This window comes from the organism of the source record quoted next, unplaced genomic scaffold (assembly GCF_019419815.1).
Source record: "Pyrus x bretschneideri cultivar Hongxiangsu unplaced genomic scaffold, Pyrus_bretschneideri_v1 Contig30, whole genome shotgun sequence".
NCBI lineage: Eukaryota > Viridiplantae > Streptophyta > Magnoliopsida > Rosales > Rosaceae > Pyrus > Pyrus x bretschneideri.
The window spans coordinates 1,702,343-1,774,431 of NW_025999613.1; the positions used below are offsets into that span (position 1 = coordinate 1,702,343).

Genomic DNA, 72,089 nt, shown 5'->3' on the forward strand with positions numbered 1-72,089 from the left:
CCCAAGTTCAAGCCTTCGTTCATTTGTTTCCATCCCAGAAATCATCACACACATGTATTCAAAGTGACTCCAGTTTTATTTCTTGTCTGATCTCCTCCACCTACTCCTACACTGTCTCTTCGCGTTCTTAGAGGAATGGTTGAGTGCAAATTAATGGAGCGCATGCGTGTGTTGGTCACACATCTTTCGTGGAAGTAATGTTGTTGTTGATCGAATTGGGGTTCGACTACTTCTTCATTTACTTGGTATGACGCGATATTGTCGCATCTTTTGTCACTTTGGAATCAAATTTTTAGTGTATCCCGATTTATCGCTCCCTCTTGATGTGTTTTTTCTTATTTTTCTAATCTTTTGTTGTACTGTTTTGCATGTTCTTACCTTTTTTTCTTAGGTTCTGCTTTGCAAGGATCATGTTTCACTCACTGTTAAATTTCATGAGTAAAGTTGAGATGAAATGTTGATGGAACATATGAAGTTCAAGGGGAATTGGGACCATTGTAATCTAGCATCAGATAGAGAAATTGACACTTTTTGACACCTATTGAGTGAAATGTGTATCACATGCTTTCTTGATGGAGGTAGTTGACGAATCCTTTCAACTCCATCTCAGTAGCGAAATTCAATTATTATGCCAACCTCTTGGAAGGGTTTTCTCGAACACTCCAACAACAGTTTCGGTCTATTTCATTTGCCTGGGCTGATTACGGTACTTGCAGATTATCGTGGAACAATCTACGTTGAGAGTATGAATTTCACATCAGAAAAGAAATGAACTTTGTATGCGTTTATAAATAATTGGATTATTCTCCATATTAGCAATTGGTTTTATGGTAGAACATCAACTTTCTTCATAGTATTAGAGTAAGTTGTCTCGCATATGAAATCCAATGGTCACACATGCTCCACGCCATCCTATTTGTGTTGTCCACCAGCTGATATATAATACTATTAGTAAAGATATTTTAAATACACGTTGCGCCATTCGAGCAGCTGTCATATTCTGATGGTGCTTCGCAACTAGCAGATCATCTCCAACTTGAACCCTAATTCCATCTCTTCCACCTCCTCCAACCGCCTCCTCTTCCGGTTCGGTGGTAGGTTTGAGCCGAAAATCGAGCCGTTCCCATACTTAGGTAGAATTTCCTCCTTGCAAAACCTGCCTGCAAAGAAAGGGTGTCCATGTCCTTATTTATTACATATTCCAAAACTTGTACTCGAGCAAAGTGGGACTATGCTAGCTAGCACTCCCTCTCAACGCCACTCCTCCACCTCCACAGAGGAACATTAGAAAGGGTGTGGACCACATTCATATCTTTGAATTATGGCTCTTTTTGTTTTGGCTATATCACTCCATTATTAAACCCTAGCATCTGATGTCCATGCATTTAGGAGTTTGCTTTCAATAGTCTAACCTCTGAGTAGTCCCGTTTTTTTATCTATTAGATTGGTAAGTAAGAAAAAAAAATAGTATGTTCTTAATTCAACACAACCGTTTATTTTATGTACTACTGTCGAGACTATTGAAAAAAATTGATACATTTAGATTGTCACCATTGAAAACACTGTAGCTAGCTCAAGTTGATAATTGCTATGTATCAAACATCACTGTACAAAAACACTCTTTTTTTTTTTTTTTTTTTTTTTTTTTTTCCAGTCAAACGATAGATTTGTTAGATTAGATGTTAGATTGTCACCGACGGGTTTGAACCCACACTGTCATGTAAGGGCTCAACCTCTTTCCACCATTGCGGTAAAGGGTCACTTGCTTATTTTTAGTTCTAAATAACTATGTGCCCATGTGTTATAAATTATAATTGTGACTTTGACATTAATTAGGGATATGTCGACACTTAATACGGTGAAATCATGGGAGGTGATAACTATCTATGGGCTTGTTTAGAAGCACACTTTTGAAGAAAATATTTCTGAGTTCTAAAAGTACTTAAAATTCTTCCCTATAAAAAAAAACACCAGCTATGTACTTCTTGTAGAAAGCACTTCAAGTGCTTTTCTAGGATTCACTTGTATTTTTACTAAAGATTGATTTTTTAAACATTTTCGTAAAAAAAAACATTTTCAATCATTTTAAAAACAATTTCAATCGAGACCGACCTATTATTTGATCAAGTGAAAGATTGGAAATGTACACACACTAAGTTTGATTTTCGTCTCCCTCGTAAAACTTGTGCCGGTTTGTAGCTTAAGTATTGATTTGAATATCACCTTTAGCATTTTTGGGTCAAATTTTAAAAGCATTGTTAGCTATTTTAAAAGCAGTAACAACATTACTAGTCGTCGTTTTCTTTTATATGAGTACTTCTGGTTTAAGCCCTTTTGTTAGAAGTTAATTTGTTATAAACAAATTAAAATTTCAACACAAAAATTGATGTGGTTTTTGAAACAACGCCACTTGGAAGAGGTGATTCTCTTGAAAACACTTCTACCACCCATAAACGCTTTTAAACTTTTTTGTCAAACATTGTCAACATTAATTTTAGTTGGCAAGAGCCTTATTAGAAGCATCCCCAGGCGAGCTTTAGAATTCATGGCATGCTCTGCTAATTGATGAACTAAGAGTATCTCCAAGAGAAGCTGTAAAACCACTTAAACTCTATTTAAAAGAGTCAACTCTAAAAAACTCGTTTCCAAGAGAATCTCTAAAGGACTTTTATATAATAGCAAAGTGAATAATTGTTCTTTAAATTTTTATAGTCATTGATCATATGCTAAATGTAAAAAAATTACAACTCAATTGTTCTTTAAATTTTTATAGTCACTATTCATATGCCAAATGTAAAAAAATTACAACTCAATGGTGGACTCGTGAACCAAGGAGTAACGGAAAGAGAGAGAGGTTTTAGTAAATGAATGAGTGAGTTTAAATTGTCAATAATAAAATATTCAAAGTTTGTTAAAATAGAGATTGTTTACTCACTAATTTAACAAAATTTTAGAACTTGCTCTTGAAAATACTCTAACAGTAGCCTCACCAAACTAGCTAGGCTAATTGAGTTATTTTCTTCTCTGTGAATATTATGAGGGTGATGCTAGAGAAAGATACCATTTTTTAAAATAATATTTGTAATCCACATGATGTGGCAGTTGATAGCTGGATTCTTTCTCTAAATAATTAAAAATAGAATCCAATCATCAACCGGCATATCATTTGGTCTACAAAATATAGTCTAAAAAGATGGAGAATTATTTTTGTTCACCACCCTTAAGTGGTGGTAATGCTCACCGCTTCATTGATTACTGTGGATGAGTTTGATTTAATCTACTTACCACGCAAATCACAATATTTAAAGTCATCTGACAATAATTAATAAGGTGGTAAGCATCACCAATTGTATTATGACACTTAGTATACCAAATCGTGTTTCCGGCATACTACAAAATCTCTTCAAGACAAAGCTTTAATTAACCCATCGGCCTTTGGGAACTCAACACCATTCACCAGACCAAATTTTTAATCTGCCTAAAACTCACGACTATTATCCCATTAATCCCTTATATTTATTTTAAGAGTTTTTATCACAAATGGCTCCTGAAATTGACCATCAACATCAAGATAATCTCTAAAATTAAAAATCAAGCAAATCAATGTGCTCCTTCCGTCACAATTTTGTTAAAAATTCGGCTAAGTGCTGATATGACACATAAATGGACCCCACAAGATTTACGGGTTTTTATCGCAAATGATCCCTGAAATTGACCCACACCATCAACATGGTCCCTAAAATTGAAAATCAATCAATGTAGTCCTTGAAAATAGGTGTTGCAAATCAATGTGATCATTCTGTCACAATTCTATAAAAAAAATGTGTTATTTGCTGAAGGGGTTTAATTATTAATTAAAAAAGTTGTCTAAATACCTTTTTGCACAATGGAATTTTTTTTTCTTATAGTAGGGCCTACTCCAAAAAAAGCTCCCTTCCATAAATTCTCAAAGGCACAAAGCTTAACCAAGGCCTAAGATGGGGTGTGGAAAAAGTTTTCAACCAACAATGGACGCACCTCAGTTATAACCTCATTATCTCAAAGCAAACCTCGTCTTTCTTTGCATCACTAAACCACCAGGAAAGCGCCGAACAACCTCTCCAAGATAAAGGTTGTGAGGATGTTGATCGCCTAAATGTTAATGGTGATGTCCTAGAAGTTGTTGCCAATGGGCCAAGTCGTCACCAAAGGTGATCTCGATCTAGGTTCAATTCAGTGAAGAGTGTTGAAGTGTGTAAAGATTGGTGTATTGAGATTTTTTTTTATTTTTATTTTTACTTTTATTTTTTTTTAGAGAATAAAGAGCGAATGAGGTAGAGAAATGTGGACTGGGATCGGAGTGATTGTAGGAATGGGTTTTTAGGTTGACAATTTTTTTTATTAAGCACTAAATTGTTAATTTTTTTAATTTAATTAGACTTGTGTGACCCATTTATGTGTCATATCAGTACATAACATAATTTTTGATAGAATTGTGACAGAATGATTACATTGATTTGAGATACTTACTTGAGGGACTACATTGATCAATTTTCAAGTTTAGGGACAATTTTGGTGTCCCAGGTCAATTTCAGGGATTATTTTGATGTCATTGATCAATTTTAAGGACCATTTGTGAGAAAAAAGGACTTATGGGGCCCATGTATGTGCCAAATCAGCACTTAACAGGTTTTTAACAAAACTGTGACGGAATGACCTCATTAATTTGCGACATTTATTTTTAGGGACTACATTGATTGATTTTCAATTTCAGAGACCATCTTGATGGTGAGGGTCAATTTCAGGAACCATTTATGATAAAAATCCTTATTTTAATTGTCTGTGGTTCATCGATTTTTTTTTAGTACCTACTGACACACCCCAACCGAGGTCAGGGCATGCTGGCCTTCACGTGGAAGTGACGTAGCCATGTGCACAGTGCGGAAGCTAAAAACAGTAATATAAAAGTGCGAATAATTTAAAACTAGCAAGTATAGAGTAATAGGATATGTGCTAGTGTAATTAAAACACTGAATTCAGAGCCTAAGGCCTATAGCAGCCCAAAATAAATGTTACGACAATAGTGCGCCCGAAGGCGACCCTACATAGGTGAAGGTCTGTCAGAATGCCGGGACGTCCCTGGGGAAACCACCGAACCCGCTAAGCTACTAGAACCTGGAGGGGCGCAAAAACAAAAGCGTGAGTGGGCAAAACAAATCTCTTAAAAAAACCATTTCATAAAACATAATATAACCCCTCGCCGTAAAACCTGTATACTTCCCAGAAAATAAACATATATACGAAGGTATAAATATTCCAAGTATACGCAAGGATATACCAACATGCTCAAATGTATGTCGTCATGCTCAACGCCTCATAATAACATGCAAATGTTCAGGTATGTATATCACATCAATAGCATAATAAAATGACAGCCGGAGTCCCCTAAGTGACCTGTACGGCTGAACCTAGAGCTCAAATTACCACTCATTCCCTAAACCTGCCCACGAGTCGGAACCACCTATAGTGGTCTGTACGACAAGCCTGGGTGTAATACATATGACGCTCTAGTGCTACGATCACGTGAAGACTGTGCGAATAATCGCGGGTCACCTACGAGTCGGAACCACCTATAGTGGTCTGTACGACAGGACTGTGCACCTAACTTGGATTCAAGCTGAGCGTGTGGTGCGGGAGGTGAACAACACGTGAAGGACTATGCCCTACTCTGGGCGGGAGCACTAACACCGGGGGTGCAGGTTATGAGCTCTCTAAGCGCCTCGAATCACTATTTAATGCGAATGTAAAACAACGCTTACCTGACACTTACCTAGGCCGCCACAGCACCAGCATGTATGTAAATGACGTAAGAATAAATATATAAACCAACTTATAGGCCACTAGTCATGCATAATCATCAATCATATCAAATTAATGGCGTAAAACGAGGCATTTATAGTAATTTCTGGGAAATAACATGTATATAGGTATATACGGAAAACAAAAGCCCACTCACTGGTATGTGGAAGGGTCGTAGCCCCCCTGCCTCGAATGTGCACGCTCGTCCTTGGGATACGTGTCACCTATATGCGAATTAACTGTAAAAACGTTAACTTTAGAGCACATAATCGTCCGTTCAAAATAACTTTTCATACATTGCTCAAAATGGACAAATGAATATACCAAATGAATGGACATCTGCTTAAGTTAAACCGTATTGGACAACTAGTTCACACACTCAACTGACGCCGTCAGGAATATTCCGTTGGACTGACGGAATATTCCCTAACTGACGCCGTTAATCCGTTAGGAATATTCCGTTAAAACTTAACGGAATATTCCCCTTCCTTCTCCGGCGAGCCACCGCCGCCGGCGCCGTCGCCGGAAAACTGCAAAATTTTCAAACTTTGTTTTCTCACTCGTTTTTCAACCATTTTTCACGTTCTTTATACCAAAATGAAGCTTAGGACTAGTAGATTCACGTTAGACTAGCTTTAAGGCCTAAAAATCAAAGAATCTCACCTGCAACAACGATCCAAGTTCGGCCAACTTTGAACCAAGCTTTCCTGACGTCCAAATTCACCCAACGAAGCACTCCCAAGCTCCTTGGGACCTCCCTAACACATCTACAAGCTTAAAATGTCCATAAACATGCTAGATTAGGTTTGCATGAATAGTGTTCAAAACGGATTACTTCGAATCGACGTGAAACTGGTGGTTTCCTTACCTGGAAATGGCACCACTGGACTCCTCTCAGCTCCACGAGTTCAAGGGTAGTCTTGGATCCCTCGATCTGTGACGTTTTAGAGTGGGTGTGTGTGTGTCCGTACGTTGGTTTGAGGAAGAAGAAGGATAATGGACTCGGGGGGAAAAAGAAAGAGAGAGAGAGAGAGAGAGAGAGTGAGGGAAAGTGGAATGGTGTGGGTGTGTGGCCCAACACATGTCCACACCTCACAAAACATCCAAAACAACCCAGGGGTAAAATGGTAATTTCACACGTGCATTTCCGATAATTCCGGGACGGGATGTCACACCTACAGATATTCAACATTCAAACATATTTGACTGTTTATTTTGATTTAATTAACGGCTTCGGTCACTCAATTTATTAGTAGATCAAATATAATAATCAAATTTGTATTGGTACGTAGTGCCTTTAGGTATCCAAGGAAATATTTTGGATAAACAACATAGCACAATTAGGTTGTGAATAAACTACCACGTGTAATTGAAGATGTAGGATAGATAATTGGACCCTGTCCAAACTAGTGCCAATAACATTTTCTTTCCGCTCTTTTGTGCACAGTGATATTCTACCGAGGATTTGGCTCGGATTTGAGCTAAATTGCACAATGAATCAAGTGATAAATACGCATCGAACTTATCATTTATGTGAATTAGACTTGAGACATTCCGCTTACCATGTTACGTTGCTAGTAGCGTTGCTAGTAGCAGAGTCAAGGTTTTCAACTAAAGGTTACATTAAGGCCATAGAGAGGGCCCTTTCGATAGTTATATTATTTGGACCTGCTTTCAAAACCCAGTAACAAGTTGGGTCAGGAAACCACCAAACAAGGTAGAGGATTAAATCTTTACAATCATCTTTTGAGTCAATCTTCGAGTACTAGTGGGACTTTTAAGGTCCAACAACAAAGAATATACGCATGAATATTTCTTTCAACATAACACTTCACATATGCTCTCAACGTTCTACGCTTATCGGCCAACGACATAGCACATCTGCTTAAGTTAAACCGTATTGGACAACTAGTTCACACACTTAATTCGGTACTAAAATCCGGCAGATCGACATCATGGAAGGCGAAGGAGCTTGTTCACGCCTGAGTCGAGAGCGTCAACATTTCTCCTCAAGATTTTTCTGGTCATGCATTGAGGAACCAAAAGAAAACCCAGATCACAAAACCACAGCCTTCTTCAGGTCAAGGGAATTCTGAATTCTTAACCATGCTTGAATATATGATGAGACATTTTTATCAACCGCCGGCACGTTGGTAACCCACCGAGCATACAGCAGGATGAAATGAATCCTTGATTTCAGAGCAAGTGGCCACCGGTACGGTGGATATGGTGGAAGGCAAAAGCATAAACTATTAAACACACATAAGTATATAACCAAAGTAACTGTTAAGGATACAGCTGCAAGGCTAGACTGCCAGCGCCCTTCATTTCTTCGTTTAATCTGCCAAAAAAGGAAAATTCAACATCTTGCTTATAAAAGCCATCGTTATAAGGGACCTAAAAGTTTAACCATCCTAAAACCAAGCACCCAACAGTGACATAAGACAGCGTTACTGAGATACAGCCGGCTATCGATGCAAGGCATCACCAGATTTGTTCCAGCACAGGTAAACACTTCCTTGAGTAAGTACTTCCGTGACCGGTTACAACAAGAATATGTGCCACACTGTTAAAGGAAAACATAATTTGGCAAACATTATATGTTTCTATATAACTCATTGACTGCAAAAATCCTTTTTCCAGATGACATAAATTAGTAGGGAAACAAATAACTCCATGTTTTCGCTCGTTCGATTGGTAACAAGCCATCAATTTATATGAAGAAACCAAGTTGATGAAACCGCTATTCGTGGTTACTGCTATTCAAATTACACAACCATATCACATCATATGCATCAACAATTCTGCGTGATCATAACACTCGGAATTGTAATCTCCCAACATCTATCGAATCACAAAACGAGATGATCAAAGCGTTTAGCAAATACCTGAGACATGAGTTTATATACCGGTTTCCCTTGGTAGCAGCATCAAGAACTGAAATTGAAAATCCAATCACATTGTCACCTTTCAATTTTATTTTTCATAAATTCATCCCCAAAATTAAATATTTATTATGATTTGTATAAACAGATACCAGATTCTTGAAGGCGGCCAGCAGCTTCACCAAAGCAATGCATGTGATCGACTGAGTTGCTAGTAACCTTCGTAATTAGAAAAATTACCAAATCATTCGATTAGGGTTTAATCAAGGGAAAATTAAAAATTTCAAAAAAAAAAAAACATAATTTTTTTTCCTTCCGTTTCATCACTTTCTCGATAACCAAACACAAAACAAAATTGAGATGGAAGGAGGGAGAGACCTCCGAGAGGGCCAGGCGGAGGGAGGCGAAGAGGGACGGCGAAGAGGGACGTGAAGCTGTCGGCGATGGCCAGGGAGTCTCTCTCGACCACTTCGAGAGCTCGGAATAACTCGGTCTGGTTCAGCAAGGTGGGTTTCGAATCGGTGCGATCGTCCTCACTGGGGTCGAGTGTGGATTCGGGACAAGTGGACTGCGGATCAAGGCGTGGGTCTGAGATTGGGGCTTCGGAGCTCGTCGGACGGGGCAGTTGAGGTGGTTCTCCTCCATCTTCCTCCATATTCCCGCGGGATTTGTTCCTGGTTCCGTCCGTAACCGTCAAGAGTCAACTGTTAACAGAACCAAAAATAAATAAAAGTAACGGCCCTAGTATATTTCTTGGCACAAAAAAGGACTGTTAGTTTATTTTAGAAATTGATCAAAATGATTATTATTTTTTAATTACTGAAAAGATGAATTTTAAATTTTTTATTAATATCTTGTTGAATGTCGATATTTATTTGATGTATTGGTGAACATCGATATTTAATTTTAAGCAGTTTAACAATTGAGATTTAAATTCTACTCATCTTAAAGTATCTCTAAAGAATATATGAAAATGCATCTTAGAGCATTTGTGCATATTTTGCCATTCGTTTGGTACTACGTCAAACTAAAAAGTTGATTATTTATACTGTAGATAAGAGATCTTGAAATTAAAAAAAAAAACTTCAAAAAAAATAGCAATCGACACACACGTTACATGTGTGCAACTAAATTTGTTTTATTTTATTTTATTACGACTTATCATTAATAAGCACAAATGACAACTCAAAAAAAAAAAAAAGACAAATAAAAAAAAAAAAGAGAAAAGGTAGGAGAATGTGGGGAATGTAGATAGAGGAAGATGATGAGAAAAGTGGGGTTTATTTATTTATTTTTTAATTCAGAAATTAGGTTTTCATTTCTATTTTTATACTCCATTGATTAAAATCTTATTCCTTTTTAATTTTTGATCAAGATCCTTAGGTTTTAATAAACGTCATTTATTTAGTGTTAGAAACATTACATTTAGTATATACTTATGACTAAACTTTTATCATATGTTTCTATTTGTAGTTTGTACCCATTTTTAATTTGCAACCCTTTTTTTAACTTGTACCAATTTTCTTTTAAATTTTAATTTGTACCATATATTAATTTCTTTTTGTCCCTTATTTTTTTAATGGCTAAATCGTCAAAATGGTCCCTGAGATTTGCATAACACATTACCTTGGTCGCTGAAATTTCAAATCAATAGAAGTGGTCCCTGAAATTGTCTATCATCCATTATTTTGGTTATTTCATTAAAAACTCCGTTAAGTGTCCCGGAAGTCTTGGCCAGAAGTTTGGGCAATATTCAAAGCTTCGTAACTCAATCATTTCTTAACCAAATTCGACCCATAATATATCAAAATGAAGATAATAAAGTATAGAATAAAATTATACCTATTTAGAAGCCCAATGGTTGATGGAGATGGCCGGAAAATAGCCTCAAAGTTGACTGGTTTGAGGGAAAACTGAAAAACTAAACGTTCATAACTTCTTCAATACTCAACCAAATCAAGTGATTCAAAAACAAAAATCATACAATTCAATGAGACGAAGAGAATGGTACCTTTTTTGACGGCTAACTCGCCATGGTTTAGGCAGAAAATGGTTCGAAAATGGCTAACTTAAGACCAAGATAACCACTTTCGAGCCGTTTTATAGCCAAATAGAAAAATGAAATCTAATAAAAAAAATACGGAACCACCAGAATCAACGGCGTGAGCCTGATGGCTCTGATATCACGTTAACTACATTAGAAAAATTAAAGAGCAGTGAAGAATTGAGAAGATGAAGAGCTAGGGAGCCAACAGAAAAGAAAGGAAATGATCTTTATTATCAAAAGACTTGAATGAAGTACAAAATGATTCATCACTCAGTTATATAGAGTACGAAGCTTAGCTCCAAAGCTAACAGATATAACAAGCATAACAGTAATAACTAACTCTATCAATCGAACAACCTTTCAACAAACTCTTGATGACATGGCACTCTGATATGAATATTGCCAACACTCATTTTCTTAGACGAGATTGGCACCATCAACGAACTCCCCACAATCCCAAGCACTAGATTCAAGCTTTACATACTTGAATATGTTACTGTTTCGAAGAAACCATATAGGGTCGTGGTTTTTGGACCATTATTTAACCGTCGTGGTTTTTTTTTGTTTTGTTAGATTTCATTTTTCTAGTTTATTTTCTCTTCAGATTTTCTTGAATTTTTCGTCAAGTTCTTCGATGTTTCCTTCTTCTCTTTGATCCCCGAATCGGATAAGGAAGCATAATCAATTTCTTACTCAATTTTTGTGGATGCGAATCGGCTGAGAATGATCACTCTTTTGAAGATCCTTGGCGCCACCAGCGTGTTCCAAGCGGCTCTGTTTCTTGAAAGGGTCCATACTCTCAGGAAGTAGAATTGCTTGGCGATTTGAGATGGGTTCATTTTTCATACTAAACTTTGTTCTTGCGAAGTTCCAAGAGCAAGATGTTTCTAGAAGATTACCTTATCCTCATTCAGTCCAACTCCAACCTCCATCTCACCGTCGCTCATCTCAATCTGATCATTGACATGCACGGATACAAGAAGATCTACAAAGTTCCCAAGAAACATTTGAGCGACGTCGTGAGTTCATGATAGGATTAAAAGCACACCACAAAGTAGCACACAAATGTCCTATTAATTTTCCTTATTAACAATAAGATTTATCAATTATAGCATATGAAAATAAGGGTCTTTCCCGCAGAAGATTATTTTATCTAACTACTTAAAATGTTACAAAAACTGGGCTGTTGTCCCTACTGACCAGCCACCGAAAAATAATTATTAAACCCATTTGTACTTATCTAAAGTCTACGAAATTTTATATGAATATACTAGACACATAGAGCTATACTCACACAAATTTTTGGGATTTTTGGAGTTGATTTGATATTTAAATTAAATCTAACAAAAACAAGATAGAGACAGATTTTTAAGTAGTTCACAAATTAAGAAAAAGGAGTTAGGGGAATTGTTATCCACCACCAAATAATCATACAAACATGTTATGTTTAATTCAAATTCCTTTTATTTCCGGATGAAGATGCTCAAGTTGGCTCAATGTTAGAACTCAACCTATTACTCTTTCTTATGTAGTATGTTAAGAGAATGGCGTTTTCAACTTAACTTAGTCCCTAGCATGCAATCTAGAATGGCGTGTTCATAGATTTAACAAGTAGAAATCATTAAGAATGAAAAGAGTTTGAGTCATCACAAGGCATCGTAAGTACTGGCGTTGTCTTACTTATCCTAGAAATTGGTTCACATGTTAATCGCAATTAACAAGTACTACTCTAGAACATATGTAGGTCCTCATTCAACAAGGGCAGGCACACACATATTCATAGCATTAGAATCATAGATATGCTTACTAAGTATGCATCCGTAGAAAACACATAAAGAATTCATCAATGAGACAAATAGTGAACCAATTTTCATCCATTCATAAAAGTAATTCAAACAAAATGTCATAACAAACTTGCAATCATATTCGGGGCTTCAAACAGCCCCTAACTACTAAAAATTTAGTTACACAATCCCTAAGTTAAAACAAAAGGTAGACATGAGTTTGAGAAAATAGAACCGAAAAAAATCGACTAAGGCTTCCCCTTTCTTTCCTTCCTTCCCTAACACTACTTTTAAACCAATTCTTGCTGCATCATTTTCTTCTCCTTAACTCACCCACTAATAGCCATTTAGTGATGACAATAAGTGAGAGGAAATGGTGAAACAATTGTAACTCCTTGGGTAGCCTTTATGCCAATAACTCCCTCTTAATCCTCATCTTTAATTCCATTTCCTCTATTATTTGAATAGGTGTCAGCTGGTTTGTTCTTGATTGCATCAGTTTTGGCTGCTAGTTTTATTGGATTTATTGCTTTCAATGCTTTCTTGTCAGTTACAAACTGCTCAGCCTCTTGGGAACCTTTCAGTGTTAAAACGACCATAACTTCTTCTAGAAAAATGATATTAACAATCCGTGAAATGCTCCAGAAAATAGACATCCGTAGCTTTCCAAACATATAAGGCTCATTCTCTAATTCATTCTGAGCTGTCCGCAACTTGTTTCCAAAGTCGGCTGACGTGCACAGGCAGTTTTGACGAATTTGTTACTTAAAATTCCACTTGTGCTAATTTTCTTTTCTTTGCTTGAAAAATCCTACAAAACACAAAAACAAAGTAAATAACTCAAAAATATAAGGAACTAACTAAGAAAAGACAAGTGAATTTGATATAAAATATATATAAATATGAGCTTATCAGTTCACTGTTGTTTGACCGACTTCTGCTGATTTGTGATCGAAACGGAGGTGAAGATCTTCGTTCATATCTTTTCTAGTTTGGGTAGAGATTCAAGGTTCGTAAAATTGTTAGGTTCATTCATATCTTACACTCTATGTGTTTGATGGAGTGTCGCAGTCAAAGTTCTTTGCTTCAAATTGCATAATTGTTAGAGGCCGATGGCCATAAGTGTTGAAATCATAGAATTTGTAGATAAATGAGGTGTTTGTTGGGATAGAGAGGCCGATAGCCAAAAGTGTGTGTAGAATTCTTGCTGTGAGGTGTCTGTTGGGATAGAGAGGCCGATAGCCATTTCCTTTTTATGTCCCACTTCAGAAAGGCCGATAGCCAAAAGTGTGTGTAGAATTCTTGCAGTGATTTACTTACGAAAATTGAGATTTTATTGCCTCAGAAAGGTCGATAGCCAGAAGTGTTTGAAGGGTTCTTGCAAAGATTCAATTTGAAATGTTTAGAGTGTTGATACAATGGTGGATTCAAGTGTCAAGATTGAAAGGTTGTTGGGAATGTTGATTGTAAAACTTCAAGATGATAATTTTGTTAAGTGGAGCTATCAATTCTAGTCACATGGTGAAGACAAGAAATACAACTAGACAGAGACGTTTTGAAAACTGGGCTGATTAATTGATGATGGGAGCAGAGGATTAACTGATACTGCAGATGCATGAAAACACATTTAAACACTAAGAACAGAGGATTAATTGATGATGGGAGCAGGGCTAGGAGTATATGGACAATAAGGATTTCATTGTTCTGTATTTCTCAAGCACTCATACAATCTCAAACTGGAAATCCCAGTTAAGATTGAGGGGGGATGTTGGCAATATTCACATCAGAGTGCAATGTCATCAAGAGTTTGTTGAAAGGTTGTTAGATTGATAGAGTTGGTTATTGCTGTTATGCTTGTTATATCTGTTAGCTTTGGAGTTAAGCTTTGTACTCTATATAACTGAGTGATGAATCATATTGTAATTCATTCAACTCTTTTGATAATAAAGATCATTTCCTTTCTTTTCTGTTGGCTCCCTAGCTCTTCATCTTCTCAATTCTTCACTGCTCTTTAATTTTTCCAATGTAGTTAACAATGAGATTAAGATAGTATCCCATCAGAAAATTCTATACCTTGCCAGGAAAAAGAAAACGACAATGACTCGTTCAAAACTTCCAAATGTGGAGCCAAACTTCACATGAAGACCAAAATCTCACATAGAACAACATTTTGAGACAATCATGGGTGGTTTCGAGGTTTACCTTGGTCATAGTTGTCGAGAACTGGGCCAAGGGAAATTGAGTTTGGACGGGGCTCCTTGAATTGAAGACTTGGGGGTTCGAAATTCACCAAACTATAGCTTAGGTTGGTTCGATGTGGTAAGATGGTTTCTGTGATGATGGTCTCATCATCAGTGAATGAGGTTAAGGGTGGTGATGACACTCTGTGGTGGTAAACAAGAGAGTGAGAGATAAGGAAATCGGGGAGAGAGGTTGAATTGAGGGTTTACTAAGGGAGAGAGTGAGTTGTGAGTGTGTGTGTGTGTGTGGGTCAAGCCCAAACAACAAATTAATTAGGCATTAGACCTAATTAGAATATAATAAAAATAAATGGGCCAACTTGCCCACTTGTTTAACAAGTTTAGCTAGCAAACCAACAGTACCACAGTCAGCAGGCTGCGATACTGACAACCCATGTCTTGAAAAACAAGTTGTGGATTCTCGATGGTGCAAAATGGTAATTTTGCACTTCACCTTGAAACATGTGCAAATCATTTGTTACACATTCAATTTACGTCCATTCATGGTGACGAGTACTCCTTAAATAAGTCGAGAAAAGAGACAAACTATGAAAAGCATTCAAAGGTCCATGTAGGATTCCCATTTAGCCCATGAAGGGCATTTTTGTATTTCATATTGTTGGAGATAAAATACAATAAATTTTGATGCGTGATGTAACAATGCAGATGCTTTAACTCTCTATAATATGTCCTAAGCCTTGTCTTACTATTCAAATCCGATATTTTTTTTTTTGTTTCTTTGAAATTGTCGTCAAGACTTCAACCCTCACCCATGCATTTTTTTTCGGACCAAGATTGTCTCCCCTCCTACTTTCCATCCCCTTCCATCCCCTCCTACTTTTTCAGCCATTGATTTCATACCAAGTTAATTTAATGCTCTAGATTCTGCCAACTCGCCAACAACACTAAAACATCTTTCAAGCCCAAATTTCCCAACGTTTTCTGCTGCCTTTCCACCCCTTCCTATCTGCCTTTTAAGCTACCTTTGTTTCTGAAATGCATTTTACATAAGCCTGGACTGGAGTACTAATACATGCTTCCAATACAAGCAGAACTTTTTTGCGTATTCAAAATTAATAAGCATGGATTGTACCACCAGAATATGTAGATTCAAAATTACACACAAAATATTTGTTTTGCAAAAACCAACGAGATCCAAACCTATCTAACTCAACAACTTTGTCTACAATCTCTTGCACTTACAATAGAAGCAAAATTTTCAATTAAGCCTCCGGTAATGCAGACTCAAGAAGTCCAAAATAACAATAAATTGACCTCTGCAATCTCTATGTATGGCATAGCTACTTCTGCAATAACAATAAGTTGGCTTCCCCTCTTCATCTCCAATGGTCACCACTTGCATTCAAACTCAAAGCCTATATTCATCAAAATCAATCATTTGCCATCCTATCTGCAATAGAGAAAAAGATATAGGAGAAAAAAAAATCATCATCTCAAAATTTGTAGGATGTAGGCTTTAATTAAGTAGTACTAAGACTTTTGTCCACTTTAAAATTGTTCTCAATTACTCTATAAAAACAAATAATGGGACATGTTCAATAAAAAATAGAGGACCCCAACACGATAAAAAAGAAAATACAAATCCTATAGCGAACAAGCAAAAAAAAAAAAAAAAAATCATAAAACACAGACCTGGGAAGACCCAATGAAGATGCAGTGGTGTAAAATGGCATAAGGATAGAGTTGCAAAAGTTTAGATGATCAACTTTGTTGTGATTGTGACCCAGAAATCAAATTGGCGGGAGGTGAAGTTCAGGAAAATTGGAAGAGCTGGGAAGGCATATAGGAGGGGGGAGGTAGCATAAAAAATCAGGAAAATTGGGTTGAAAGATGCTTTAGTGTTGTTGGTGAGGTGACAAAATTTGGAGCATTAAATTAACTTGACATAAAATTAATGGCTGAAAAAGTAGGAGGGGATGGAAGGGGATGGAAAGTAGAAAGGGAGACAATCTTGGTCCTTTTTTATTTCTAATCAAAGTCTTGTATAATACCATTTACATTTGTCGGCATGAGTACATAGATATGGTGCTTGATTGGTTTCATAAATCATTTATTTTCTTTAAAAAACAACATTTTCAATTGAATTTAAAAAGTAAATTAACAAATAGGGTGTTGGGTTTCCACCCATGCATCTCAAGTTTGAAACTCCTCATCTTATAAATTATTATAATAGTTTCGAATCATCCCCTCTCCTTAATAATAACAAATATATTTTTTAAAATAAAAATAAATTGGCAAATAGATTATGGCTTGTCAATTGAGATTTGAAATTGGAAAACCTATTAAAATGGCAAACTCACCATTGCCAGTCATTGTTTTCATTGTAGAGATGCTCTAAAATTCAAGAAATAATGCTTACATTTTAACCACTGGCTAAATGAAAAAATTGTGAAAAGTTGCTTCATTAAACAGTCAACATAACATGCATCAGGTCACAAATGTGAGAATATCATTACTCACATTCCTTTTATAATAATATTTGGGTGGTGCCGCTCCCCACATTTTTTTTTTATCTTCCACACGCTTCTTGTTAATTTTGTTCCTCTTCAATTCGCTTTATCTAACGGTCAAAAGTTAAAAGATATGTGGTGAAAGTAAAAAACAGTATGTGGATAGCACCACCCTTATATTTTTCAACTAAACGTTAAAGACAGTTAATAACATTTTCAGCTGTTTAGGCATGAGTGCTGTTTAAGATGGGTTCAAAGCTCAGATCAAAAACAAAAATGTGGGTTCAAAGCCATGTGTCCTAAAAATGAATGAGTCTTTTGTTCGGGCTAAGTCACTTGTCCGACCACTCCCAATGCGAATAGTTCCATATGGGCTCTATTGCAATACGACATATCTCATTGAGAAAGCGCTATCAAAGCCGCTGTCCCAATAGCTTCCACCGAGGGGCCGAGCGCGAGCTTCGTCCAGAGCTTGACCAGGGGATGGTTGAGTGCGCAAGAAAGAAACTACAACAAGAAATGAAAAAAATCACTGCTAAATCAATAACTAATTCAATAATTACATTTGTGCTTTTATTGACACACCCTGACCGAAATCAAGGCATGTTGACTGTCACCTGACTCACTGAAAAGTTCTCGTGTGAGTTCTTAGAAACAAAACCGTGCTACGGTGGAGTCGAGCCTGAGAAATGATCCTGCTCAGGCCGGGATGTGACATTTATGGTAACATATCTCCTTAAAATTTTGCAGATGTGAAATTACATTATTTTCCCTAATTGAAACATTCCTTACTTATCCTCGGCAATTAATGTGTTAAATAAATTACTAAATATGGAAAAAAATAGATAAGCATAATGTTGTCTTCAGCTGTACTTGCACCGGGGGAAGCGCGTACACATGCACGCGCAGGCTTAAATTTAAATTAATAAATAAAAATATTAACTAATTTGTTTTTTAATAAGTTAGTTTTGGTTATCCGAATGAAAAAGGCTTAAGTTGGAAAATTTAAAATCCGAATAACAACAACAGACAAAAATAACAAGGCGGGAACCCCACTCCAAAAGTGGGAGGCCGGGGGACCAAAATGCAATTAGCCAAAATCAGAGGTCCTTAATCCGAAATACAAAAATTAGAAGAAAATAATAAAAAATCCGAATGCCCAACCAATCCCCCCCAATCTTTCTTTTCACTCCCTGTTGTCCCGAACGTTTGCTTCCTCTCTCTTCTGGGACCTCAAAAATCGAAATAAAAAAAAAGAAAAAAAAAAGAAATTACAAAAATTATTTATTTTTTAATTTTAATTTCTGAATTTTTTTTCTGAAACGGATCGTTCCCCAGGATTCCAGCATTTGTTTTTTCGCCTTCCGGCATTTGCAATTTTCGGAGGAATTTCAATTCGAATTCCTCCGGCCAGCGGCTCCGGAGCTCGCTCTCTCTCGCTCTGTCTGGTGTGATCTCTCTGGCGTTGTGGTCCAATCGCTGAAATATTAGGGTTTTTGTTTGGCTATCTGATTGTGGAATTTGTGTTTCTTCTGCTTGGGGTTTCAGAATTGGACAATGCAGCTGGAAATTGTGTAATTTTATAGGTGAGATTTTGAGTTCGAATGCATTTTGGGATTTTATTTATCATTTCTCTTGGGTTTTTGATTATTTTTTGTTGGTTGATGATTTAGGGTCTGTTTGGTTGCTGGGAAAATTGAGGATAGGATAAGGTAAAGGTACAAGGAGAGTAGTTATTTGATATGTAATTGTTTGATGTCAGCCAATTCTATATATTTGTGTATAATTATATATATACACATATATTTGTATGTGTGTTGTGTGTGTTCTAGTTGAGTGTGATTTTCTTATTATATAAAGTGTATATGAAGAAAAGGATCAATGCACTTCATAAACTTTGCTTTCTTTTTTTTTTTGGTCGGGTTTCTCAGAAAGCAACAAAGAGTTCACTTTGAGGTGTAGGTGAAGCGATTTTCAATATTTTGTAGCAGAATTCTATTTACATAAATGCTATTTAAGTAAAGTTGCAACGGAGAAAAATGATACTATATTGGCTGCACATGGTGGAAATTAATTAATTGTTGAATTTGGTATATGAAATTTTCAATCTTTCTGCAGTTATTTGATTACGTAGTTGGAATGCCATGCATTGCAATGGCATGAAGTTATGAACTGCTGACTTTCAACTGAGGCATGGTACTTTTGATGATTCGTTGATTTATGCATAATGGGACATGTGCATGACCTTGCATTAATTGTTTCTCAGGGAAATTACTTGATGGATTTTGTCTCCATTCATAAGATTTTGTTCCTTACTAGTTACAGAGACTCATGTATTTTCCTGTTGGTGTATATGCTTTGTATTATTGTTTCCTTGTAGCTGCGTGTCCTCAATTGATAACAAGAACAGGACATTCCTGGAGATTATATCATGAACACTCAGTTAGAGTCTCAGAAAGATGAGAATGGGGGGTCAAAGTCACACAAAGATGAAAAGGAGGGGTTTGAAAATTTAAATGGGACTTCAACTGCAAATGCTGACCCAGCGGAAAGTTTCAGCAGCACAGTTGAAGGTAGTAAACTGTTTCTCTCTCTCTCTCTCTCTCTCTCTCTCTCTCTCTCCCTAGACCTGGAGTTATGTAAACAAAATTGGCCCCATTAAGAGTTCCTCCTTCTCCATGATTTACCAACTCTGTTTTCCTTTTTCAGACAACCAGATATTATCTTTGGTGGAGTGGTTAAACTTTATCGTCCCTTATTTAAGATTGCCATTGGATGCTACCGAGGAGGAACTCAGAGCCTGCTTAATTGATGGCACTGTTTTATGCAGAATTTTAAATAAGCTGTGTCCTGGTTCAGTTGAAATGGTATGACTACTGTTCTGTTTTGTTGGCTTATAAACATCTTGGTGTATAAATACAATTGTTAAGGATGTTCCCTTATTTTTATTTTAAATTGTATTAGTTCTGTACCGGTACATGGTTTTTTTATGTTGCATTCTTGATTCTTCATTTGAATGGTTTTTCCCCGATTTAGGGAGGGAGTTCGGACCCCGGTTTCGCAAATGTCAAGAGGTTTCTGGTGGCTGTGGATGAATTAGGATTCCCCCGCTTTGACCTGATAGACCTAGAGCAGGTAGTTAAACTGATATTTCTTTGACTATTTTGGTTTTTAACCTTTTTAAAACCAGTCGTGGATTATTTACGTCTGATTTCATAGAAGCTATTTTAACCTCAGCACCATCATGAAACTGAGTAACCTGGTACCTTTGGTGACATCCAATAAATTGAAACTAAGCATCATGCGGCCAGCTTGGCCTTAGCTCTATTATCCGCAGAGTTCTCGGTTTATTATATGTGGGGTGTATTTACCAAGAAAGAAAGCTTTTCCACTATAAAACCATATTGTATTTTATGTGACCAGCCCAATAATAATTCCTAGATTTGTTCAGACTGGATGGATTGTCCTGTACCAATATTTGGCATGGGAAAATAATCCCTTTGGTTCCTCACTATTTTTTTCTTACACTTAACTTCCTTGTATCAATTGATGGTCTGGGATAAAATTGCAGGGATCTCTGGTACCAGTCTTGCAATGCCTTGGTGCACTTAAATCTTCTTTTGACTTTGGTTTTTGGGGAGAGAACAGTAAACACCTAACAAGGACAGGAAGTGATTTGTTGGAGATAGAATCTTTAAAGGGAATTGATCGTTCCCGAGGGGATATCTCAAAATTTGGACAACAATGTACTCAAAATAGAGAAGAGACACAAGGAAATTCAGTTGATTCAACATCTCAAGTGACAGGTAGGAAATCATAGACTTGTATGGACCTACATGTAGTAACAAATTTTAGAAATTTAATATCTTGGTTTGTTATGCTTTAGTATTTTCAAGAGTCTTTTATGGTCATCTAACTGGTGCGCATGAGTGAAATCACAAGTAATGGAACTCAACTTGGATTTTGGATTTATCTTGTTAAAACTTTAGGCAACTTTTTTCTCGGCTTTGCTTGAGAACATGATCAAGAAGAGCATACATAGATTAAAGTGTTGTAAGTCGTTTAGGGGTAAAGTTGTTGCGTTACCACTCTAAAGTGAATAACATTTATTTAGAAATCCTCCCTGGAAAGATACTCTTTTCTATGATTTCGTAGTCATATAATTTTGTTCATGATGCTGGTCTGTGGTAATTTTTATTTCAATTCATATGCTGCATATATGAGATTTTTTATACTATGTGCCATGCAGCATAAGTCCTTAATTGGATGAATCTAGGAGTTAGGGGGTAGGGTGTGAAGCTAGAGGTGTGAACTCTCTCTCTGGGGTACTTTTGTGGATACTTTAGTGCAACAACCTTATAAAGTTAGACTGGATGTTTGGATTGAAAGGGTGGCAGGTTGTGTTGCTTGTGCTGCTGTGCATATAATTGGATATGTTATTTTGCTTCTGTTGTTTCATATGTGCTGACAATATTGTTAATACATTACTTTTGTTTTCCTTTTCTCCCTTGTTTTCAGATCCATCAGCTGATTTAGTACATCATATTGGACAGCAACTGAAGCAGGGGACTTTTGTTGATTTTTCTGATGCTAAGATTTTGGAATCAATCAAATCAACCAGTTTAGATGTAATCTCTTGAACCTTTTTTCGTTCTTGTTACTTTCTTTTAGATGTACATATAATTATAAGTTGTTGCTGTATTTTAGTGAAACTTTAGTTCCATATTACAATTTTTCTTTGTTGCAGAATGCATCTACTCGATCACTTTTCAATGTTGGGCACAAGATTCTGGATGACAGTATTGACAGAAACAATGGTGATGTACCTCATGTATGGCAGTAAGAGGATACATGGACGCCATTGAAAGCGTTCATGCATATATTCACAGTTATAAATTTATGTCCTTGTTTGTGCTGTACATTTAAACTTGTATCTCTAATTATTATCTGTAATAAAAAATTTCAGCGTGTAGCATATCTTCTGAAAAAAGTCATGCAAGTGACTGAGCAGCGATTTGCAAATCAGGCAGTTAACTTGAGAATTGTAAATACTTCTGCCTTTGTTTTTGTCAGAGAATATCATTTTCTTATTCTATTCATTAGTTATAAGGTTTCAATTTTTGGGTTCTTGTAGCAAAACAATATATATAAGGCCCGTGAGGAGAAGTATCTATTGAAAATAAAAGTACTTGAGACCCTCACTTCTGGGACTGCCGAAGAAAATGAGGTACACTGAATAAAATAAATTTGGCTGTGCTTCCCTTTTTAAATTTTTTATTGAGAAAATTTAAATTATAATTTTGGATATTAATCTAATCGATCTCATTTGTTGTTCCTTCTTCCCATCTTCCTTTAGGTTGTTCTGAAACAGCTTCAGAATATCAAGGTGCAATTTCAATCTTTTATTCCTATCTTAAATTTACCAATGATGAAGCATTTCATATTGTGGATTCTTTTATTTCAATGACTTTTTGTGTCTTAAAACTCTTAGAAACACATGTATTTTTTCAATGTCTTCACTTTTACCTGTCTTTTGAATATCTCATCCATTCAAATTCACATGCCCTTTTTCCTTGACATAATATATCTGCATGAATTATGAACTATGCGTGTGTTTTTGTTATTGTATCATGGTTAGGGAATGGGTTTATTGTTCAATTTCCATGTTTGGTTAGTATAATTAGTTTGGGTTTTGCTTCCCATGAGCATCTAAATGCAAAAGTTTTTGCAAACACTACGAAAGAAGTGGGCTTCCTGAACCAATTAGCTTTGACTTCATAAATGAGTCATACTGATGACCATGCCCTTATATCTGTACTTCTTTAGAAGTCATTGGTATCCTGATAAAAAAAATACTTACGTTCCAACTTTTTCTAGAACTTTGGAATGAAAATAGCTATTTATCACTTCTTAGGAATCCCATTCCAAGGAATAGGTTCAAAAGTCTGGAAACCTGATTCTGCGATACAAACGCAGCCAATGAGTATATGACGTTGTGTAGATAGCTGTGTAATATGTGTAACATGTACACCAGTCTTGAATGCTTTCTTGGTTGACATTCCATGAAATATCACCTGTTGGGGAAGTTTGTAGGATTTGTTTTTATTAATCTTCTTTCCATGCATTAAACAAATGAATTTCATCTCCACAAACTATATTTCTGTTTGTTATGTGTTCATACCTGATTTGGTGAAGATCCCACTACTGAAATGAAGGATAATTAACTTTCTAATATTCTCATCTAAACTAAGAAAATGTTGATTAAATAACGAACCAAAAGACTCTCAGATATGATTTGTAAAATATGCTTTTATATGTAGAAAAAGGCAGGCAATTTCTAGTTCTTGTTTTAGGAAAATTTTATATAATTTTTATAATATGGTTATTTTTTCTTGCAGCTTGAGAAGTTTGATATAGAGGAGCAGAAAAAACTTGAGGAGGAGGATGCAGTGCGATTAAAGGAAGAGAAGGATCGCAGGGATTCACAGATTTCAACACTGAAACAGGAACTAGAAATGGCCACAAGTCGACATGAAAGTTACTGCCACAAGTTAGAGGCAAATGCAAAAGAAGCTAAACTTCAACTGGAAAGGAAGTTAAAGGAACTCGAGTGCATACTAACAGATTCAAAGAAGAACCAGAAAGAACTAGAGGCATCTTTGGAAAATGAATCAAGGAGATGGAAAAATAAAGAACGCACTTATCAAAGCTGCGTAACTTGCCAATCTCGAGCTTTGCAGGTTTGCTGTTATTAATTTAGTCTCTTAGACTCAATGTGTTGATGTTGATTCTACAACCTGATATGCTGATGATGCCTGACAGGAATTAAGTGCCACTTTGGAGTCCACTAGACGTGAAATCTTGAAGACAAAAGGCAGTTATTCCGAAGAATTTAATTACTTGGGTAAGACTGATAATTAATTTCTAATTTTTTCTTGGGAAGGGTATCTCTTCACAATTTATGGCTTTCATATTGAAGGTTTGAAGCTTAAAGAACTAACAGATGCTGCTGAAAAGTATCATGCTGTTCTCGATGAAAATCGGAAATTGTATAATGAGGTTCAGGATTTGAAAGGTATATTATCAAATACAATTGTGTTATTGTCATATTTGGATTGATTTCTTGTTAGTTGATTATGATGCTTTTTTTCCTTCGCATGAAGGTAATATTAGAGTTTACTGTCGAATAAGACCATTTCTTCGGGGTCAAAGCCAAAGGGAAACCACCATAGAATATATTGGTGAAAATGGTGATCTAGTTATCGCAAATCCCTCTAAACAAGGAAAAGACAGCCGCAGGCTGTTTAAATTTAACAAAGTATTTGGTCCTGCAGCTACACAAGGTATTTAATATCTTATATTGTACAACATGGATGTTGGCATTGATTTTTGTCATTACTATTGGCAAACTTATATTTACCTATGTCAACAGCGGACGTATTTTTAGACACCCAACCATTGATTCGTTCTGTCCTTGATGGATACAATGTTTGTATATTTGCCTATGGTCAAACTGGTTCAGGAAAGACCTATACGATGGTAAGAATTTAAGTATGTTTTTGTTTTCTCATATCAACCATTTACATTATTCTTACCCATGTCTTGACATATTTTTTGTGTTGCTTCTAGTCTGGGCCTAGTGTATCCTCAACAGATGACTGGGGTATCAACTATCGAGCATTAAATGATCTTTTCCAAATATCTCAGAGCAGGAAAAGCTCCATAGCTTATGAAGTTGGTGTTCAAATGGTAGAGATATATAATGAACAAGTTCGTGATCTACTCTCAAGTGAGGGTCCTCAAAAAAGATATCCTTCATTTCGTTAATTTGTGTTACCTTTAAAAATGCCACGGTTGAGAAGTAGGATGCTTGCATTGAGTAATAGTTTGCTTCATTCCTGATGATATTGATCCTATCTTCCTCACTTTGGTATTACAAAAGATTTTGTTTCCTTTAACTTGCACACACTTGGGATTTGGAATACTACCCAGCCAAATGGGTTAGCTGTCCCTGAAGCAAGCATGCATCCTGTTAACTCAACTGCAGATGTCCTAAAGTTAATGAATATTGGGTTGATGAACCGGGCAGTCGGTGCTACTGCCCTAAATGAAAGAAGTAGCCGATCTCATAGGTTATATTCTGAATACAAAGTTTTTTTAACAACATTATATTTATTGTCTTCTTCCATGCGACATGATTTTTAATCAATTAAAATGGTGCAGTGTTTTGACTGTTCACGTTTGTGGAGTGGACCTGAAGTCTGACACTTCTCTGCGTGGTAGTCTACATCTCGTGGATCTTGCCGGAAGCGAACGAGTGGATCGATCTGAAGCTACTGGAGATAGGCTTAGGGAGGCACAGCATATAAACAAGTCACTGTCTGCTCTCGGGGATGTGATTTTTGCTCTTGCACAGAAGTCTTCACATGTACCGTATAGAAACAGCAAATTAACTCAAGTGCTTCAGAGTTCTTTAGGTACTTGTTCAATTATTTGGTTTCATTCTTGATGAGATGACAAGGTCATTGTTGTAGTATGCAAGTTATGTTCTATAGCTCTTGCTATCTTCAATTTATGGATTGGTTATTTATTGATTTGCTTCTCTAACTGTAGGTGGTCAAGCAAAGACACTCATGTTTGTACAGCTGAATCCGGATGTTGAATCCTTCGCTCAGACTATAAGTACACTGAAGTTTGCAGAGAGGGTTTCTGGTGTTGAATTAGGTGCTGCCCGGAGCAACAAAGAGGGAAGATATGTAAGAGAACTTATGGAGCAGGTACAGAGTCTTATTATTTTCTTTAAGTATGTCTACCTAGATATAGTGTCTTTCTGCCATTTGGATTAATTTGAGATAAATTTCCATTGCTTTTTCAAATTAGTTCACTGTCTTGTCAAATAAGTAGAGGTTATAGAAAATTGAATAGGTCCTTTTGATGCTGTTTCTTCGTTTCCAATGAAAGTAATGGGTTGTCAACTAGGAATGCTGGTCTTTTAAAAAAAGAAGATAAAAAAGCTTACCGACCCCGTATGCGGTTTAGTGAGAACTGTACGCACCGATGTAATAGATTTGCTATAATGAGCAGTTAAACTGCACAGGGAGTTTCTTTAATGCTAAGCGTTTCTGGCTTCACACTTAAAATTGGTGCTGAGAGAGCATCCTCCTGCCATGTGGGCTGGTGCCTTGTCACCTACTCGTAGAGAATAGTTCTAAAATGAACCTGCCTTTCTCTGGTTGGACGCCCTATACTGATGCTGTTTCCAGTATTGTCTCTGGGTTTATTTTCCTGGTTGACTGTTGAAAATACTTTTACTCATTGACTCTCTATATGATACCGGTTATGTTGATTGAAAGCATTGGTGCTGTGGAACCTTATAGGAGGGGTTGTTTTCCACAGTTCATATTTTGACCTACCAAATCTGTTGGCTTTTGAGAATAAAACCTCAGTGATTGTAGGACGTTTTTCCTTTTTCCAGAATAAGGGTTGCATTCAACAGATAAAAGAAATTGACATGATCAGCTGGCAGGATGAAATATTGGGGTTGCAACAGTGCAAAGCTGACAAATACTGTATCCCCTCAGAAGTTAGTCAGGAAATGCTTTTATTCCATATCTAATTATCTGTTAAATCTTGCAGGTGGCTTCCTTCAGGGACACAATTGCTAAGAAAGATGAGGAGATTGAACGATTGCTGAGGGTCAATAGTAATGGGTTACACCGTGGCATGAGCTCACTAAGATATGCGTCTTCCTCTCCAAGAAGACATTCAATTGGGTCTCCTCGACTGAGCCAAAAGAGCCCAGGTAGAAGAGGCTCAGGATATTATAGTGATAAGCGTTCTGAAGTTAGTTCTCAGCTTTCAACAGATGACTTTAGAAATCGTAGGGAAGATTTTCCTCGGTCAAAGAACGGAGGAGAGGCAAATGATTCTGAAGGTAGTTCTCAGTCAATGGATGACTTTAGACATCATAAGGAACATATGCCACAGTCAAAGCATGAAGGTGAGGCAAAGCATTCTGAAGATAGTTCGCAGCAGTCAGCAGACAACTTTAGAGATAATAAGGAGCATTCACCTCGGTTAAAGCAAAGAGGTGAGACAAAGAATTCTGAAGCTGGTTCTGATAAGTCACTAGATGACTTTAGAAATCACAAGGGCCATTCAACTCAACCAAAGTATGGAGGTGGAGGAAAGCATTCTGAAGGTAGTTCTGAGCAGTCAATAGATGACTTTAGACATCATAAGGAACACTCGACTCAACAAAAGCGTGGAGATGAGTCAAGTCAAAACATCACCGAAGATTTTGAGCTCGTGGGCTTTGGTGAGGAAGATTCTGGGGAGAGATTAAGCGACATATCTGATGGTGGTCTCTCAATGGGAACAGAAACTGAGGGTTCCATGGCCAGTTTTATGGAGTTTACTCTTTTCCCTGATGTTACAAAACCAACAGAAAGTACAAATGCTGGAAATACAGAAGTCATGAAAACTCAAACTGAGAATGCTCAAGGCGAAAAGACACCATCCCAGCGCACAGTAAGGTGAGTTTCTCATTTCCTCACATCCTCATGTGATTGATGACGTGCTATTTTTTTAGTAAGATTAAATTCCCAAATTTTTGATGCACCGTTTATTGTTATATTTGTTACTTGGTCAAAGTTTTAAAAATTGAGTTCAAATTGAGGGTGATTAATTTGGAAATTTTAATATTTGCCCGACTCTCTAGTGATTAAACCCACTTCATTCCTATGAAACTAATGCTTCAATTGTTCTTTTTATCTGGATTCAAGGTTTGCACCATCTAAACTTCCAAAGCCATCACCTAAGTTGGCAGAAACAAAAGCTACTCGGACGTCGGTGATCAGAAGTTCCTCAAAGGTTTTGCCAAGTATGTATCTGAATCCTTCCGTCTACGTATAACCGTTATGTTGTATTCAACCTTTAGACCAGCAGTGATTCATATACTTTCACCATAGCCACCGTAATTCTCCAAACCCCCGTCCCCGCCCCCCCTTCATTTCCTCCTTTCGACGACGCCGCTTCTCTTAATTCATTCCCCTAATTCATTTCAGGTCCTTGGAAATCTACCGCCGGCAGCAGCTCGTCAGTGAGGTCTTCCAAACGCTGGCATTAAAAACTCACTGTACTAATGCGATTTTAATACTGCTCCTCCTATTAGGCTATTAGTAGTTTCCATGTGTCTTTATATTGAAAAAATGGCAACTGGAGACTTCAGACTTTGACCTTGTACTTTATGTTCTAAACAATCAATGGTATAAAAACCTTCGATTTTTGAGATCTCTCCAAATTTTTTTTTGGTACAGTTTTACCATTTCTTTTCCCAATTTGAAATTTACAAGTATAGTTATCGTAATCCTCCTTTTATTTTTTTGGTTTTCTAGAGTTTCAAGTTTTACGCAAAATCGACCCTACTTACTGGGATATGGCTTGGTTGTTGTAAGTATAATGCTAGGCCTACTAAATGACTATGGTTTGTAATTGTATCCATAAAACATTCCCAATTATTTTCTTGCCTATATTTTTGTCCAGACTTGCTTAGGCATGCAATATTCATGCGCTTACAATATGCGTAAACGACATATTTATGCTTTAAAAATAAATATTATACCCCATTGTTATAACATCGGTGGATTGAACTGATTATATCATGTGACAGTGTTTTAATACTACAATAACTTTTATATAATCTCAGTGCATTTCAATATTGTTTTGGTCATATTAGATACCTCTTTGTATAAAAAAATAAAATAAAATACAGTAAAAATTTATATGATTCAAACATATTAAATACATATTGAATACATTATGAGGCTAAGTCTATCACCTTCTCCTTAATGTAGATAATATCGTCTGTTCAGAAAGGAAAAAAAAAACATAAATACGTCTAAGGAACTAAAGAAGGTAAACAAATTGAGAAAAAAAAAATTATGAGGTCTTCCTAATAGAAGTAGGGCCTATAGGTGTCTTGTCTAATAGAAATGATGGTACAAATATGTATTAAGAGTAACATTTTTGTAAAAAAAAAATTAAGTTTTTCTTAATGTACCAAAAAAAAAAGTTAATTAGTTCACTAAACATTAAAATAAGAGGATTGATTAAAATTTCTTCTTCTTCTTTCTTCGATCCGTTTCGCTGCCATTAGACTGTCATGGATGAAGAGCTGGTTGGCTGGTCTGACCGCCGGAGAACCGAAAACATGAACCTGGAAGAGTCCAATTTCATCACCCTCCTTCAACCCTCTCTTCCTCACAAACTTGCCCCACCTTCTATTCAAAACGTAACTGTGGGAGCTCTTCCAATACCTGACACTCAATTTATGGTTTGAATTCGTATCGCAGTCGCGAACTATAACTCCGGCACCCTTGCTACCCAAAACTCCTTCCACAAACTCGGCGTTCCAGTAAAGCAACAGATGCTTCTGCGCCAAACTTTTTGTCTCCACAAACCTGCATGTGCTTCAGAGATCACCTGTCGTCAGGGTCTTCCTGATTTTCCACCTTTCTTCTTCCTCCTCCTCCTCCTCCTCCTCGTCGTCGTGCTGAATATTGTTCACGTCGATCAGTAATTGTCTCTCTTCCTCCTCCTGCTGCTGCTCAGCCTCTTGCTTAATATTGATGTTCACGTCGAGTGGTAGTAATTGTCAACTTTCCGGATAACGGAAAGGAGAAGGGTTATGAATATCCACTGCTTCTCTCTTGTTGGTGAATAACGTCGAAGATGGAAACCCTAATGTCAGAGTTGTTGAAACTCTGTGATCATATTGTGGGTACTGACAAGTACTGGAAGCAGGCGCTAGGGTTAGCTCTGTGGAGACTTTCTCTTCTTCTTGTTCGTCCACTTCTTCTTCCATCCTTCTTGAAGATTGAAAGATGGGGTGAAACACGATATAGTGTGTTGGTTCTTGAGGAGAAACAAAGTCCTCATCAGAGCTAGGGTTTCTGGTGATAATATCCATCATCTGTAGGTTATCGCTGCAACTTCACTGTATATGGAGAGAGAGAGAGAGAGAGAGAGAGAGAGAGAGAGAGAGAGAGGGAGAGAATAACTGTTGGGTTTTTTGTGATAAATGAAATAGAATGACCGGCTATTTATAGGATGCGAATATTAAACCGGTTTGGATTTGGAAATCGATCGTTTAGTTGGTTACCTAAGAATAAATTAGAATTAGGTGCCTCATTTTAGATTTTTTTTAATTAAACATGTTACTTTTCAACTTTTGATTAAAGTGCTTTTACTTTTAATTAAACTTTATATTCCAGGTATATTCTTAATTTAAGTATTTTATAAATTCTTTTAAATCTATATCTATGTAAAAAAAAAAAATGCACTCAATAATAGTCATTAATTTATTGCTATTTTTATGGAATCTCATCCCTTCTTCAATTCAATTTAAGGATTCAATTATATCTACTGGGGTTCAAGATTAATTGGATGAAATATAGTTTTTCCAATTTCCAACTCAACATTTTGTATAGATTATAAAAAAAACAAGAGTTGTTTATAATTAAAATTGAGATGTAGTTTTTTGGGTTACACAACTTACACATAACGTACCACAAGTTTTGAACGTATCAAAATAAGGATAATACAACGTACTAAATAAAGAATTGCATAACATACCAAAAACAATATTTTATAACGTACCAAAATACTAATACGTACTCAGATTAAATTTATATAACGTACCAATAGATTGGTACGTTATATTTAATATATCTGTTTGGTACGTTATATTTAATATATGTGCATGTTATATTTCATAATTGTATGTTAATAAGATGTTTATGTGTTTTTAGAATTTAAAACAACAAATTATTTGAATAAGAAAAATTCATTTTGAACGAATTATGATAAGATAAGATAGGATGTTTGTGGTGATTTTAGAATATTTGTGATATTATTTTTTTGAACTAGTTGGTTAATTAAATACAATAAAAATCATAATCTTTAATTAAAAATTAGTAGAAGAATGTTTGATCAAAAGTTTAAAAGTTATAAATGTTTGATTAAAAGGTATCTATATCAAAATGCCCCTTACCTATTTGATAAGGAAATAAAAAGGTGCTTTTCAAAACGTGGTATGATTAAACGCCTCTTCTTGGTTTGCTGGTTTCACTATTGGAAATTACTATTTGCCCCCACAAAATTTTCCCCGACAAACCAAAATTGAGGGGTAAAATCTCTTTATCCGACAAAAATTTCAATTGATCAGACAAAATTGGTCAATGTTTTGATTTTTTTCACAAAGGCTTTAGGTGACGAAAGAAACTCATCGGGCAATATATTTTCGTCGGGCAAAAGGGTGATGCCAAGGAAAAAATTTGGCATGTATTTCGCCACATCTTGCCTGACAAAATTTGAATTCGTCGGCTATTTTCATCTTGCTCGACAAAAATTTCGTCCGTTAAACTTAGGCCTGGCAAACGGGTCGTGTCTATCGTGTTCGTGTCGTTTTCGTGTAACACCTGTTATCTTAACGGGTCGTGTCGTGTCACACCCGTTATCTTAACGGGTCCTTAACAGGTCGTGTCACTTTACCCAACGGGTAAAATGACCCGACCCGTTATGATCCGTTAAGAAAAAAATATTTTTTTTTTAAATTTGCACATACCACACATTGCCACGTAAATATTACTTCAAAACATTAAAACATTTCTCGTTCAAGTACTATATCTACACTCAAAAATAAAAGCCTAATAAAAAAATAATACATACACTACTAATCTATTACAAATATTAAATGTGCAAGGATAAAGAGTTTTTGTTTTTAAGATAAGATTTTGTGGTATTCACTTGTGTAAATATTTTAAATTGAAGATTGAATTCATTCATTGTATTCATATAGGGTCAAGGAGTGTAGTTATAAAAAATCATCAAAATCGGAGTTAAAATAACCGTTAAATCGTGATTTTTCATTTATAACCGTTGAAAAGCTTTGTCCCGTTACTTGATCTCTGAATGTTTTTTTTTTGTGATTTTTTGCTGATATGATCTCCAAGCATATACAAACAATTTTGACGGTTTGGATCGTTGAAATTAGTTTTGGAGAATTCGTAAAACGATAGATTGACTAACCCTTAGAGTTTATTTATACTTTCATTAAGTATAACATAAGATTTTGTGGTATCCACTTGTGTAAATATTTTAAATTGAAGATCGAATTCATTCATTGTATTCATATAGGGTCAAGGAGTGTAGTTATAAAAAATCATCAAAATCGGAGTTAAAATAACCGTTAAATCGTGATTTTTCGTTTATAACCGTTGAAAAGCTTTGTCCCGTTACTTGATCTCTAAATGTTTTTTTTTTGTGATTTTTTGCTGATGTGATCTCCAAGCATATACAAACAATTTTGACGGTTTGGATCGTTGAAATTAGTTTTGGAGAATTCGTAAAACAATAGATTGACTAACACTTAGAGTTTATTTATACTTTTATTAAGTATAACATAAGATTTTGTGGTATTCACTTGTGTAAATATTTTAAATTGAAGATCGAATTCATTCATTGTATTCATATAGGGTCAAGGAGTGTAGTTATAAAAAATCATCAAAATCGGAGTTAAAATAACCGTTAAATCGTGATTTTTCGTTTATAACCGTTGAAAAGCTTTGTCCCGTTACTTGATCTCTGAATGTTTTTTTTTTGTGATTTTTTGCTGATATGATCTCCAAGCATATACAAACAATTTTGACGGTTTGGATCGTTGAAATTAGTTTTGGAGAATTCGTAAAACGATAGATTGACTAACACTTAGAGTTTATTTATACTTTTATTAAGTATAACATAAGATTTTGTGGTATTCACTTGTGTAAATATTTTAAATTGAAGATCGAATTCATTCATTGTATTCATATAGGGTCAAGGAGTGTAGTTATAAAAAATCATCAAAATCAGAGTTAAAATAACCGTTAAATCATGATTTTTCGTTTATAACCGTTGAAAAGCTTTGTCCCGTTACTTGATCTCTGAATGTTTTTTTTTTGTGAGTTTTTGCTGATATGATCTCCAAGCATATACAAACAATTTTGACGGTTTGGATCGTTGAAATTAGTTTTGGAGAATTCGTAAAACGATAGATTGACTAACACTTAGAGTTTATTTATACTTTCATTAAGTATAACATAAGATTTTGTGGTATCCACTTGTGTAAATATTTTAAATTGAAGATCAAATTCATTCATTGTATTCATATAGGGTCAATGAGTGTAGTTATAAAAAATCATCAAAATCGGAGTTAAAATAACCGTTAAATCGTGATTTTTCGTTTATAACCGTTGAAAAGCTTTGTCCCGTTACTTGATCTTTGAATGTTTTTTTTTTGTGATTTTTTGCTGATGTGATCTCCAAGCATATACAAACAATTTTGATGGTTTGGATCGTTGAAATTAGTTTTGGAGAATTTGTAAAACGATAGATTGACTAACACTTAGAGTTTATTTATACTTTCATTAAGTATAACATAAGATTTTGTGGTATCCACTTGTGTAAATATTTTAAATTGAAGATTGAATTCATTTATTGTATTCATATAGGGTCAAGGAGTGTAGTTATAAAAAATCATCAAAATCGGAGTTAAAATAACCGTTAAATAGTGAGATATGTCATGACAGTCATGTGTGTGATAAAAAGTTAATAACTTAAAAAAAAAAAAAAAAATTTCTCACCACTTCTATTAATTTTCATTTTTCCCTCTCTTTTTTGTTACCTTTTCAACTTTTTCTTATCATTTTCACTTTTCCCTCCAACATCTTTCTCTAATTCCCTCATTTTTTTGTTTTATTTTCAACTTTTCTTAACATTTTCATTTTCCCTCCATTTTTTTTTTTTCAAAAAGGGCGGCAAGTTGGCAAATGGCAATGGCAAAAAATTGATTATTGAAATTTGAATGGAAACAAATCACATCTGACGCATCAAATTTCAATGGATGCAAAATCATGCAAATATGCAATGCATGATCATGCATATTAAATTATTAATTATTAATTATTATAGTTTTTATAAAATTTAATATATATATATATATATAATTATTATAGATAGACTTAATATTTTGAGGGTATAATTATTATAGTATATATAATTATTATAATTATTATAAATTTTATAGTTAATTTAATATATATAGATATATATATTTTTATTTATTATAATTTTTAGGGGTATAAAATTGTAAAATTAATGTATATAATTATTACAGTATTTTTTTAGGGTTATAAAATTATAAAAATAATATTCTGCTTATCGTGTATCGTGTTACCCACGTGTATACCCGAACCAACCCGTTATCTTAACAGGTGTTTATCGGGTTACCCGATAAGACCCGATTCGTTATCGTGTCGACCCAAACACCTGTTAATTTCGTGTCGTGTCGTGTCGGGTTATCGGGTCGTGTCAGAAATTGCCAGGCCTAGTTAAACTATAAGAATTCGTCAGACAAAGTGTAACAATGATATGTAAAAAAAAACACCGACACTTTTTAACTTGACGGTTAACTATAAGGTTCCTCTTCTCATACTTATTGCTTTGATTTTTATCACTAATACTACTCCCATCTGTAATTTTAGTGACTGCCATGAAAGGTGGAGATTGGTGTACTTAAAAACTTTTGAGAGAGAGGCTAAGAGATTTAGAAGTACACTAGTCTTTTTGCTGATGTGAGGGTACAAAATCCCCATTTCTTCTTGAATAGAAAGATATTACAATCAAATTAAAGAGATTACCTTAATTTGGGAGGATTGGTGGTCAACTATGAATGTTAGCTAGGAATTTGTGTCTCGATTCGCAACCTGGCTGTTGAGTTATGGGCGGAGTCGATGGTGGTGGTCGTGATTCATCACTAGTACGGTGGTGCCCTGGTGGTAATGGCTTGGACGGAGACATAGAGATGGCAATGGTAGAGAGGGAGTGAGCGTTGAGAGTCGAGAGAGAGAATATAAATGGAGTTGGTACCGGGAATCTCTGGACTCCGGCTTGGGAAGATATGATGTAGAGTGACAGGGTATCAATCCAACGGTAAGGAATTAATTTCATGTATGTGAGATTAAACCGTATGGCTTGTAGTAAGATTTTTGTAGTAGTTGAAAATTACCAAACTAACTCTTTCCCAATGGGTGACCCGAAACAAGTCATATCGTTTTATGTCGAGTTAACGGGTCATGTAAGAAATTATCAGGCCAGTAGGTAGGTGACAATTACTCAAATACTTAAAAATGTCTTTAAAGGAGATGTCAAATGCAAAACATTAAATTTAAATTTGACAGCTTATATGGAAATTTGACATCAAGCAAAATTTACTCTATCCGAAATGTTAGAATGTTTTATTTTATATTATTTTCTTTTGTAATATTTATGAGTTATTTATTAAAGAAGGTGTAAAGTAACAGTTACAAAGAAACAAAATAGTTATATTTATTGTGGTCCTACTATTAATTGAATTAAAAATAATTTGACATCAGCCTCCCTTGCTGTCAATTTTTGACGTTGGGAGAACCTAGTCAACATTTGACGCATCAGTTTGTGCCATTTTTGCAGTTAAAAATAGGGAAATGTTATTGACACTCTAAAAATCTCATTTTACACTCCTCACAAGTGTATTTTTCTTTCATAATATAGAAAGTTTGGAGTGTAGAATGAGATTTTTGGAATGCTAATAACAATTTCCTAAAAATATTTTATTTGTTGTGAAATTAAGGATATGTGTGCAATCGAATATAATAAATAAGACACAACATTTACGAGGTTTTGCAAGTGTGCTTATGTCCCCGTGACAGCAGTAGTTGTTTATTTGATTATATGAAACAATAGAGATCTCTCACTTTTTTTTCTCTCTATCTCTCTAGCCTCGACATAGCTTACATGAATTTCACTATTTTGTGTTGTCTTCTTTAATGATGCAAATACCTCTTTATATAGAAGTCTTGATATGACAACACCTTACATGCAAGAAGAAAAAATTTTCACCTCCCTAAAACCTTTTTCACCTAAATTTTTTAATTGTTAACATCGAAATCTATTTTAGTTTGTTTTCCTCATACATTCATATGCGTGACATTCACATCATTATTTTGTCCATCTGGCTTTTTTGACATGCTCTTATTAGACTTTGCAAAATTATAATGTTTAATTGAAGAAAATGTGGAAGAAAAGTGGGGAAATCTAATATTTCCTCATTTTAGAATCATTTGGTAACGTAAGCGTCGTGGTATATAAAGGCATAATTTGAATTTTTTCTGCGCACAAATCATTATATAAAACCCTAAACTAGAGCTCCTTAAACCCTAAAATTTTACCTCAATTTTTTCCCGGGATATGTATGAGCCACAGAAGAAAGACAGAGATTTTGATTTCGGCTCCCCCGCGGTCGCTTTCGTCAAGGTTCTTATCTTCCCCATATCTAAATTACTGATTCAATTCTTTCCGCTTAATTTTGATTTGTTCTTTTGATAATTTTTCATGTTTGGTTGCCAAGAAAGTTGGAAAAGAAAATAATCAGATGATTGAATTTTATGCTCGATGTTCAATTGATTGAATTCTTTAAGAATATTACAAGCAACCGGCACACACGCTATACGTGTGCAACTCAAATTTCTTTTTATTGTGGTATGAGTTTGTTGAATCTAAAAATTACAAAACCTACGTGGTGCGCAGGCCGAGTAACTAATAAGCTAACTACGTCCTTCGGTTGAATGCGGGGCGTGCCAACTCATCGGCCGAGCTCGGCCGAGGAGTAAATTTTGATGATGTCGCGTTGAGCGCGCTGTTGACTTCTGTATCTTGCGATTGCGACCGAGGAAGGAACGCTCTCGGTCTCTGGGTTCTACAGCCTGAAGACAAGGCTACTAATTCGATGGAGTTCACGAATCGTCGGAGCCTGATTCGGTCACTGTGATTATATTCGTAAGAGTATAAGCACGCCGAATCGAGACTAAACTATATGGGCACAGGTACTCGAATGTGATGTATGTCTTGATGGTAAACGTAGTTCGGCCGTTGGAATGCCGAACCCTGAAACTTACTTGCGAGTATCCAATCATAAAATCACTCGGCGTTCAAGGCGCCGAGCAATACAATTCGTAACACCCAACTATGCCGAAAAGGCTAGTAAGATGACCTCCACCAACAAGGGTTCGAAAACCCTTCTCGGCCGAGACTTAGATAGATAACCGGTCGACCTCGACGCAGTGCTGTTTATCCAAACTGAAGGTGCTCCTCGGTCGGCTGATTCTGCGACAGCAGTGCTGTTTATCCAAACTGAAGGTGCTCGCCGGGTGCTTCCACAGTACTGTTTATCCAAACTGAAGGTGTGTCAGCAGGAAAAGAAAAGGAAAAAATCTCAAGGTGTTTGAGAGGTTTTGCGCAGGGCAATGGTATGCTGATTCTGAAGGTCCCTTTCTGTTGCATGATTCCTTGTATTTATAGTACCTCGTTTCTTGAAACCAATTCTGATTTGGATTGGGAGTCCTTGTTCCATTTCGACTCTAACTCGAACAAACCTACTCCCACTGGGGTTCTGAATTTTCCTTCTTTTCGAGACTCCATTCTTTGCCGGTCGAAACTCCTGGTCGCACCAGGACTTCCTCGCCATTTTATATTTATCTGGACTACTTAGGATAGGATTTGGCCGACCCTGCCAGCTGGCCCGGGTTTCATTATTCGGCCCATAGTATTTGTCATCACCCTGGGCCGAGCACATCTTGCTGCTCGGCCCAACCATATTATTTTGGGCCCAAACATTGCCCCCTCGCTTCTGAGGTCGCCGACTGTTACTCTTGGTTGGGCCTCGGCCTTGAAGAAGCGAAAACGTTTATTGCTTTTTTGGACCTTACTTCATTAATGACCATTATTCCTGCATATTTATGAGACATGATTGCACTTTCCTCGTTGCCCCCAACGCGTGCACTAATTGAAACGTCTTATCTTTATTAACGCATTAAAACTGACGCCTCACGCAATCGTGCGTCCTGGATTTTCGACTCCTCGATCCCATCTTCGCAGGTTCCCAAAATATCCGAAATGATTGGAATCTATCCCGGTTAAATTTCCCCCCAATTTGAACCCTTGCATTTTGAATTCCAGACGTTTGATCTTCATTCTGAAAAGCCTATAAATACCCACACTTCTGTCATTCGCATCTGTCATTCGCATCTTACGCTTTCAGAAATCCCTAAATCTCAAATTTATCATCCTTGCTCGTTCAAACCAAACCTTCTAGTTCTTCCATCTGCAATATTTTCTCCAGTCCTTTCAACTAATGGCCTCCTTTATCTCGAAACTCTCTGAGGAAGTCAACAAGTGTAAAGATTTCATTGATCGGAGCGCCGTCAAGACGCTGCGATTCGAAAATGACATGGCTACCACCCACCAGATTCTGGGTCCCCTCTTCAGAGACGCAGTGCCGTCGTCTGTCACTAACCTGCTCAAGGAGCAGTGTTTAACACCCCTGCTGCAGGGGTTTGATTGGTCAAAGTGGATTCTGGCGCGGCCTCAGGGAGCCTGGCCCTCGACCACCACGGCCTGGGCCGCTTGGGTTGACCGAATGAGCACCTTCTTTGGCAAGGAGTGGAAAGCTCTCGGCATCTACGACGCCATCATTCTGTCGACCATGGAGATTGCCATGGATAAAGAGATGCTCATGGCGGCCCTGAGTCTATGGTGTTCGGCCACCAACACCATGGTTCTGCCCTTCGGCCCTCTCGGCCCCATGGTCCTTGACATCTCGGCCATTCTTGGGACCTCTCCAACCGGCCTTCCTATCGATGCCGCCCTTTCCGGATACCCTTCTCCTCTCGACCTGAAGGCACTATTCGACGAAAGGGCCGTCGAAACACTAAGCCAGGGTGATCGGGAGCCCTCAAAGGAAGAAGTTCAGAAGCTCCACAAGAACTTCTTCAACTACAACACCCTCATCCTTCACTTCGCCGGCCGAGGCGAGGAAGGCCTTAGGAAGGGAGAGCACGAGGCATTCCTCTTCTACTGGTACAACAAATTCATCTGTTGTACCAGGTCAAACAAATGCCTGGTCGAGAACATGCCGGTGGCCCAGGCACTAGCTAATGGTCGCTTGCTAGCGCTCAGTCCGGCCATACTCGCCAACCTCTACCGTTGCCTGGCCGAGGCGACCATTGGCAAAAATGACCCGCACCAGAACGGGCCCCTCTGGGTGTTCCAACTCTGGTTGCAGGTTTACTTCTCCACCCTTCGACCGGAGGTTCCTGCCTTCAAACGAACGGCCGCCCTCGGCCTTTAACTGGCCTCTCGACCGGCGCTACCCCACCGAGCCGACGAGGTCTTCAAACACTTCCTTAGCCTCGACGTCCTCTCGGATGACGAGTTCCTGGTATGCCGGCGCCAGGAATATCCTTCCTCGCTCAGGCTCCCTACGGCAGCATGGGCCGAGTCTAAGGATGCGGACATCCGTCAATGCTGGGGGTCGTTTATTCTGGCTCGCGATCTTCCTCTTGGTTGCGATGCCCGCCGAGCCAGCTGGGAGGTCTACCACCCCCATTTCGTCGCCCGGCAGCTCGGCTATCTTCAAGGCTGCCCCGTCCCCCTGCTTACCTCTCGATCTCTCCTGAGCCGAGGGCGTCTTGCTGGTTCCTCTGAAAGGGAATGCAAGCCGTCGGAGCAGGAGTTTCAAGAGAAGTGCAGGAAATTTCAGCTCCGGCCGACGGTCCCCGAATCTTTGGGAACGGACACCTTCGGGGACTGGTGGGAGGAGTATATCGGCGACTTCTTCGGCGCCCCGGCCGAAGATCTGGTGAGAAGGATCTTCGGCGACCGTCCCCGGACAACGCCCTCGGCTCAAACTAAGGAGTCGGCCCAAGGTAGTCTTTCTGCTCTTCTTTTCTCTTTTGTCTATATCACTTAATCCTTGTTACTAATTACTTCGCTCTTCAGGGGGTCGTGGGTCGAGGACGGTCGAAGTGGTAGCCGCGGTGGCGAGGGCGAAGAAGCCTGTGCCCACGAAGAGGACCATCGCCACCGGGCGGACGGTCCCTGCCAAACGCCCCCACCGAGCAGCCGAGCCGGAGGTTGATGCCCCTCGCCCTTCTAAACGCGTTAAGAAATTGGCGAAGAAGGGCGACCGGGAAATTCATGTCGTCCCTAGTGATACTACAGGGACGGCTGCTCCTGCCGGCTCTCCTCCTTTGCCGGCTGCCCCGACTCCTCCAGCCGTCTCTCCTCCTGAGGCCACGGCCGACCCCATCGGCGCACCAGCTCCAGCTTCAGAGCCGGTCGTGGCGCCTGCCGCGGGGAAGTCGGCTGCACCTGTCGAGGGGCCTTCTTCTCCAACGGTCATCCTGGAGGTATAATTCTACTTCTACTCTTGTTCCTTTAGGTTTTTTGGTCGTAACGCAGAAGGTTTTTCTTTTTTGTTCAGGATGTCGAGAGCGAGAGCGAAGAGGTCCCCTTGGAACGCCATCGCCGACCAGTCAACTCTCCTCCCGTCCATCCTCCTCCGGTTGTCGAGGCGACCGCTCGACCGACTCCTCCTGCGGCGGATCGCGGCAAGAGACCCATGGCCGACCCTGAGGCCACGGCCGAGACGCCGATCCACCCGCAGGATGAAGATCTCCCCATTCCTCCGCAGGAAGTCTCCTCGGCCTTTGTAAGTCTTTTTCTTTTGCATTAATTTTCTCATGACACATGTTCTTAAAAGATTATTAAATGTCAGGTGCCCGAACGGTCATTTCACCGACAATTCTATGCGCCGACGGGCGTTGTCTATATTTCTTGGCCACCGTCGTGGCCATCAAATGTAGATGACCTCCATCGGCCGCGTGAATTAAGAAGCGGTCTAAGGTACTGGCCGAAGTCTCCTCTCGGCAGGTCTAAAACAATCATTTTTCTTTTTATGCACTATATCACGACGTCTTTATTGTCCTTCACAAAATTTTCCTCTTATGTGCAGCCATCGTGGGAATTGGAGCTTGATGCTCTTCTCCAAAGCACGACCGGTGAGGCCGGCTCCTCCGCTGCTCCTGCCGAACCAGCAGGAGCCATGCCTGAGGCCGAAGTCTTTGTGAAGCTGTGCGAAGTCCTGTCTCTTACTGCCTCCCAAGCTCTCCGATGCAAGGGCTTTGACTCTGTTGGAGAGTGTCTCAACGACCTCGCCAGCGGTGGTCACCTGAGCCCGGAGGGTATCTCTTTCCTCATCGATCTCTTGGAGCGGACTCGGCAACACTTTCTCATCTTCGAGCGAGCCTTACAAGCCGATGACGACTTGAAGGTGGCCAAGGTCGCGCATGAGGCTGGCCAAGTAGAGATGGAGGCAATCAAGGCGAAGAAAGCAAAGCTGACCGAGTTTGATTGTCAGATCTCTGACCTCCAACGTCAAATTTCTGACCTTCAACGGCAAAGGTCGGCTGCTGCTTCCGAGCTTGAGAAGGACTTTAAGGCCAACAAGGCTCGGCTGACGGCCTTTGCTGCCGGTGCACGGCGTATCCAGCAACTGCAGTGCAACAAGAATACAAGGCAGGCTGAGATAATTTTGAGCGAAGCTAAGTGGCTGAAGCTAAAAGCTGCCCTCGAGACTTTCCTCCCCTCGACCCCTTAGGAACCTATCATTGTATTTGTATTTGTTCTTCTTGTAATGATTCTTTTGATATTAATACAATGGTCATTTTACTATCAATACAATGGTCGTCTTGCTATCAATACAATGGTCTTACTCTTGCATTTCCCATGTAATTGGATAGTACTTCTTTAAAAACTTTCCATTAATCGGCAATTTGTGAACTGAACCCGTCCGATCTCTTAGATGATATGCTCCCTTGCCGAGGACTTTGTGAATGACGAATGACCCTTCCCAATTCGGCGACCACTTACCAAATCTGGGGTCTTTGATCCCAACAGGCAACACAGTTTGCCAAACCAATTCTCCTTCGCCGAACGTTTTTTGTTTTACACGCTGGTTATACGCTCGCTCGGCAATTTTCTTTTGTGCTACCAATAAGTTACCCGCGTCGATTCGACTTTCTTCTAAATCTTCTAATTCTTGTCGCATCGCTTGACTATATTCAATGCTGAACAAATCACTCTGCTCGATTACTCGTAACGAGCTTATACTCAGCTCGATCGGTAACATCGCGTCGTGTCCTTAAGTTAGCGCGTAAGGAGTGGTTCCAGTGGCCGACCGGGGTGAAGTTCGGTATGCCCATAATGCTTCATTTAACTTCAAATGCCACAACCCGGGTTTCTCTTTTACCATTTTTTCAAGGATGCCGATCAACACTTTATTGCTTGCCTCGGCCTACCCATTTGCCTGTGGGTAGTACGGCGTAGATTGCTCGAGTCGGATATTCAAACTTGCCACGTATTCCCTAAACCTATCGACCGTGAATATAGTGCCATTATCAGTCATGATCGTTTCTGGCACGCCGAATCTGGTCACAATATTTTCCTCTACGAAGTTGCATACCTCTTTGGCCGTTAATTCGGCGTATGATCTTGCCTCAACCCACTTAGTGAAATAGTCAGTTGCTACCATTATCCACGCGTGTTTCGCTGCCCCCGATGATGGCGTGATTTTGCCAATTACGTCCATTGCCCAACCTCTTAACGGCCATGGTTTAGTAACCGAGTGTAGTAATTCGGCCGGGGCTCTCTGCACGGGTCCATGAATTTGGCATGGTACGCATCTCCGTGCATATTCGATACAATCTTTTAATATATTAGGCCAAAAATAACCATGTCGTCGAAGCAACCAGCGCATCTTTCGTCCAGATTGGTGTGCCCCACAAATACCTTCATGTATCTCGGCCATTGCTTGGGCGGCCTCCTGTGGGCCGATGCACAATAGTAGTAACCCGTCCTCACCTTTGCGGTACAACTCATTTTGGTACGACACGTAATTCGTGGCGACGACATTCGTTCTCCGGTCGTGTTTCCCGTTGGGATTATCGAGGTACCGTAGCATCGTTTTTCTCCAATCATCTGGCACTACCTCGACGACACATACTTCTACGGGGTCTCCTCGTTCTAGTAGGGATGGGAGCGACATTACCCTAGTACGTATTACGTGTGTGCGCTGGAGGGTTTGCCGATTGATCAAGGCCGGGTATGATTGCAGGCCTGTGGCTGCAATTCGGCCGAGCTTGCCCCCCATGAGTTGTGCTCCGGAGGCGATCTGGGCGAGTTCATCGGCATCTGAGTTGTGGATTCGGGAAATATGTTCAAACGTGATCCGTTCGAATGACTCGGCCAGGTAGGTGGCGACCATGTGATATGGTGCTAAAGTACAACTCATGCAACGAAAAATGTCGTTCAATTGGTTAATCACAAGTTCGGAATCACCGAGGACAAAAACACGGGAGGCTCGTAGATCGTGTAAAACGTGGAGGCCGATAATGAGGGCTTCATATTCGGCCTGATTATTTGTGCAGCTGAAATCCAACTTGAGAGAAAAGTACCACCGGCAGTGGTCGGACGACTGAATTGCAATGCCGATACCCGCCGAAGTCGAAGTACTGGAACCATCGAAATGCATAGTCCAATGGTTATCGCGTGTGGTGACTAGACCGATGTCGACATCGCCCCCTTCAAAACCATATGGGGAAGGGTGTTGGGCTAAGAAGTCGGCGAGAGCCTGTCCTTTGATGGCCTTTTGGGGTACATACTGCAGGCTAAACTCGGATAAGGCGAGTGTCCATTTCCCGATTCGGCCTTTGGCGATATGCCGAGTGAGCATGTAATGAATTACGTCTGTTTGGGCGATGACCTGCGTAACTGATGGGAGCATGTAATGCTGAAGCTTGGATGCGGCAAAAAACAAAGCTAAGCAAAGTTTTTCGACGGGTGAATAATTGAGCTCTGGTGAATTCAGATTTCGGCTAAGATAAAAGATAGCTTGCTCACGTCCTACATTGTTGTCTTGCGCGAGGAGACACCCAATGGATTCGGCGGCTGCCGAAATGTACAATTTAAGGGGTTTGTCGCGACAAGGAGGAACCAGCATGGGTGGGCTGGAAAGGGCCACCTTGATTTGCGTAAATGCAGTTTGATGCTCTTCGCGCCATTCAAATTTATCGGTATCCTTAAGTTTGAGGAGAGTGGAGAATGCCTTCATTTTTCCGGCCGAATTGGCGATGAATCGGCGAAGGAAGTTTATCTGCCCAAGTAGCTGATAGGAGCATATTTATACGACTTAGTTAGCTTGTTTTCTTGCATTTAATTAGCTAAACTATGTTAATTATAGTGTTTAAAGTTATTTTCGTGCAATTTCAAGTTTTAGTGTCAAAGTATGCAAAAAGAAGCAATTTGGAGCATTCTAGAGCATTTTTGGGCCAAGATTGGATAGTGCAAGCATGGAGGCATGAGGATGGACGAATTTGAAAGGCTTGAATTCAGTTAGGGAGTTGCAAGGGTGATGCGAGATTTATACGCACACAAATTAAACCCTCTTTTTGTCAATTGTAGTATAAGTATAAGTAAGGGATCGTTCTAGACCGGGGATTAGGAGGGCTTGTTAATCTCTTGGAAACTGACTCAAAAACGTAAAAACAAGATAAAACACTAAACTAGACTCAAAGAATGTGAAACTAAACGTTAAAACACTAAGACAAACCAAAAGACTCAAAATTCTTTAAAAACACAAACTAAATTGATTTCTAACTAATTTGACAATAAAGTAAAGGGGGGATTGTGTTTGGACGATATTAAATTAAATGGACAAATTGTAATTAAAGGCAAAACGTAAATATGAATGAGATGAAAATATGGATGATGGAATAGCCAAGGGGTTCATCTCCACACATGTTATACTTGCATACAAAATTGATTCTCAGTTGGTCTTTCGATAAATTATGGAACTCGACACTCCAAGTTAATTAGGTCCGCTTAAATTAACCTTCAAATTTCCCTAGAATCATTGAATTGGATGAATATGCATCGCAAACAAATTATTCCTAACAAGTTCTCTATATGAACAGCATGATAAAGATACAAGTTAGAATCATTACGTTCTTTGGAAATTATAAGCATCGACAAGGCATTTGTAACTATGAAAAGCATGATACTCTTGCCAGGAATTCAATTAACGCAATTGTTTATAAGCAACCTCCACTACTTGTGAATATAAGTTCATAACTATTAGGTGAAATTCACTTATATTCTAGCATCATATTCATGCATGAAAATTAAGCGTGCACTCTCAATCAACATACATAAATAAGTTATCGATCAAGCAGTTAAACAAATTGAATCCACAACTTATGAAATTCCAACCAAATATAATCAATTCATATTGCAAGTATAAACATGGTTTTGAATCACCCCCTAGCTAACTAGGGGGATTTAGCCTCTCATGTTCGCAACAAGAAAAATAAAATTGAATTTAAACATAAAGAACAAAGGATGGATTACACCTAGAACGCCCAACGAATCTACTTGAATTTCTGCGCGTCTAAGTCCTCTTTCCTCTTCTCCTTGCTGCGGCAGTGAGGTTAAATGGATGATTTGGATGTTATTTTGGGTTGGGGATGGATTTAGGGAGGATTGGTGGTATGGTAAGGTGGTGGAATGATGTTGGAAGGCTTGTAAGGTGGCTGCAATGGGGGGAATTTCTGCGGACAGATTGGAAAATATGGGATGGTGTTGCACGGTTTTGGGATTTTAAATTAGGTTATGGTAATGCACGGTTTGAAGGATTTTATAATGGGAAGTGGACGATTAATGGGATATAGTGGATGATTAAAAATGGGAAGTGATGGTTAGGTGGAATGGTGGATGTAAATGGGATAGTGGATGGAATATTAGGTTAGAAAAATGGAATGGTGGCCGAATAAAGAAAATTGCATGAATGAATTGGTGGGATTGATGCACGGATTGAAATGGATAATGGGAAGTGGTGTGGGTGGAATGGTGGGAAGGTATAATGGTATATTAGGGTGATGGAATAGATAATAAAATGGCATGAATGGGAAATGGGGGGGTGCCACGGCTGAAATGGAATGGTGGAATTATTGTATTATGGTTATGGTAGAATGCACAAAAGGGATGAATAATGGGATAGTGGCTAATTAGGGTGATAATTCAATGGAAGGCCACGGATGGAATGAATATGGGATATATGGTGACTGAAAAAAAATATGAATTAAAGTGCATCAATTTGAATTAGGGTGCGGCTTCAACTTATTCATTCCTCTTTCGCTCCAAAAAGCTCCACTTTGCATCTTCTTGCACACTTTGGCCTTATAATCTGAAAATGCACAAAAGTGGCCTTAAACACTGAAATAGATAAGTAAACACAACATAAATGCACGAGAACAAGCTAATTAAGTCGCATGAATATGCTCCTATCAAATTCCCCCACACTTAACTTTTGCTAGTCCTCGAGCAAAACAAAACAACTAAAGTAAACAATACGAAACAAAACAAACAAAACATAACCTAAACCTTCCAACGTTTGCCTCAGGGATTTCCAATGAAACATGACATGTCAAAAATCATTACGCACATAACTTTTAGTCTTACTTCCCCTTAAGCACATCCTTAATCATAGTCACCATTCACTAGTTCGCATTTAATCAATTAAAACACATTTTGAATGTAGTAACATGCCTTAGAGAATTCCCTCAATTCCTCACTAGTTATGCACTCAATTTTCATTCAGATTTTCTGACTACACACCCTACACTAGTTATATGTGAGAAGATTGATGTAAACATGAAAGATTAGTACTCACATATGTTATAACAAAGAACGCAATTTCTGGGGTAATTAAACGTGTTTGGATATGATCTCATGAATGGAATGCTACTACTTAGATGCGAGAACCAGTGACACCATATGCTCATACCAAATTCAACCTCCACAATTGAAATGCACAACACTCAAGATAGAAGTCAAGGGTTGTAACGGGGCTTGGGGTATTGGCTAACAACGAAAAGTAGGGATAAACAAAAGTTCTTTAAGCAATAGCAAGCAAAGTATTGAAATTAAGTCCTAGAATTCCCTTAGAATGCAGAAATCAACTTTTAGACAAATGGGGAAGATTCAAACAACTCTTAGGGCCTAATTCAATGTTTTGGGCCCTTACTTCAACAACCAATACTTTAGAACTCTTTTTCACTTCTTTTCAACTCTTTTTCATTTTTTTTTTTTTTTTTTTTTTTTAACCGTGCCTATGGCACAAAAACTCACATTCATAATCCTTCCCCCACACTTATTTCCTGCAACACATTAATCAAAAGGAATTCATTGCTTACTATGCTTCAAGAACAAGGGTAAGGATGGTCCTAATCTAGGCTAAGTGAGGATAATGCGGGTTAACAAAGAAAGTAGGCTATACAAGGCTCAACGGTGTTAAATCCTATAAAACAAATAAAAAGGGAAATATGGCAATTTGGCTATGGTGGTGGTCACTACACAACTTCATCTTGAATATGTGGTATGCAAATCAATGACATGCTTTGAATGAAATGGGCATGAGTTCTAGCATTTGGAACTAAGTGATAAAACGCCTTCTAAGTAGCAACCAAGCAAAGAATAATGAGATCATGCAACGACTTTAGAAAACAAAGAATGCACAGATTTTAACTCTCCAAATAAACGTTTAAGCTCAAGTCTCACAGGGATGTAGTATTAGTTTGAGCTCATTCCTTCAAGCATGTTACAAAAACTAATTTTTTTTCTTTGTGATTACATGTGAATTCGTGAACTATAACTACAACCAAGCATAAACCAAAGAGTATATCAAACGTCCATCCATGTTTGTAACTTTCTTTAACCGTCATGCAATTAAAAACCAAATCCTCATCATTGTGTTGGAAGGTAACCTACGACACAAACACACAAAAACAACTCTTTTTGGGTTTTTCAAAACAATTTTTCAAATTTTTATGGGATTTTCGAATTTTTAAGTCAAAACACATTAAAACAGTTTAAAAACATTTTAAAACAGCAAGGATCAATACTTGAAGTTATGGGTGATAAAATCCAACAAATTTGTATCAACATACTTAGTTACCCCCCCACACTTAAATCAAACATTGTCCTCAATGTTTTAAGCTTAAAACACACCAAACAAAAGAAAACATATAAAACAGCAACTAAACATACTAAACATGGCAGAATGTATCTAACAAAGAGAAGAGTTTTAGAGACGCAAATCTGGAATTGGAGTGCTTTCTCGGTCTTCCTTTGTTGAATGGGTGGGTTGATCTTGGTGATTCCACAGGCTTACTCTTGAACTGGGCTGGAGGCTTCCCTTGGTCTCCCCCGAAGGTCTTGAGCTTCCTTTGTGCTACTCTTGAACTGGGCTGGAGGATTCTTTGTGGTCTCCTCCACTCGTTGATTTTCCTTTGTGCTACTCTTGAACTGAGCAGCATAATTCTTTTGGTCTCCCCCGAAGGTCTTGAGCTTCCTCCTTTTATCTGTTTCTTTGTTCAATCTCTCCAATTCGTATTGAAGAGGGTTAGAGGATAGCTCCGCATATGCAGTTGCATCTTGTCTCCACATGCTTCAATGTATCATTTTCACTTGCCTTACTTGCTCCCCTTTGCAGAAGTGGTCCCTTCTCTGGAAATGTATCAACCGTTGAAGATGACTACTCGAGAGCAACGCTAGGTAAGCAATCAGGGAAGGGATTCCAGGCAATTGGTTCCAGATCGGAAGACTGACTCCAAGTGCCGGCTGATTGCTTCTTTTACTTTGCCATGCGAGTAAGAACAAGGACAAAGAAAAGGACAGGGAAAGAGCATGATATGAGATACTTTTGCTTTTGACCTTGATGATATGAGATACCTTTGCTTTTGAAGAAGCGGTGAATGAATCAGCACATGCTTCCATTTACCGTTTCCTCCTGGGTCATCTGTACTCCAGGCATCTGGTATCATCTTTGAGGAAGAAGAAAAAATTGAGTATTTTGAAAGGCTTTGCTGGGAGTGTGCCCTCAGAGGTGAGAAAGAGTTGGGCATTTTCTTCAGTTCTGCTTTGCCAAAAAATGAAGGTCGACATATATAGGGAATTCAATAGCAAGTGGTGGTACTGTTCTTTTACCGTTGTCGACAAACGTTTTGATCCCGCAAATCCGGCTTTTTGAAATAGTGACGACTCTTCGATCTTTGAATTTGCCTCTTCGATTTCTGAGCAGTCGCCCCTTCGATTTCTGAACGATGCCCTTCGCTTTCTGAACGACACGTAGTAGCGCGGATGCGGCTCTGTCTGAGATCTTTTGACAAGTGGCACGCGTTTTCTGCAAAGCCGGGAGTTTTCGACAAATATGCACACGCTTTCTGGAAAGCCGGGAGCTTTCGGCTTTGTCTCCCACATTTGTCGGCTAAAGTGTGCAGCTGATTTCTCGCCTTCTACGCGTCTTCTGAAAAGCTGGGATTGCGTCTGACGAGCTGGCGATCTTTACGCCGGATATTCCGGTTTTGAAGAGTGGTGTCTCTTCATTCTGAATTGGTGAACGCCTCTCCTTTAATAGAGGTGATTGATCACCTCTAGCATGCACACTTGAAAATTGCCCAGAAATCGTCTCCGGCCCGTTTGAAAATCTACTCCGTCCACCCCTTCTCTTTTAACTTCGTGAACAATGGCTAGCTCATCCAACCCATCGAACCTTTGCTTAGATTTGAGTCTAAGCAGTGATCCGGTCGCGTCTCGTCAGGGTAAGGTATGGTGCCCGTCTTTCTTATCTTCCCATGGCCCTCTTACAGATGAGGACTCTGTGATGACGGATCCCATAACGGCTACGATAGTGGCTCGGAACCTCCTCACTCCCAAAGACAGTCAGCTGCTTTCTGGACGGTCCGATGAGTTGGCCGTTCAAGAGTCCTTGGCTCTTAGCGTTCAGTGCGCTGGCTCTGTGTCCAACATGGGCCAACGCCTTCTTGCTCGCTCCCGTCAGGTTGAATCCTTGATGGCGGAGGTGGAGAGTCTTAAGCAGGAGATCAAACAGCTTAAGTACGAGAACCGAAGTTTGCACGTGCTTGCCAACAATTATTCGTCAGGCATGAAGAGGAAGCTTGATGAGCTTGATGACCGTCAAAAGCTTGCGGCTTTCTTCCAGAGGCACCTCTTTCCTGGGTCATCCAGCGTTCCACCAAGGTTTGGGGCCATGAATGATCTATCTTCGGTGCCTCCCGCTCCGATGCCTTCCACTCCGATACCTCCTGTTCCGATACCACCTGTTCCGAGAGTGTTGCCATGTAGTGGGGCCTCAAGTACACAACCTTTGTGAAGACTCCATCTTTCTGCCATGTTTTTTTTTTTTTTTTTTCATCACTCGGAAATCAATAAACAAGCTTTATTCACTGTATTGGGTTGCCTCCCAAGTAGCGCTTTCTTTTACGTCTTGCAGCCGGACGATGAACCTAATCACTCCAGGATATGTTCACGAATCGGATGAGAACTCCGAGTCATGAACTAGTACCTAAAACAAGAAACAAAACAAATTTAAGAATCTAGAAAAATAAAAACAAACGAAAATAAAACAATCCAAGGGATTAGCAAAGTTGCTAATCCCCGGCAACGGCGCCAAAATTTGATGCGAGATTTATACGCACACAAATTAAACCCTCTTTTTGTCAATTGTAGTATAAGTATAAGTAAGGGATCGTTCTAGACCGGGGATTAGGAGGGCTTGTTAATCTCTTGGAAACTGACTCAAAAACGTAAAAACAAGATAAAACACTAAACTAGACTCAAAGAATGTGAAACTAAACGTTAAAACACTAAGACAAACCAAAAGACTCAAAATTCTTTAAAAACACAAACTAAATTGATTTCTAACTAATTTGACAATAAAGTAAAGGGGGGATTGTGTTTGGACGATATTAAATTAAATGGACAAATTGTAATTAAAGGCAAAACGTAAATATGAATGAGATGAAAATATGGATGATGGAATAGCCAAGGGGTTCATCTCCACACATGTTATACTTGCATACAAAATTGATTCTCAGTTGGTCTTTCGATAAATTATGGAACTCGACACTCCAAGTTAATTAGGTCCGCTTAAATTAACCTTCAAATTTCCCTAGAATCATTGAATTGGATGAATATGCATCGCAAACAAATTATTCCTAACAAGTTCTCTATATGAACAGCATGATAAAGATACAAGTTAGAATCATTACGTTCTTTGGAAATTATAAGCATCGACAAGGCATTTGTAACTATGAAAAGCATGATACTCTTGCCAGGAATTCAATTAACGCAATTGTTTATAAGCAACCTCCACTACTTGTGAATATAAGTTCATAACTATTAGGTGAAATTCACTTATATTCTAGCATCATATTCATGCATGAAAATTAAGCGTGCACTCTCAATCAACATACATAAATAAGTTATCGATCAAGCAGTTAAACAAATTGAATCCACAACTTATGAAATTCCAACCAAATATAATCAATTCATATTGCAAGTATAAACATGGTTTTGAATCACCCCCTAGCTAACTAGGGGGATTTAGCCTCTCATGTTCGCAACAAGAAAAATAAAATTGAATTTAAACATAAAGAACAAAGGATGGATTACACCTAGAACGCCCAACGAATCTACTTGAATTTCTGCGCGTCTAAGTCCTCTTTCCTCTTCTCCTTGCTGCGGCAGTGAGGTTAAATGGATGATTTGGATGTTATTTTGGGTTGGGGATGGATTTAGGGAGGATTGGTGGTATGGTAAGGTGGTGGAATGATGTTGGAAGGCTTGTAAGGTGGCTGCAATGGGGGGAATTTCTGCGGACAGATTGGAAATATGGGATGGTGTTGCACGGTTTTGGGATTTTAAATTAGGTTATGGTAATGCACAGTTTGAAGGATTTTATAATGGGAAGTGGACGATTAATGGGATATAGTGGATGATTAAAAATGGGAAGTGATGGTTAGGTGGAATGGTGGATGTAAATGGGATAGTGGATGGAATATTAGGTTAGAAAAATGGAATGGTGGCCGAATAAAGAAAATTGCATGAATGAATTGGTGGGATTGATGCACGGATTGAAATGGATAATGGGAAGTGGTGTGGGTGGAATGGTGGGAAGGTATAATGGTATATTAGGGTGATGGAATAGATAATAAAATGGCATGAATGGGAAATGGGGGGGTGCCACGGCTGAAATGGAATGGTGGAATTATTGTATTATGGTTATGGTAGAATGCACAAAAGGGATGAATAATGGGATAGTGGCTAATTAGGGTGATAATTCAATGGAAGGCCACGGATGGAATGAATATGGGATATATGGTGACTGAAAAAAAATATGAATTAAAGTGCATCAATTTGAATTAGGGTGCGGCTTCAACTTATTCATTCCTCTTTCGCTCCAAAAAGCTCCACTTTGCATCTTCTTGCACACTTTGGCCTTATAATCTGAAAATACACAAAAGTGGCCTTAAACACTGAAATAGATAAGTAAACACAACATAAATGCACGAGAACAAGCTAATTAAGTCCCATGAATATGCTCCTATCAAAGGGGGCCTAAAAACCTGATTTCTAAAAGGCTACATTAGAGCCACATGCACTTCCATCCTTTAATCCATTACAGCCACATGCTCTCCCATCCTTTAATCCATTGCAGCCACATGCTTTCCCATCCTTTAATCCATTGCAGCCACATGCACTCCCATCATTGCACCACAAATCAGCCACATGCACTTTGCCTTTAATCATTCACCCTAGCTGTCACTCCCATGCTCTCCCATTAATTAATTCAAGTCCATATCTGATTACCCTAGGGGTTTAAGTGCCTATATATACTCATATTAACCCCTAGATCAGATCACCACCTTTCATACACATTCATTCACGCCAAAAATTCATTCCCTCTCTCTAACACAGCCATACTTCACCATTCTTCATATTTTCTGCCCAAAAACACTCCTTGCCTTCCCCTACATCCATCCCTACCCTAAACACATCATTCTACATCATCCATAACCCCTAAAACTCACCAAAACCCCTTGTGCCGCAGCAACTAGAGGAGAAGAGGCTTAAACGTTCATACAATTCAAGATTGAGTTGTTGGAATTTTTAGGTGTACTTCGATTCTTGTTTTCAATGTTTACTTTGTTATTACTCTCTAAGTTTGTTGTAATCATGAGTGGCTAAACCCCTAATTAGTTAGGGGAAAGTTTGAAGCCATGAACATGTTTGAAATATGAATTGATTTCTTCCAATTGTGATTTGTTAAGTTGTGATTGCAATTCAATTATCTGTTCATTAAAAACTTGTTTTTGTATGTTGATTAGGGATGCATACTTAGTCTTCATGCTTAAACTCGATGCTAGTTTATAAACGAGTTTCACCTAATCGTCACAAGTTTATAAACATGAGTAGTGAAGGTTGCTAGTCACAACCGTGTTAATTGAATTCTTGGCAAGAGTATCATGCATTCATAGTTACAATTGCCTCGTCAACACTTATAATTTTCATAGAGCATAATGATCTCTCATTGTATCTCTTCTATGCATTCATGTTGAGAACCATTGGAGAATGATTTGAATTGTTGCATGCATCATCCAATTCAATAACATAAGGAAAATTTGAGAGTTAATTAGTGCATCACGGTTAACTTGGGGTGTTGAGCATCATAGTTAGTGAAAATCAATTGGAGAATCGATTCATATACAAATGTGTCTTGTGTGGAGAATGGACCTCTAACTAATCCATCCATCATCTTGTTTCTCAAATCCGTTTTATAACCTGCCTAGTTTTACAACTTGCTTTGTTATTTCAATTCTCATCAAATCAAAACCCCCCTTTACCTTCTTGTTCTTTAGTGCTTGGAATCTGTTTAGTTTATGTTTTAAAGTGTTTTGAATCAAGCCATAATCTTAAATTCGTCCAAAATTGGGTTTAAGGTCAGAAACTGCCTAGTTAGTGTTTTTAGGCAGTTTTGAGTCTTTTGAACTTGTTTTGAGTCCTTTGAGTCTTTGTGAACATATTTCACTTTGTTTTTATGTTTTTGAGTCAATTTAGAGGTTTTAGCAAGCCCTCCTAATCCCCGGTCCAGAACGATCCCTACTTGCATCCTTACTACAATTGTCAAAAAGAGGGTTTAATTTGTGTGCGTATAATTCTCGCATCAAATTTTGGCGCCGTTGCCGGGGATTAGCAACTTTGCTAATCTCTTGGATTGTTTTATTTTCGTTTGTGTGTATATATTTTTAGTTTTATTTTGTTGATTTTAGAAGCAAGACATGGCACTTGATAGTGCTTCTCTTTTGTCACAGCTTATGGAAAGGTCCCAAATGCAAAGAGTTGGTACATTTGATCATAATCAATCAAGGAATGACATGTTTTCCAATACTTACAATTCAGATTGGAGTGATCATTCAAACTCTATATGGTGGGAACCTCAACATATTCAACAAGAAGGATATTGGCAGCCCTATGAGGAGTTCTATTCAACGTCTATGCATCCACCACAACCTCATATACAATATGCCCAACCAAACTCAGGTTTGTCAATAGATTATAATCGAGCTCTTAATGAATTAATTTCTTTGGTGCAGGGCTCACAAAACCAACTCGAGGAGGCTCAACAAGGAGAATATTGGCAACCATATGAGGAGTTCTATACAACACCTATGCAGCCACCACAACCTGCCTAAACAAATTCAAGTGAGTCTTTGCATAATGATACGGTTAGTAAGTTACTCACCAATTTGTCTCAGGGGCAAGAAGATCAAAACAAAGCAAGGCAAAATCAAGACAAAAGGTTGGACCACTTGGAAAAGCAAATTGGGCAGATAGCGGAGTTCGTAGGACAATTTCAAGACCAAGGCAAACTCCCTATTTCAACCATGGCAAATCCGAAGGAAGGATTTGAAACTGCCAAGGAAATCATCTTGAGAAGTGGTAAGGAGGTTGGAACGGACCCTCAACCATCAAAATCAAATCACAAGGAGGATGAAAGATTGCAATTTGAGGAAGAGGAACACACCCAACACACGGCAAGGGAGGAAACACCTTTGCCGCAGGCACCTATTGCACCTACGCCATCCAATTCAGGTAAGGTTGTTCAAATTTTAATTCTTTCTAACCCCATTCCGCCCAATGTCCCTATTCCTTGCAAGTTCATGAATTCCAAGGAAGAAGAAAGTGAAAAAGACATCTTGGAAGCCCTTCCAAAGGTGCAAAGTATGGAATATCAAGAATTCGTCAAAGAGGATGTTCTTGAGGCAAACAACCCCAAAGAAGTTGAATTTCATAACACAGGACAAGTCATAACTCTCAAAACACCAAATCTAGCTGAATTTTCTAGTCCTACAACTTTCGAAGGGGTGTTTATTCTTGAGTTTATGTCGGAGCACACAGGTAAGCCACCTCCCCGAATTTCAATTTTGTTTTATACTAATATGTTGTTAATGATCCAGGCACCCACTCTAGAATTTAAACCATTACCGGATCATCTCAAGTATCACCCCCCATTCAAAGATCAATTCCATGTCGTGGGTCCTAAGTGAGAAAAGAAGTTCTTCGTCCGGCTGCAAGACGTAAAAGAAAGCGCTACTTGGGAGGCAACCCAATGCACTGAATAAAACAAAGCATGTTCATTGATTTTCGAGAATTACAAGTGCGGAAAAAAATAAATAAATAAATAAATTTGTATCTAACAAAGAAAGATGGAGCCTTCACAAGGGTTGTGTACGTGAAGCCCCACTACGTGGCAACACTCTAGGAGCGGGAGGCATCGGAGCAGGAGGCATCGGAGTGAGAGGCATCGGAGCGAGAGGCATAGGAGCGGGAGGCACCGAAGATAGATCATTCGAGGCCCCAATCCTTGGTGGAACGCTAGATGACGCAGGAAAAAGGTGCCTCTGGAAGAAAGACGCAAGCCTTTGACGGTCATTTTGAATTCGACCTTGAGATTCTTGCATCTCATCAAGCTTCCTCTTCATGCCTGTCGAATAATTATTTGCAAGCACGTGCAAACTTCTATTCTCGTGCTTAAGCTGTTTGATCTCTTGCTTGAGATTTTCCACCTCTGCCATCAATGATTCAACCTGACGGGAGCGAGCAAGTAGGCGTTGGCCCATGTTGGACACAGAGCCCGTGCACTGAACACTGAGAGCTAGGGACTCTTGAACGGCCAACTCATCGGACCGTCCTGAAAGCAGCTGACTATCTTTAGGAGTGAGGAGGTTCCGAGCTACTATTGTAGCCGTTGTTGCATCCGTCATCACGGAGTTTTCACCTGTCAGAGGGCCATTAGAAGATAAGAAAGACGGGCACCATACCTTACCCTGACGCGGCGCGACCGGATCACAGTTGAGACTTAAATCTAAGCAAATGTTCGATGGGTTAGATGAGTTAGCCATTTTTCAAGAAGTTAAAAGAGAAGGGTTGGATGGAGTAAAATCTCGACGGGTCGGAGATGATTTTTGGGGCAATCTTCAAAGTGTGCATGTTAGAGGTGATCGATCACCTCTATAAAAACACAATCACCGATTCAGAATTGAAGAGACACCACTCTTCAAAGCCGGATTTTCCTGCGTAAAGTTCGCCAGCTCTTCAGACGCAATCCCGGCTTTTCAGATAAAGCGTGTAACTTTGTCAAAAGCTTTCTGACAAAGTTGAAGACGCGTGGAGGCCGAGAAAGCAGCTACACACTTTTGCCGACAAGCGTGGGTGACAAAGCCGAAATCTTGGCTTTTCAGAAAACGCGTGCCACTTTGTCAAAAGCTCTCTGACAAAGCGGAAGACGCGTGGAGGTCATTGCCGCATCCGCACTGCCACTTGCCATTACAATTCCTATATACATCAACATCCATGGCAAGGCATACACCCAAAAACGCATGACTCTTCTTCTCGGCCGAAAATGTAGATGCAACCAAACCTCTCAAACATGCTCAGTTTTCTTCTTCTCTTGAGAACACATATTCAACCATTGATGTATCCCCCAAAGAAGATACCAGATGCCTGGAGTACAGATAAGGCAAGAGGAAACGGTGGATCGAAGCATGTGGAGAAAAGCGCAACAAATATATGTGCTGATTCATTCACTGCTTCTGCAAAAGCAAAAGTATCTCATATCATCAAGGGCGAAAGCAAAGGTATCTCATATCATGATCTTTCCCTGTCATTTCCTTTGTCCTTGTTATTACTCGCATGGCAAAGTAAAGTGAGCAATCAGCCAGTACTTGAAGTCAGTCTTTCGATCTGGAACCGACTACCTGGAATCTATTCCCTGGTTGCTTACCTAGTGTTGCTCTCGAGTAGTCATCTTCAAAGGTTGATACACTTCCAGAGAAGGGACCACATCTGCTTGGAGAACAGCTAAGACGAGTGATGAGGAAACATCAATCTTGTGGATAGTCAGCAAACGCAACAACTGCATATGCTGAGTTATCCTCTAACCCTCTTCAATACGAATTGGAAAGATTGAACAAAGAAACCGGTCATCACCTCCACCTCGTGCTTGCCTGCCATGTGTCAGAATCCTCCAGCTCAGTTCAAGATGAGCCTGTGGAAAAACTCACGATCAAGCCTTAATGCAATCACCAAGGAGAAGATGGAATTTACACTCCATAACCAGATTTGCATCCCTAAACTCTTCTCTTTGTTAGATATATCCTGCCATGTTTAGTATGTTTAGTTGCTGTTTATGTGTTTACTTTTGTTTGGTGTGAATTTAGGCTTAAAACATTGAGGACAATGTTTGATTGAAGTGTGGGGGGGGGGGGTAACTAAGTATGTTGATGCAAATTCGTTGATTTTTATCACCTATCACTTCACATGTTGTTTCTCACTGTTTTAAAGTGTTTTAGTGTGTTTTGTTTTATAACTCCGAAAATCACATAAAAATTTGAAAAACATGTTTTGAAAAGCCTAAAAAGAGTGTTTTGAGTCGTTTTTGTGTGTTTGTGTTGTAGGTCACCTTCCAACACAATGATGAGGATTTGGTTTTTAATTGTATGACTGTTAAAAAGAGTTATAAACATGGAGAAAAGTTTGATTTACTCTTGGTATATGCTTGGTTATGGTTATAATGTATGACTTCACATGCAATCATAAAAGAAAAATTGGTTTTTGTAACATGCTTGAAGGAAGGAACTCAAACAAACGCTACAACCTTGTGAGACTTGAGCCTAAACGTTCTTTGGAGAGTATAAATCTGTGATTTCTTGTTTTCTAAAGTCGTTGCATGATCTCGTCATTCTTTGCTTGGTTGCTACTTGGAATGCATTTCATTATAGTTCCAAATACTAGAACTCATGCCCAATTCATTCAAAGCATGATATTGATTGCATAACATACAATAAGATGAAGTTGTTAGTCAAGCCAAAGCCAAAAAGCCTATCCCTTTTCACATGTATTGTAGGATTACTTTTGAGCCTTTTCAAGCTTATTTTCTTTGTTAACCACATTATCCTCACCTAGCCTAGATTAGGACTTTCCATACCCTTGTTCTTAAAGGATAGTGAAGCATGACTTAGAATGAACTCCTTTTGATCAATATATTGCAGAAAATAAGTGTGGGGGGAAGATAATAGGGCACGGCCAAAGAATGAAATAAAGGAAAAAAAAAAAAGAAAAAAAAAATTCGTGGAAAAATAAAAAGAAAATAGAAAAGTGTTGAAAAGAAAGAAAAAGAGTTGAAAAATAAGTGAGAATGATCTCACAAGTATTGGTTATTGAAGGAAGGGTCCAAAAGAGTGAATTTGACCCTAGTTGTTGCATGAATCTTCCCTTGTGTTTAAAAGTTGATTTCTGCCATTAAAAGTGAGTTTAAGTGTCAATTTCATTACTTCGCTTCCTATTACTTTAAGAACCTTTGTTTTACTTTACCTTTCTTTGTTAAACCATTACCCTTAGCCCGGTTACAACCCTCAACTTCTATCTTGATGTTATGTGTTCAATTTGTGGAGTTTGAATTTGGTATGAGCATATGGAATCACTGGTTCTCATTCTAAGTAGTAGCATTCCATTCATGAGATCATATTCATGTCATTGTCGTAAATCCAGAAAATGCTTTCTTTGATATAACATATGTGAGTGTTAGAATTCATATTTACATCGATCTCCTCACATATACCTAGTGTAGGGTGTGGAGTTAGAAAATCTGAGTGAAAATTGAGTGCATATCTTGTAAGGAATTGAGCAAATTCTCTAAAAGCATGTTACTACATTCAAAACATGGTTTTAAATGCCTAATTGTGAACAAGTATGTGGTGACTATGAGTAAGAATGTACTTAAGTGTGAAGATGACTAAAATCTGTGGAGATAACGAATTTTAACATGTCATGTGCATTGGAAATCCCGGAGGCAACGTTGGAAGGTTTAGATTGTCTTTTGTTTGTTTTGTTTCGTTTCGTTATGTTTTGTTTGTTTTGTTTTGCTCGAGGACTAGCAAAAGCTAAGTGTGGGGGAAATTGATAGGAGCATATTTATACGACTTAGTTAGCTTGTTTTCTTGCATTTAATTAGCTAAACTATGTTAATTATAGTGTTTAAAGTTATTTTCGTGCAATTTCAGGTTTTAGTGTCAAAGTATGCAAAAAGAAGCAATTTGGAGCATTCTAGAGCATTTTTGGGCCAAGATTGGATAGTGCAAGCATGGAGGCATGATGATGGACGAATTTGAAAGGCTTGAATTCAGTTAAGGAGTTGCAAGGGGGCCTAAAAACCTGATTTCTAGAAGGCTACATTAGAGCCACATGCACTTCCATCCTTTAATCCATTGCAGCCACATGCACTCCCATCCTTTAATCCATTGCAGCCACATGCACTTTGCCTTTAATCATTCACCCTAGCTGTCACTCCCATGCTCTCCCATTAATTAATTCAAGTCCATATCTGATTACCCTAGGGGTCTAAGTGCCTATATATACTCATATTAACCCCTAGATCAGATCACCACCTTTCATACACATTCATTCACGCCAAAAATTCATTCCCTCTCTCTAACACAGCCATACTTCACCATTCTTCATATTTTCTACCCAAAAACACTCCTTGCCTTCCCCTACATCCATCCCTACCCTAAACACATCATTCTACATCATCCATAACCCCCAAAACTCACCAAAACCCCTTGTGCTGCAGCAACTAGAGGAGAAGAGGCTTAAACGTTCATACAATTCAAGATTGAGTTGTTGGAATTTTTAGGTGTACTTCGATTCTTGTTTTCAATGTTTACTTTGTTATTACTCTCTAAGTTTGTTGTAATCATGAGTGGCTAAACCCTTAATTAGTTAGGGGAAAGTTTGAAGCCATGAACATGTTTGAAATATGAATTGATTTCTTCCAATTGTGATTTGTTAAGTTGTGATTGCAATTCAATTATCTGTTCATTAAAAACTTGTTTTTGTATGTTGATTAGGGATGCATACTTAGTCTTCATGCTTAAACTCGATGCTAGTTTATAAACGAGTTTCACCTAATCGTCACAAGTTTATAAACATGAGTAGTGAAGGTTGCTAGTCACAACCGTGTTAATTGAATTCTTGGCAAGAGTATCATGCATTCATAGTTACAATTGCCTCGTCAACACTTATAATTTTCATAGAGCATAATGATCTCTCATTGTATCTCTTCTATGCATTCATGTTGAGAACCATTGGAGAATGATTTGAATTGTCGCATGCATCATCCAATTCAATAACATAAGGAAAATTTGAGAGTTAATTAGTGCATCACGGTTAACTTGGGGTGTTGAGCATCATAGTTAGTGAAAATCAATTGGAGAATCAATTGATATACAAATGTGTCTTGTGTGGAGAATGGACCTCTAACTAATCCATCCATCATCTTGTTTCTCAAATCCGTTTTATAACCTGCCTAGTTTTACAACTTGCTTTGTTATTTCAATTCTCATCAAATCAAAACCCCCCTTTACCTTCTTGTTCTTTAGTGCTTGGAATCTGTTTAGTTTTTGTTTTAAAGTGTTTTGAATCAAGCCATAATCTTAAATTCGTCCAAAATTGGGTTTAAGGTCAGAAACTGCCTAGTTAGTGTTTTTAGGCAGTTTTGAGTCTTTTGAACTTGTTTTGAGTCCTTTGAGTCTTTGTGAACATATTTCACTTTGTTTTTATGTTTTTGAGTCAATTTAGAGGTTTTAGCAAGCCCTCCTAATCCCCGGTCCAGAACGATCCCTACTTGCATCCTTACTACAATTGTCAAAAAGAGGGTTTAATTTGTGTGCGTATAATTCTCGCATCAGTAGCGATTGCAGCTGTTTCTTTGTTGTGGGAGGTGGGGTGCTGATGATGGCGCGGGCTTTATTTGCGTCGACTTCGATGCCGCGACGGTGCATCAAAAACCCTAGGAAATTACCGGCCGAAACACCGAAAGCACACTTGGCTGGGTTCATCTTGAGACTATTTTTGCGCATGCGAAGGAATGCTTGCCGCAGATAATCCAGGTGCGTTTGGCGGCATTTCGACTTTACCACCACGTCGTCGATATAAACTTCAACGATGGTCCCGATTAAGTCGTGGAAGATCATATTCGTGGCTCGTTGGTATGTGGCGCCGGCATTCTTGAGGTCGAATAGCATGACTACCCATTCGTAAGTACCGAGTGCCCCTGGGCAACGGAAAACCGTTTTATGGACGTCGGCTTCGGCGATGAAAATCTGGTTGTATCCCGCATGGCCGTCCATAAAGGATAGCAGTTCATGATTAGCTGCGGCATCAATTAGCAAATCTGAGATTGGCATTGTATATTCTTCCTTGGGAGTAGCCAGATTTAGGTTACGGAAATCGATGCAGATGCGGATGGCACCGTTTTTCTTCAACACTGGGACGATATTGGCTAACCATTCGACGTACCGAGCGGTCCTAATAAATCTGGCTTTGAGAAGCCGAACCAATTCTTCCTTAATGCCGAGTTGTACCTCGGTCGAAAATCGACGAGGGGGTTGCCGAAAAGGCTTACATCCGTCTTTGATGCGTAGCTCATGTTCTACCAGGTTTCGATCGAGGCCTGGCATTTCATGGTAACTCTACGCGAAGCAATCCTTAAATTCCTGGAGTAACTTACGGAGTTCAACCTTCGTGGCCGGTGGGAGTAACGCGCTTATAAACAATATGCGAGGATCATCGGCCGTGCCTACATTAACTTCTTCTAATGGGTCCTTTACTTGAGGCCGATGGTCTTCGAGTTCGGCCGGCGCGGCCTGAACTTTATCGAGAGACAGAACAGGGCCGTCATCTGCTACGGCCAAAAATTCAATTAAATTGATGCCGGAATGCGGTTGCTTGGTAATGGCGTACCAATGAGCCAGCAGTCGTTCCATTGTCGATGAAACCGCGGCCTGACGCTGTTCTTGCTTGGTGTGCTCAATCATCGGCATTGGTGACTAAATCCGCTAAGCCAAGTCTCGCAGAATCCTGTTGGACAGTCTTGGCGCCGACCTCAATCCTTTTTTGTACCGAAATTCTCGTCGACCGCCCATCCTTGTTAAGGCCTTAGAGGGTGATGTAGCCGACCTGATCGTCGTAATAGCGAGCCTGAATCATGTTGGTCTCAAATGGTTGGTTATCGGCTGGATGGACGATGACCGATTTGCTGTCCCAAAAGATGAGAACTTGGTATAGTGATGAAGGAATGCAACTGGTTTGGTGGATCCAGTCGCGGCCAAGTAATGCGTTATAGTCGGTCTTGGAATCAATTATAAAGAATGCCGTCATGTGTTGACGACCGACAATGCTAACTTCCAATGGTAGCACTCCTTTGGTCTGAGACTTGTCACCAACGAAGCTGCTCATAGTGATCCCTGACGGAATGAGTTCATTATCAGAACGGCGTAAAGCCTTCATGACGGATATTGGCATAATGTTGACTGTGGCTCCACAGTCGACAAACACTTTGGAAATAGGGAATCCTTCGATGTGAGCCGTGACGTACAATGGCTTCAGGTGTTGGAGATTAACCGAAGGGGAGCGGGGAAATAGTTCGGCCAAAGCCGCCTTAAGGTTGTCTGTGCTTCGGGTTTCTCTGTCGTCGTCGTTTGCGACGAAATCTACTTGTGTTGCTTCCTCGGCGACCACGTCCCCGTCCAAGAAATTCGACTGGTGGGTACTTGGTTGGAATTCAGCTGGTAGGATGTGGACCATACTGATCTCCATTTGTTCGAGGACTGAGGAACCCATTGGATCGTGGTCGTCGTCTTCTGCAGAACTAACCACAGTATCAGTCGGCGGAACATCCTCGATCAAACTTTTGAGTGCCTCGGTAAGAGCCGGTATCTGAGACGTGTGAACCGAGTCGATTGTGGTTTGGCTTTTTTTCTCGACTATGTTGACTGCCGAAGATTTATGTTGGTCCTTCGTTATACGGGCTCGTTCTTCATAGGCAATACGGGCGTTCCTCGTGTCTAGATATGTATCCAACCGTGCTATCCATTTTTCCTCGTCGGCCGTGAGGCCGAAGAGTGATACAGCCGAGAAAACTTCGAAATGATAGCGCAAATGCTGAAGGTCGTCAAGCGAAAAAGGTAATTCGGCGGTGTCGATATCTGTGTAAGGATCGACCTCAAATTCAAGTACCCGAGCCTCCCGTATATGTTGGAACCTCGCTTTAATTGCTGGGTCGGAGGTTTTCTGAATAATTTGCTCGGCATCAGGGCAAGTGAGAGCTAGGTCGAGGACTTCCTGACACGCCTTGGGTAGTCCGTACAAGTCATTGGCGGAGTATTTCTTATGAAACTCTCGCATGTATTCCATGGATTCGCCGAGGAATAGGGGGTGTAAGTTGCGCCGTACTTTGATAAACGGTTCGCGCGGTGGTAACGGAGAAAGTTTCCTTTCGACTTCTTGTCTGAAGTGTTCTAGATGAGCTCTCGTTTCCCCAGGCCGGAGAAGGATTTTGATACGTTTCTCAAAATCCTCAATGGTGGTTTCGAAACCGGCAGCTGCTACTTTCTTCCCTTCGGCTAACTCGGTCATGATAGTCGGGGTTGGCCGTTCACTTACGCTTTCCACGGCCTTCTTTGGTTGCCACTGGTTGGCAGGGCTGGCCTGCGCTTCTCGTCACCGAGCCATGCAATCAATTCGTTGACGGCGACGTTTTTGGGATTTAGACAACGCCGTATATAAACCAGTCGGGGAATTGTAACTGTACCAGCGTTGATCCGATGTCCTGGGTGGTTTGAAAGTTTTGCGATCGGCTGATGAGCTGGAACTGTTGGTATTGCGCAAGTAATAATCCTCATTATAGAAAGGCGCGTCGAAGTCAAGACGCCGCCTGACCGAGGCCTGGTCTTTCGGCCGTACTTGTAGGCCTGGTCTTTCGGCCGTACTTGTGGGTCGAGTCGATCGAACACTTGACGTCGCTCTCCAAGTTCCTTTGGTGATGTCACTGATGCGGTAGGGGCCGTGGGTGATGTTGAAGATGTCTTCTTCCCAGGTTCAACTGGTGTTTTACAATGGTCACATAAAACCTTTGATCCATGAGAATCGTCAGAACTTGACCTCGTCGTAGGCTCATCGGCGGGTGGCCCCGATTGTTCCGTGGGTGATGCATTCGAAAATACATCAAGCTTTAGCCTTGTTCGACCATTCCGTTGACGGATATGCTGCACCGGGACGTATTCGGCCTTCCCTTTGTTTTTAGGAAGATGAGCATCCACCATACCAATTGTTGTTGAAGGGAAGGGATTGACGTCGACCGCCATCTGTTTTTCCGGAAATTTCAACTTTCCTTTCTCGATCCAACTTTGGATTGTATCCTGGAATACAACACAATTATTGGTTGCATGCTTATTAGAATTATGATACTTGCAGTATACCTTTCCCTTCAATTCATCGGCCTTAGGGATAATATGTCCCGGTCGAAGCTTGATGATCTTTGCTGCCAGTAATTGATCAAAAATTTCATCGGCCTTGGTGATGTCAAAAGTGTAGACTTTCGATGACTTACTCATTTCCTCAGCGGTCGAATGGACTTTGGTGTCTTTGCCATTTACTTGAGCCAGAGCCTTGCAGACGTAAGGTTTGTCTATTACTATCTCGGCTGCATCCACACTGACATACTGAGGGTCCCCGCTTTTGGCCGATGCATAGCTAACCGTGGGGTTCTTATACAACGTTCCCCGAGATAGTGACTTCAATATCTTTTCTTCTCGGAGCAGATAATCATACTGTTCGACGTGTTGAGCAAGTTCGTACATATCGTAAATGTTTGCCCCCAGGAACTTCTTTTTGTATTCCACGTCTAATCCGTTGAGAGCGATCCTGACGAATTCCACTTCGGGGAGTGGTACTTGGCACCAATTCCTGGCCGACTTAAACCTTGTTAGGTATTCCATTGGAGATTCGTCGGATGCCTGAGCCATCTTGGCCAACGATGACACGGACATCTCCATCCCTGGCCGATAGAACTGTTCATGGAACTTTTCGACCAACTCTTCCCAACTCTGAGAGCGATCCTGACGAATTCCACTTCGGGGAGTGGTACTTGGCACCAATTCCTGGCCGACTTAAACCTTGTTAGGTATTCCATTGGAGATTCGTCGGATGCCTGAGCCATCTTGGCCAACGATGACACGGACATCTCCATCCCTGGCCGATAGAACTGTTCATGGAACTTTTCGACCAACTCTTCCCAACTCTGTACGGAGTTGGGCGGAAGATTAATGTACCAGGTGAAAGCTGAGCCTGTCAGTGAGAAGTTAAACAACCGTAGTTTGTAGAAGTTGCTATTAACGTCCCCACACTGTGCTGTGAACCGAGCCACATGTTCTAATGAGGATAAAGACGATTCCCCGGCGAAAAGGCTGAAATCAGGGATCTTAAAACCTCGTGGGTATTCAAACCTTTCTACATAAGCCGGGTATGGATGGATGAACTTTGGAAACTTCGGCCCCTTCTTTAGGGCCGAGTCAATCATTCTTTGGACCTTGGTCATGTTTACGGAAGCGGCTTCTTCTCCTTGGCTTGGTCCCTCGGATCTGCTTCCCGGCCCACCTCTTTGCTCTAAGGCGATTGGTTGCGGCCGGGTGGGCCCTCTTTCTGCCGGTATTGGCATATTCGTCGAAAGCTGCCGAGGTTGGCCGACCTGGCCATCTTCGAAGGCTTTACTAATTAATATTTCAAGCATTCTAGTCTGTGTATCGTTGTTACTTCGTACTGCTTCCAGTAAATCATTCATCTTTTGACTAATCGACTGCTCGACCTGACGATACTGCTCATCAAGTCGTCTCCGGAGAAACGACCTAGTTGGTGGATCAGAGCCTTCCCCACCATCGTCGTCACAATCTTCCACTATCCCCTCCACAAACATGCCCGTCGTTTGATTCGGGATCGCCGCGTTGTGAGGTTGCCCGCCGAGACAGATTTCATTTTCTCGGCGTGTCACACTTGTAGCCTCGGGCGGCGCAGCAATTATCGGATTTTTTGCAGGGTACGAATCCTGCCTAAGGCCTTGCACTGGTATGTCAGCTGTTGACTTTCCCATGGTTGTTTTCTTCTTTGTAGACTGTGTCTCAACGGTCATGAACTCCGAAGGTTTAGCACAATGGTCCCACTGGGCGTGCCAAAATGTTGACTCTAAAAATTACAAAACCTACGTGGCGCGCAGGCCAAGTAACTAATAAGCTAACTACGTCCTTCGGTTGAATGCGGGGCGTGCCAACTCGTCGGCCGAGCTCGGCCGAGGAGTAAATTTTGATGATGTCACGTTGAGCGCGCTGTTGACTTCTGTATCTTGCGATTGCGACCGAGGAAGGAACACTCTCGGTCTCTAGGTTCTATAGCCTGAAGACAAGGCTACTAATTCGACGGAGTTCAAGAATCGTCGGAGCCTGATTCGGTCACTGTGATTATATTCATAAGAGTATAAGCACGCCGAATCGAGACTAAACTATATGGGCACAGGTACTCGAATGTGATGTATGTCTTGATGGTAAACGTAGTTCGGCCGTTGGAATGCCAAACCCTGAAACTTACTTGCGAGTATCCAATCATAAAATCACTCGGCGTTCAAGGCGCCGAGCAATACAATTCGTAACACCCAACTATGCCGAAAAGGCTAGTAAGATGACCTCCACCAACAAGGGTTCGAAAACTCTTCTCGGCCGAGACTTAGATAGATAACCGGTCGACCTCGACGCAGTGCTGTTTATCCAAACTAAAGGTGCTCCTCGGTCAGCTGATTTTGCGGCAGCAGTGCTGTTTATCCAAACTGAAGGTGCTCGCCGGGTGCTTCCACAGTGCTGTTTATCCAAACTGAAGGTGTGTCAGCAGGAAAAGAAAGGGAAAAAATCTCAAGGTGTTTGAGAGGTTTTGCGCAGGGCAATGGTATGCTGATTCTGAAGGTCCATCTCTGTTGCATGATTCCTTGTATTTATAGTACCTCGTTCCTTGAAACCAATTCTGATTTGGATTGGGAGTCCTTGTCCCATTTCGACTCTAACTCGAACAAACCTACTCCCACTGGGGTTCTGAATTTTCCTTCTTTTCGAGACTCCATTCTTTGCCGGTCGAAACTCCTGGTCGCACCAGGACTTCATCGCCCTTTTATATTTATCTGGACTACTTAGGATAGGATTTGGCCGATCCTGCCAGCTGGCCCGGGTTTCATTATTCGGCCCATAGTATTTGTTATCACCTTGGGCCGAGCACATCTTGCTGCTCGGCCCAACCATATTATTTTGGGCCCAAACAGAGTTATAATCAATGTGCAATGTGTACGTCATTCTCCAAAAAAAAAAAAAAAAAAAAAAAAAAATCTTTTCACTATGGTATGAGTTACATGAACTTATGAAAACAATTACTAACATTAGTGAAATAAAACCAAACTTATGAGTTAGGCAATACTTTTAGAATTTTATAATAAATTGTAAAGATATTGTTACATGAAACACTAAAATCATCACTAACTTCAGTACATTTCCCAAAAGTTGTATAATGTGGAACTCTACTTGGATGAGACCAAGCCCTGTAACAAAGTAAAAACAATCAAAATAAGTTATTGAGGAGTGATAAATCATGATTAATATATGTATTTCAATGACACATCGAACGTATTGCAAGGGATTTTAAATGCTTAAAAATTTCTTCCTCCAACCTCGCATAAGATGCAGAAACTAAATAATGAGACTCATTCCTTCAGAACATTGGATGCCCATTCATGGTGGGAGGGCCTCCAGTTTAGGATTCGTGGGTCAAAGAGGCAGGGGGCGGCGAAATAGGGGGTCATGGGGGAAAACGCAGAGGATGTGGGAGAAGTTGTTGGGTGGTGGGTCTGGCAAAGGGCGATTAGGGTTGGAGGAGAGGAAGAGCCTACATAATTTGTAGGTGGGTTAGAGGCAGGTGGGGTGGGAGAAGGGGATGAATGAGGTGGGGTGGTTAGAGCGGTTGAAGAAGATTTTGGCGAGAAAGATGCAGAGAGTGATAGAAAATGTGAGAGTGGGAAGTTTTTTTTTTATTTTTTTAATTAGAGATATGTTAGGATTACATGTAGGTGATGCTTTGAAGAAAAAAAAAGGCAAAATTTGGTTGTGTAAAATTACATTTTTGTCCATATTTCTTATTCATGTTCTGTTTTAATTAGAGGGTTAAACTGGTAATTTCATAAGGTTTTGGTTGACAATGAGTGTTTTATTAATTAGTAGAGATTATGTTTCATAAATAAGTGGATTTTATACTCCAATGAAATTTCATATGAATGTTGAAATGTGTTGCACATTAGAGTTTTATTGAGCAAAATGTTTGAGGGTGTTAATTGAGATGGAATTATGTCACTTCGTGAAATTTTAAATACCATTCAGGGTTTCTGTATCGTTAATCGGGTCATTGTACTGGTATGGATTCAGGAAGATGGAGTCACATTCGTTTTATATAATCTGCAGTTAATAAGAAATGGGAGGAAATTGACCGGTAAGTAGTTGAATTCTCCTGATTAGAGTGTAAAGTGTAAACAGTGATTGTACTTCTAAGGGGAGAGAGATCTAATGGCATTAAGTGAGATTCAATTTGGTTATTTCTATGTTTTTTTTTTTTTTTTTTTTTTTTTTCCATTTAATGATGCAGTGTGTTAATTCCTTTGCAATTGATTTTTATTTCAAGACATTGTACTCTTCTTTTTTCAAGGAAAACCTTAAAAGATTTGAGAAATTGGCAAGGGGCAATAAACCGTATAAGCATATTTTTGTGTAGAAATGAAATTGGAGCTGTCGATTCATGTAATTTATACATAAGCAAAATTATACAAATTGTAATTCAAATTAAATCTCACCCAAATTGTCTCCTAAGAAGAAGTTATCCTCGTCGGAAAGTGCCGAGAGAGCCAAAACCATAAGGAAAAATTCGAGCTTAAAATATTAGGTTGTAAAGTAGTGCTCGAAAATTATATAACCAAAAACCCAAATTAATTCTTTTTTTTTTACCAAAATATAAATAAAAAAAATAATTTATCTCGTATAATTAACACCAATTTTATATATGTTATTAACCACGAAAAATCATTGCATACCAACACAAAATTGCGGAAGCATCAAAACCAATTTTCATGAGATAGAACAATAGAAAGCATCCAACCAAAACGACAAGCAAATTTTCTTTAGTATGTGAATCATCTTCGATAAACAAATTTGCTTATACTTTTATATCGGATCCTAAGCTTGTTGTGTGGCTCTGATACTACATGTAAGATATTTCTGAAATCATAAGAACAACAATAGGACATTAGGATCACGGATTTGATAAACCAAAATTACAATAAATCAATTACAATTTACTTATCTTTGGAATACGGAAGACATGCCTCTTGCGGATGACAAATGAGTCTTCTACTTTCAAGAAGCGAAAGTGTTCTGTTCTCCCATGCCGAACTGCTACAATCACCGGTAGAGGCCTTGATGATCTGATTTTGGAGAGCGTTAGTTGAGGCGCTGCTGCATATGTGAGCACGGACAATGGGGACCAGTTGCTTCCTTTGTCTTCATCCGCTATAGGTTCAGATTTGTTTGCCGCTGCAAATGGTGCTGATCGGCGGTTGCAGGTGCAGTGATCCTGCACCACTTCTTCAAGTTTCAGAACGTGATTTTATCCCATTTTTATTTTTATTATTTTTATATATTTAGGGATAAGACAACAACTTCCATATTGTTTTCACCCCTTAAAAATAGGCACTTACAATCCCCACACATCTCCACGTATACTCCACTTCTCTTATATTTTGTTTATTATTATTATTATTATTTTGTTGATGAAAACATACGGTTCAACAGGAAGACTTAGCACAAAAGCGAGCGCAGAATGTTCTAGTATTCATACTGATCCCACTTAATAAGAAAATGTTTTGTTATTGTTGTTGCAGTATAACCTTATTTGCATTCGAGAATTATACAAAATTTACGGGAAAAAAAGTTTGCAATTCTCTTTTGCAAAAGTGGTGGGTTTGCACTTGCAGCTCTTGGTCCAAACTAATTTTGACGTCACCGTTTCAACGATTCGAACTTAAATCCTCTTTCGAAATTAGAAAGAAAAGTACTTAGGAAAACGACTAGCAACTTGATAGAAGATAATATTCATTAGATAAACTTTAATAGTGAAACAAAGATGTTTGCAAGAGACATTAAAGATTAGCAAAGCAATAATCCATTGAATTAGTCATGAATTTATGGAAAATTATTTGCTAACAAAGTTTGTAATGGCTCCATCCATATTACACAGTAATCAAAAAAAAAAAATTGCAAAACAGGTTTCCATATGGACAGTTTCGTATGCTGTTGCCATTTTGATTTTAAACGTCGTTCAAGAACGAATTGAACGATACATTATAGATGATTTAGAGACGATTTGGACCCCTCCTAGGTGCTAATTGATGAGCGGATTTTATATTATATATTTAACCCTATTCTTAGCATATTTTGGTTAATATTTTGGAAGAATTTTGATACTTTGAATTGTATTTCTAATATAGGACTTTCAACTTCCTCTAGAGCAAAACATAATTAAATGGATGAATTTTGAAGTAATTCCAGTTGGAGGACATTCATGAGTCACTTGGCTTGATCGTGTCAAAATATCAGAATTTTCCACCAAACGATTATTTTCTGGCGATAAAATAAAGGAGCAATGCGCAGTGCTGGAATAGTGACGTTTTAGGCTTGAATTGCGTTTTTGGAGTCTAAGATGACCTCAGATGGGTTCATGGCCTTCTGGAGATGTGTTCAGAACGTCCTGATCTTTAAAACAAGCTATCATGGGCCGGATTTGGAGGATTTCTGAGGTTAAAACGTGGCTGGACAGTTCCCTTGCCGTTTTTCCTAGTTTAATTAGGACTTTATTTTCTAAGTATTTTATTTTTATTATATTGCTTTCCTAGTTGGAATAAGAGACCTATGTTTTAGGGTTTGTGCGAGGGCTCAACAATTATATTGCTTGGCCGTTCTTAGTTTGAGGTGCTTCCTTTATTCAACTTTGGGAACAGGGAGAATTGCTAGGGTTCTTGAAGATTTTCTACTCGGAGATGTTTTCATTCTTATTCATTTTAATGATATTTCCTTTGATTTTTATTATGAGTATGCGTAACTGCTTGGGCCCGAAATAATTTTGTTTGGGCCTGATTGATTCCGGGCCATTTAGCAGGGTTGGTTGAGTCCTATCATAAGAAGGAGTAGTCCAGATAAACAAAGAGGGTCGAGGAAGTCCTGGTGCAACTAGGATTCTCGGCCAGCGATGAATAAAGCCTCAAAGGGGGGTGAGTTCAAAGTCCTAATGGGAGTAGGGTTGTTCGAAGTAAAGTTGGAACGGGCAAGGACTCCCAATCCAAATAGGTGTTTAATTCGGTCTCAAGGAGTGGGTGCTATAAATACAAGAAATCATGCAACAAAGAAGGACCTTCAATTCAACATACAATTGCCCTGCGCAAAACCTCTCAAATACCTTGAGATTTTTCC

General features: G+C 39.1%; 1 protein-coding gene and 1 pseudogene across 3 annotated transcripts; one reads left to right on the top strand and one right to left on the bottom strand.

The window, feature by feature from the left end:
- Positions 1–7,556: 7,556 nt before the first annotated feature.
- Positions 7,557–9,445, bottom strand: LOC103954824 (annotated as a pseudogene).
- A 9,000-nt stretch (positions 9,446–18,445) lies between these two features.
- On the top strand, positions 18,446–28,559 carry LOC103954823 (kinesin-like protein KIN-14J). 3 transcript variants are annotated; one of them, XM_048590129.1, is made up of 23 exons: positions 18,446–18,851; positions 18,939–18,977; positions 19,646–19,838; positions 19,975–20,132; positions 20,302–20,400; positions 20,837–21,071; positions 21,784–21,893; positions 22,013–22,096; positions 22,232–22,309; positions 22,400–22,492; positions 22,622–22,651; positions 23,664–24,005; positions 24,088–24,169; positions 24,245–24,340; positions 24,429–24,608; positions 24,698–24,804; positions 24,895–25,073; positions 25,233–25,397; positions 25,489–25,742; positions 25,879–26,042; positions 26,902–27,800; positions 28,050–28,147; positions 28,332–28,559. In XM_048590129.1, the coding sequence occupies exons 3-23, from the start codon at positions 19,697–19,699 to the stop codon at positions 28,391–28,393; spliced, it is 3,657 nt and encodes a 1,218-aa protein (XP_048446086.1). In that variant the 5' UTR covers positions 18,446–18,851; positions 18,939–18,977; positions 19,646–19,696; the 3' UTR covers positions 28,394–28,559. The 3 variants fall into 3 exon arrangements, with proteins under 3 accessions (XP_048446086.1, XP_018504817.2, XP_048446085.1); XM_018649301.2 differs by lacking the exon at positions 18,939–18,977; XM_048590128.1 differs by lacking the exons at positions 18,446–18,851; positions 18,939–18,977 and having other exon boundaries at positions 19,188–19,838.
- The last annotated feature ends 43,530 nt before the right edge of the window (positions 28,560–72,089 follow it).

Coding starts and splice junctions, on each gene's coding strand:
- LOC103954823 (XM_048590129.1), top strand. CDS start 19,697: ATGAACACTCAGTTAGAGTCTCAGAAAGATGAGAATGGGGGGTCAAAG. Junction 20,133..20,301: donor GTCCTGGTTCAGTTGAAATG/GTATGACTACTG, acceptor TCCCCGATTTAG/GGAGGGAGTTCGGACCCCGG. Junction 27,801..28,049: donor CCATCCCAGCGCACAGTAAG/GTGAGTTTCTCA, acceptor TCTGGATTCAAG/GTTTGCACCATCTAAACTTC.